Consider the following 72,089-nt stretch of genomic DNA (forward strand, 5'->3'; position numbering starts at 1 on the left):
TAATGTTTCTTAATGATCCTCCAAAGGCCTCTGCAGTGGCAGCATCATTTAACTGGGACATCACCATGGCCTTTTCAATGTACAAAACCAGGTGATTGACATGAGGGGGGAACCAGCAAAGCAGGTAATACACCAGCTCTTCTGAACCCTCTGCAGTCCTGCCTGAGGAAAATAATCCCTCAGCTGTATCAGGCACTGTGGAGACAGATGAAGCATGCATGGGTGAGCCTTTAAAGGGACTCCCTCCAGAAAGACAGATGAGGAATGACTAGGGGTGGGAGTAAAGTGTGGCAGCTGTATTTACTCTAGCTTGCTCTCAGTATTAGTTTTATGACTTGAAATTACAGGGCGATACTGCTGTGAGGAGGAGACATCTGAAAAGCTAAGCGGGGCTCTTTTCAAAAACAGCTAACAGCAGGGGATGTTCATTGCTCTGTGCCTCTGTGTTTGCTCTGAAGATAAATTAGATATTCTGAAACTCTCAGACTGGGGGACACAGTTGCATTTTTTTCATAGTTTTACCCAAATATACACAGGTACATATACATATATATATGTGTGTGTGTGTGTGTGGTGTGGGTGTTTGTGTATAAACATGCATTTAAAGCTTTGCTTCTGCTCTCAAGATCATTCCCACTTCAGAGTAACAGTGATGTGCAAAGGCATGTGAAGGCTCGAGGGCAAAATTCTCTGCAATTAAGATGTGCTAACATTGCTGTCACCTCTCCTTTTCTCCAGCTTTGCCATTACATTTATATAACTTTTCTGCTTCAGAAGTCAGCTGTGGTTGTACCTCCTGGTGGAGAAAGACACTGGGTAGATCTGACAAGTTCTCCTCTCAGGGAGGAGGAGACTGCAGGGCATCTCACTGCAATGAGATCTCTCCTGTCCCCAGGAAGCCCCTGATGGTATATCATTATATACTGTACTTTGGTGTGTTGGTATATTCTTACCTTACTGTCTGGAGTGGTTGTGCCCCCATTCCCCATGGAAGAGACTGTGCCAGCCTTGTCTGTGTGTGCTTCATCTGCAAACTGCAGTCAGGCCCAGGGCACTTTGCTGTGTTTTACTGCCTGGCAAAATCTGCCCTGTTAAAGTACTGAGATTGCACAGTTTCATGGATTCAGCTAAGTGGAAGAGGACAGCATTGCATCCACTGCAACTGATAATAGGTTGACATTGACATCTTTTTGGGAAGACTGAGAGTGAAATGTGTAAAATGCAGAAAAGAGGACACACTTCTTAGTAGGTTTCTAAATTGCCTTGTTTTAAACCATGTCTTCAGAACTTAATATGGCAGAGGTATTTCAAATATTTAAGGGGACATTGTGTCATTTTGCCCCACATGGTAAAATACTTTATTTCCTAAGATTTTGGAATCAATATTTGTGGAAAAGATAATTAATTTCCTAAATAAATGTTCTGTCTGCATTTTCTCAGATGTGGTATAGGAAGGTTAGCCCAAATACAAACTGGTATAAATAATTTAAATAATTCTTCAACAACCTATCAAAGATCCTATTGAGAAGTCTGCAGGTTCAGCTACTACAGTCACAAGCTCAGGAAATACTAGCAATAAAACTGTGACAGAGCTAGTATTGACTTCAGTGGAAAAAGTCTGGATGAATACAGTTTTAGACAGTCAGCTCTTTTTTTGAGGTTTACTATATGACATTATTTTCTACCAAGCAAAGCCTCTAGAGGATTCTGAAAACCTCTCTTCGCTAGCTTCCATTTTGTCATCATTCTTATTTAACAGGCAGAGAGCTGAGACAGACCAGGCAGGTGAACTAGAACTATCTGGTAGACAGTGGCAGTTTTGGGACTCCTCTCTCCCATGTTGCCCTTCATATTTTGATCCAGAATTCCATAAGGATGGCTGATGAAATCATGGCCCATGTTACTAAATCTTGGCTTCTTCTTGGTTGGACAGAGTTGTTCTTTGGAAAATAGTATGGATGACAAAATCTTAGTAAGCAAACAGAGGAGAAGCTGTTCCAAGAAACATAAGCAAAAGAAAATCAAGAATGTAAGTAATTGTGAGCCAGTTATTGGGGAAGGATGAGCTTGAGGCAAAAGTAAAGGAGAATTCTTTGTCCTGCTCATTAATTTATGAGAGTGGTTGTTACACAAAGAAGTCCAGTGAATTTGGGTAGGGTTTTTCTTGTGTGTGTTGAGGTGTTTGCTTTTAATTTCTTACAATTCAAAGTTTAGGGTTTCTTGTTTGTTTGTTTGGGCTTTTTTTGGTTGTTTTTGTTTTTTGATTTTTTTACCAAGTAATGGCTTGTCTTATACTGAGTGTTGGAACAAGTGCTGCAGTCCCAGAGTTTTACAACCAGCCACAGTCTCAGCATGAGCCACTTCATCATAGCAAATTTTAAGCTTGCCTCCCTGGGACTCTGGGCAGGACTGGGTATGATGCTGTGCCTACGAAATCATGAAATGGGGAAGCTTGCAACTTTACATGGATTCCCCTTCTTATGAGAAGCAATTTCATTCTGGACTGAAGAATGTCAAGAGAAAAATGAATACAAAAAACAAACTCCATGCCAAAATTAAGCACTTGCTAAAGTCAGGTCTCTCAAACTGCAATGGTCCTGATACTCTTCCAACTTCTTTTATATCACTGAATCTTTACTGATTTTAATGTCATTAATTCTGATTTATAGCACCAGTGTAGGAACGGGGAATAACATTATCAGTTTGCAGTATCAGGCTGCTCCCTGAATTTGCACCCATAATTATGTTTTAGAAGCAAGTTAAAGTTTCCTATTATATCCACAGCAAGATCTATTTAAGAGATAGCAGTTGCACATAAAGAAAATTTATACCACTGAGAAGTGAATCAGCTTAGAAAAAAGATAGAGAAGATCTGTATCTCTTTTCATCCTCACAACTCCCAGAGACAATTTTTTAGGTTCCAGCGAAGCTAAGAGCTTGATTTTCTTTCTCTTTTCACGTAAGAAAATCCCTCACTTTTGTTCTGCATCGCAATTCTGAAACATGGTGTCCTGGAGCTTGATATTCTATGTGCCTTGCAGAATGCCATGGACCTAATCTTACCTGGTAAAATCCCCATGATCTCCAGTGGAATTCAGGATAAGAGTAGAAGCAGGTGGAACAAAAGGAAGTGTGAGCTGGTGTGTGTGTATCTGTATGTGTGTCAGGATTTTTCTGTGATAGCTGATGCTGGTAGAGGAACAGGTGGACAGGGTACCCCAAATTCCCTTATGTCACCTCATAAATCTGCTTTGGAAAGGCTGTTCACAGAAAATCTGAAAATAAGCTAACTTCCCCAAATTTCAAACCACAATGTTACTGTTGGGATAAAAAAAGCTTTTGCTGCTACTTTGATGATTTCCTTGAGATTTCTTTTTGCTGGAAACAAGTTCAAACACCTTTCTCCCATTTCTTCTGTTATCATTCTTCTTTCCTAAAATTGCCCATCACTGGCACCTTTTTTCATGTATGTAAATACTTAAAACTTTTGGGGCATCTAGTCTTTAATGATATTCTGGTTTTGAAATATTTCAATTAAACAGCCGGTGTAATTCCTATCTTTTTCATGTAGGAAAAACCTCTTTTCCACTCATTTGGTCTGGAAAAGAGAGACATTTGTAATTTGTGTCACAGATAGCTTTGTGCTAAGGCCATATATGTTTGAGCAATAATCTCAAAAATTCAGCTCAAGTTCTTTCAAAAGACAGAGAGACAGTTTGTAGATGAGAATTTGCCTCCCAAAGATTACAGGTACTGAAATATCATTACATAACCTCTATAGCCTCATGGTCTGACATTTTCCAGAGGAGAATTAATTTTAAGGTTTTCTGTCTGGTAGTGCTTTAACATGCAGTTGTCTGACTTATGAGTCTAGGACTATTTTTATCTTATGTGAATATGTAAAAATTAAGAGGTCCTAAGTAGAGCAGTGTCTAGCAAAGGAATGCTCTTGCTTTTAGGAAAATTCAGCTGGCCTGTGTTCTCCTGACCCCTGTTCATCTACCAGGAATGACAGTCCCTGCTGTGATGACAAGGGTTGTCTGAACTGCAAGGCCCATCTCTGTCCTTCTCTACCCTCCACAGGGCATGCAAGCTCTGGAAACCTCTGTGTGCACAGCCTGAAATGTATCCCACTGTCCTACCAGTGGCTGGAGCTGTCAGGGTGTCAGCTTCTGGGTACAAGCCTCACTGGCTTCTGCAGATGTCAGCTGGGATTCAGTGCTGCTCTGTGGATTTGGCCTATGGCTCAATAAATGCACCATAGGATCAGCCAGGAAGACTTATGCTCTTTTACTGTTCTTAATATTCAAAAGAAATCTGATGACTAGGCAATCCTTTTTTTTTGATGTTCACTTGTGGGACACATATCAGCTCACAACAGGGACCTTCTTCATGTGCTTTTATCCCTTGGCTGATGCTCCAGGGATTCTGATCTGAATCTGTCTACAAATAAAAGCAGGAAGGGAAGAGAGAGTGACTCCCTAGCTCCCATCACAGATGGCTGGTAATTAGTGTACTGGTTCCATCTCCTTAAAAATCTAGCAAAGGTAGTTTTCTAGTGACAATGTGATTGACTTCAAGCTGTTTTGCATCATAGTAATCCTCCTGGAAAAACACAGAAAGAATTTCTACCTCTGAATAAAAAAAAAAAAAAAAAACAAAAACTTGAAAGTTTATTTTTACTTATTTATACTGGGTCAAATATTGCATGCCCTTCAAATTTATTACATGGGAAATTTTGTCTGAGTGGGATCTGCAATTCCATTATGGAAATGGAGATATGTTAGTAATAACAGTCTAATCTTTTAGATACTAATATCATAATAGGCCTTAAAAGTAAATATATGATAAATTAAAAGCCATAGATGGCTGAACCATGACCCAGTTTTAGATTCTGGTTTAACACTCTCATCTTAACACATGCTCTGCTCTCAGTCAGGAACCAGGTTCTCCTGTGGTGTCTCCTCATTTAGTTGATTCAGTCCTGTGGCTCCAGGTGTGCACGGTCCATCCCACCACAACCCTCGCGGATACAGCAGTGCTACTCACAGGCAATTCAAGGCATGTAATCTTCTAATGGACAAACTGTTACCCATTCTCAAGTATCTACCTCCACCTTCAACAGTACCCAGACAAATAAAATCCCCAAACACTCTATGGTTTACAAAGTTTTGTGGATAGCACCAAATTCTCCAGTGAGGCAGGACATAAGGACCCTATTCTATGGAGCTCTGTTTTCCTTTGCAATGGCAGTTTTGATCACATCCTTCAGCCACCTCTTCTGTCATCATCTTTCCCCATGTTAGAAAAGATGTCTCTTATTTATTTTTCTGCCTCACTTTCTTAATTACATTTCTGCTAAAAGGAAATGGGGACCTTCTATCACCAATAGCTTTGATGAATGATGAGGCTAAGGCCAGATCCTATAGGATGTCTATAGCAGTCTTGGAATTTTACCACTTCTTAAGCCAGCATCTCACTGTTGGGAATTACTCCTTTTCCTTGCTGCAGTTCAGTTGAAGAAGTTAAACAAAACAGTGCAACTACTTGGATGAAAATGCTGTTAAACTGGTCTTCAATATGATCAAGAATTATCTAAATGTTACTGCAGCTCTAAGTAAAATCTGAAGTTTGCTGTGAAAGCTTAATTTTAGTTAAATATCTGTGGGACAGATTCTGACTTCTCATCTACTAAGAGATCAGCTAATGCCAAGTGAGATTATAAGCTGTCAGCCTGGTCTCCCTCAGTGAAGACAAGATGAAAAATAACCAGACTGTGCTGCTTTTTGGACCGGTGCATTAGTCTTGCAACCTCAGTAATGAGGCATAGACTGGTGCTGTATGTTGTGCAGACAACACAAAACACAGCCTGACCATGCCAGAAGCAGCCCTGGATCTGACCTCACTTGGTAAAAATCTGTGTGCCTTTGGGCATGGGTGTGTCTCTGTGTTTAATGCATTTCCTCAACAATCCAAAAATATACTGAGGGTTAAGTAATATGCTTTGACCCTGTTGTTGTGCTTTAAACCCAGATGGAAAACTAAGCACCATGCAGCATTTTGCTCAGCCCTTTGCTATCTATTCCACTCCACAGTGGAATGGGGAGGAGAAAAGTAAAACTTGTAGGTTGAGATACAAACAGTTTAATATTTAAAATCAAAGTAAAATACAATAAAAATGGTAAATAATAGACGAAGTAATAATAATAATATTTGGAAAAGAAAAGACCCAAACAAATGATGCACAAAACACTTGCTCTCTCTGCTCTGACTAATGCCAACCCCTATTCCCAAAACCAGAATGGCCACTCTCTGGGTAACTCCCTCAATTTATATAGTGGACATGATGTCTCATGGTATGGAATATCCCTTCAATCAGTTTAGGTCACCTGTCCCAGCTGTGTTCCCTCCCCGTTTTGTTTGAGACAGGGAAAAAAGAAGCCTTTGATTTAGGATTAACATGACTCAGCAAAACCTAAACAACAGTGTGTTATCGGCACCATTCTCATTCTGAATCCAAAACACAGCGCTGGAACAGCTACTGAAGGGAAATTAACGCTGCCTTCATTGAAACCAGGACACCTATACATATTCTGAGTAGGACTGAGATGTGATCAGATTTTCCCAATGAAAGAACTATTGCCATACAAATTTTCTGCAGTGTCTTCTTTCTTTCATTTATGACAAATGCAATTGATAGCCTAAAAAGCCTTCTTTTTATTGACTTAATATTGTCCTAAAGTGCCTCTAATTCATTATGGTCCGATTTTTAAAGCCTTCCATTAATGCAAAGTTTTAGTAACTAAGGAGTACTGTCATCATCATCAGATTTTGGAACTGAAAATCTCTGCAGTTATAGAGGGAAGTCAATGAGTGACTCCCCAGCCTCTATACATTATGACATTTGCTTCCATGCACTTATAATACATCAGACTAGTAAGCAGTAACAAGGTACAGGTTTTTACTTCTCTGGAGTAAGACAGGAATTGCTGTGAAAAATGAAAAAAAAAAAAGTCTCTTGGCACACCTATATAACAGCTTGCTGGCAGTCTCAAAACATTTTAATCTTCTTCATTTATGTGTTTAAAATAACACTATTTTTATTTTGGTTGGCTAATGTTTCTGCCCAATTTTTTGATAAAACACCATACGGGAAAAATGCATATATATGTGAGAAAAACTCCTTGCCAAGTTGAGCTGAATTCACTGGATGTTGCCAAAACATGAACCAAACAATTAAAGCAGTGCTTGGAAAAAGTTTTGAGAGACAGATTTGTGGAGTGCACATACTTTTGGAAATGCAGTGAGGCAGTAGACTGAATAGAGAATATTACTGAAGAAGGTGCTTTCTCAGTGTGGGTGTATATGGTTGTTTCTTTCCCAGAGCAATCAGCATTTAGGAAACTGCCTCCAGCTGGGGAAATGATGATGTAGCTCCAGTGTGGCACTGTTGTGCTGGTTCAGGTCACAGTCAAAGAGTGCAGCAAACACCGAGCTTGTTGGATATAAGAAGACCTGTCTTTGAATTTTTTGTTTTGATTTAAGCATGTGACAAACAAGTGTCAGCCTGAAAATTTTTGATTTTTTTTATTTATTTTTTAAGCTGGTCATTTTGGATGGTTCTGGCAAATAGATGCAGGGAAATAACAATTTGCATACTCATTTTGAGGAAGGGTGTTTAGCAGATGGCATGAAAGTGAGATTTGTTCAGTCAGTGCAGTTTGAACACAAAGGGAGTGTTCACCATCAGGCATTAAATATCCCAGCTGTTTGCCTGTGAAATCACATAAGGCACCTTCTAAGCATTTTTGTCATTATCAACTTATGCTCAATGCATTGGACAGGAACTGAAGAGATTGAAGTAAATCATGCCATTAGAGTAAAAGTAAGAAGCTGTCACATGATCTATTTCCAGCTCCCAGTTTATGGACCTGTCTGTTCCTGAGGACATAATATATGTTTTGTGATGCAGCATCCTGAAGCTCCACTTCTCTCAGTGGAAGAAGGATAATTTTCTCCTGTGCAGATAATTTCAAGCTGGTATCAGTGCTTTTACTGTGCAGTTTTTCCACTCAGGTATAACTTAAGCTCATTGGTTTAATGCAGTTCTTGGAAGACAATTGGCTCACCTTCTGCCAGACCTGAGTCTCTATAGAGTGAGCCCTCCATCAGGTGCAGCAGATGGAATTGGCAATACAAACTGTTTTCGAGGTGGTGGTGTAGATTGTTTTTCTCGTAGTGCCTCATAAGAAGGCTGCAAAGCCTCCCATTTCCCTGCCATGCCCCTCAAGATTCCTTCAGGCCCTGTGCCACCAGCAAATAAAGCCTGCAACTCCAGTGCAGCTCTGCAGTCAGACCTTTTAGAGGTATTGGCCCACCATTAAGAACTCTGCAGTGTATTTGAATCTTTCTTCTGTAATGAAAGGAAAGAGTCACCTTTAGCTGACTTGAAAGCAGTAGATGAAAACTGGCTCAGTTTTTCAAAAACTATAATTGTGACATTCTGCATGGAAAGTTCCACTTGCAAAGATGAATGTTTCATTAATTTTTAAGGATGTGAAACTGTACTGGAACATTAACTAGAGCTTTTGCTGTCTAGCCAATGCACTAATACCATGCAACAGTCATATTGTTTTACTCTGTTAAAATAGTCGTCAAAAATTTAGCTAAACTTAAAATAATGAAACATCAAAGTGCAATTTTATTCTTATGAGTGATTACTTAGAAGAAATTACTAGTTTTCTCACTGAAAAATTATTGTGAACTCTTCCTCAAAAGAACCTTGAATAATGTAAATCTCAATCTAAGATGCTGCCTAAAAGAGATAAATTCTATTATTCATAAACAGTGTTCTGTCTCTGGAAATTAATTATCTCTCAATACCCTGTTAGCAGACAAACAACACCTGGTGGCTAGTTCTGACCACTGTATTAATGCAGTGGTTTTCTCTCTTTCTTTGAAACAAGTTTCTCAGATAATGCTGGAAATAACAGGAGAAAAGAGAGCTGATTGTCTTTTCCTTTACTTGAAGTGTTTTGTAGTCATCCATATAGTCCAAGAAAATGCATTAAACTATCTGACCTAAGGGAAATGATTATATAAGGCAGGAAGCAGTCAAAAATAGTATTTGTAAAGTTGGCCAGGAGCTTTGAAGACAGTAATCTTTGAAAGTTTGCTGAGTATATCTGGTTTCACTAACAGCAATTTTCCTAAATTTTTCCTGTAGTTCTCAGTTTTTCTGTTAGTGTGTATCCTCTTCTGGCATATCTGTGTACCCTCTTCAGCATAACCAGTTTTTGCCAAAGAAAGGCAAAGGAACTTGACAAACCAAGAATGCAGAGTACTGTTGGTATATCCAGGAGGAAAGGCCACTGAAGAATTTTAGAGAGGGATTCTTACATTTTATTTGGGAAAATTTTCTGTTAAAACAAAGCTTGTGTTGCTTTGATTTTGGTATTCAGTTCCTTTCTAGAGTCTTAAACATGAAGAACCACACATGATTTCCATAATAACACCTGGAGTAGGATGGAAGTAGCACATTCCTAAAATGTATATTTTATCATCTGAATGCCAGTGCAAAAGGCATTTTGGGTTTATGCTATACCCTTGCATCTTGGGTGCTGCAGAGACCAGCTTAAATATTAACTCATTCTGTTAAGCATAATGATCCCAAGAACATTAAGGTAAGGATTAAAAATTCCAACAAACCAACAATAAAGCAACCCAAAACATCACAGAATCAATGACTTTCATCTCCAGGTTTGGGGAATCCTCATGTGATGTACTGCACGCTGTAATCAAAGCATGAAAGTTAGAAATATCTCTGGGAAAGACCAGAGGATGATGTGGTTTATATGTGCCAAGGTACAGTGTCTAAGTGTTGTGCAAAACTAATTCAAGAATGTTTTGTAAATCAGGAAATATCACAAAAGAGACGCCATCTAATCTGCCATCTGAGGGAATTTGTTTTCAACCAATCTACAATATCCTCAGCACTGAATAAAATATCTCCTGTTCCCTTAGTACATTTTATTTGTTTAATTGTGCCATTATTTGTTAGCCTCTTTTGTATTTATTGGCAGGTAGAAATCAAAATTGATTAGACTTTCATAAAGCTAAATTTTTTATTCTGTTTATCCTTCCTGCAAATATAAGAATGCAGCCTATGTAGGAGGGAAGAGTGCAGCTTCACTGCAGGAAGATATGAAATGCACTTAAGAAAGGTATAATACTACTTCATCCATACCTACTCATATTTTCCTGCCTTCCTATTACTTTTTGCATTTTAAATATATGTTATTCCTTTTCCAGAAGAACATTCTGGTGCTATTCTGAAATCCTCTGTTATTGAAACAGAAGTCTAGGAAGAAATCTTTGTTGTTGAAACATATTTTTTGGTTGGCTTATGATGTTATAAAATTTTCTGACCTCTAGTATGAGCATTGCAAATTCTCCAAAATAGATTCTGCCACTGAAAAGTTGCTAAGCAACTAATCCTGTCTGATCTATTGTAGTTCAAATAAATGAAACAGACATATAGAAGAGAGTTTATAAAACCATTTTATAATGGGTTGTAAAAAACAAACAAACCTAAACCCATAAACAAATAGATATATAATGTATTTAATAGCAAAATAAATAACTGAAGGAAATCAAAAGAAAACTGCCAAAATCCCCCAGCTCACAAGAAGTATTTGAAGACATTTTAAGCAAAAGCAGAAAAGGGTTAGCATTGTCACTTCATAGGTTCAGATTAGCTGTCACTTCTGTCCACTCTTTGGCATCCTTAATGGTTGTTTTATATCCGTTTTGTTGGGTATTTTTCCTTGCATGATATAAAAAGTGTTACTTAGATAGTTAAAAATAAGCTGTTACTTGTCGTTCAGATGAGCTGCCATGATTTTTTTTTTTTTAATTTCTTTCTAGAGTCAGAGAGAAGCTTTTCTGTGCTTCCATGTGCTGCTTTCCACTGTACCTCCCACTGTCCTGTTGTTGCAGTCTGGCCTCTAGAGCTGGACAGTTAAATCCAGAAGGAGGAGATGCAGCTCCTTGCTGAAACTCAGAGGAGGTGCCATTGACCTGGGGGAGCCCTCCAAACACCATCATATTTGCAACCAAATAGCGTTTCCTGTTTGAGGCAAACTATGCACATTTTTTGTCAGCTAGGGTGATTGTGAGGGTTTCTTTTTCTATCTTGCTTTGCCTCCTGCAGGTTCATATGGTTAGATGGATAAAACTTTAGCTTTTGTTTTGCAGCCAGGGCCCTGACAGCTTCAGCTGGTGCCATAGTTTTCTCCCCTAATTACCTGTGCCTGTGATTTTGAGTCTCAAACTTCTGTAATTTATGGTCATTACTGTAAGATTATCCTTATCACTATAATCCCTTAGATGCTTTCACCTCTACAACACATTTTGGATTCTTCCCTTCCATGACCAGGACTTCAGTGCAAGATAATTGTCACAGAATGTATTGTACATTCTTAAGGAAAAGGAGCCTTTTTTGATTATACTGAATCTTCTTGCAGTTTGATTTCAGGTCTTTCAGGCTCTCACACTCACAAGTGCCAAGATGTCTGTGGTCTGGTTGTGGTACTTGCTTGAAGCACAAGGATAAGGGGTTCTGTCTGCATTTTTTGGCTACTGCTTGGCTGGTAACAACAAAAGGTGTTTTGGACAGATGTTTTACAACCAGTAGGAAATATGAGTTACAATGTTCTAATGCTTTGTCTCAGTTCATGCTTGCTTCACTTTTCTTAAATCTTGGGTCATGTTGCTGTCTGTTGACTCTTCTCTCTCATTTTATATAAATGAGATGTGTATAGTCCTTTCGTGCCGCTCCTCTGGGCAAAAAAAGAGGTAAAAGGGATACATTACAGCCAGCTATTCTGCTGGTGTAAGGATTGCAGGTCTTCTGTTGATGGACTGTCTGGCCTGTGAGCTCATCTGCCAGAAACAGGATTAATATCAACTCTAATTCTACAGTTACATATTTCTGCACTGATTTATGATCAGAGACATGGTTCTTTACTTATAGAATGTAGGCCTGGGAGGTGTCTTTGAGGTGAAATGTTGGTAATATGAAAACAGAAAAGAAAACTTCACACAGTTGTACTATGAAGTTGTGTATTTATTTATATGTTGCAAAAGCTACATTGGAGGTCTTTAAAGTCATTATTAGAAGGACAGAAGAAAACTTAAAGGCGAAAACAGTGATTTTAAGAAAAGTTAATGGAACAAAAAAGAATCCCAGTAGCCTTCTTTCACCTTACCCAGAAAGATGTTCATCCTTTTCAGGCCTGACTCAAAGCTAGGACTTTTCCACTGAATTGTTTGTGCTAAGCCTCTGTTTTATTTTAGTGGTAAAGTTACTTGATCTGAGGTAATACATAAATCAGGCTAATACATAAGTCAGGATTAAATAGCCACCTCAAATCCCATTATTTTCTCATTATTATTCACTTGAGAAACAACTTCCGTTCCAGCCTTGTTAAGTTGTTTGACAGAGAAATCATCACGCCTCAGAAAAAAAGGAATGGAAATGAGTTATTTCTATTTTCTCCTGGTGTTTATACAAGTTTCCCCTGAAGCACTTACCAGAATGAAAGCTTTTCATCTAACAATTTAATTCTGTACACCTTTTCCCTGGGACCAAGAAAATAAAATAATAGTGGCACTCAATGAAAAGGAAAAAGCAATCACTGTAGAGGAAACACTCCAGGAGCATTTAACTCTCACAACTTATTGAATAAAGTCAGCATAATTATTAGACCATTTTAATGACTATCATTGCTTGTGAACTCTAATATTGGAAATTCCAGGTGCTCATCTGGAAAGAGCTTCTCTCATAGTTCAGGGAGAAGGAATAGGGATTTGCAAAGTGTGTTTTTTTTGAAACACACTTGTTTGAAAACAAAACAAGTGAGAGACTCCAAATCAGAAATCAGAAATAAAATTTATTAGGAAAAGTGAAAAAGGAAACAAAATACGTGCAATAATACAAAAGAAAAACCACTGACAGTCAGAATACAATATGACACCCTTTTCGGTCAGGGTGTTGGTAGCAATCCAAATTGGAATGGCTGTAGTCCTCTTGGAAATCCAGTGGAAAAGCTTGAGTCTGGTGTCCCAAAAACCCAGATTACATCCAGTTAGGAATGCTTGGCTCCTCCCTCTGGGCGGAGCATATCACGATGGGATGTTATAGTTCTTATCAGTCATGCAGTGACATTCAATAGGTAGATGTCTCCCTGGAGGTAGAATTGGTTGTGAAAGATATAAGGAAAACTGCCCACTTAACAGAAGACAACTGCCATACAGATAGGATATGGAATACATCTTGGCTTTCAATCTGGGACAATTTTTAAACAGGTTTTCTCTCAGCATGCCAAATTTTATCATTTTAAGGAGATCTTAGGAGTGAAGAGCTGGGCTGAAACTCAGATATGTATGAAATTCTTATACTTTGCTGATACTATGTTTTGCAGTTATCTTAAAGAAACTATTTAGTCTGTCAGGTATTTCACTTACCAAACAAATGTCACACTGCTTTCTCCTCTGGTGCTGACCACTCTGGGCTATTCAGTTTGCTACTACTTTGGGAAAGGACATGTCACCTTTCATTTTCCTTGCAAAAATCCTCATCCTTCTGATGCTTTCAGCTTTGATGTCACAAAATGTTGTTCAAAGACCAGTGAGGAAAAAGTCCCCATTGGTGCAGCATCTGTGTGAGGCTGCGCAGGGAGCAGAAGCACATGATGGGGTTAGTATGGGGGATTCTTACAGCCTCTCTCATGTTATGCCTGCAAACTCTTATCACCACACTTCTTACCAGCAGTGCTCATGAGGATTGCTCTTCCTGCACTGGGGAGATCATAGCCTGCTTGAAAAATAATCTGTTGAAGCCAAATGAGTTGAAGATGTATGTCAACACACTTTTGCTTTTTTCTCCCCTCATCTAGCTCTTGCTTCCTCTCATTTCATAATGTCTGCTGCACCGGTGTTAATTATTTTCTTGGTGCTTTTCAGATCCATTTATTTACCTTCATCCAGAAGAAGGCCCCTGCAGTAAGCAAACACATTATACTTTCTGCCTTCTTTTAAGGTTCCACTTTACTAAAATCTGTAGCCTAGTAGGTTTTCATTTCCTGAAGCCTTGCAAATGACAGCAAATGACAAACCAGCAAAACTCATTTGAAGAAAATTTACCAATGCAAGCAAAGTTTTGCGGAGTCCTAATTCATGGTCCCGTGGCAAGCAGAGCACATGACTCACTTTTGCTCAGTAGTACTGCTGTTCCAGAACAAATGAGCAATTATGTTTTTTGACTAATGAGCAATTATGACTCTTGACTAAGAGTCCTGAATTTGGTTTCTCACCACTAGGCAGCAATTGTGCTTGTTACTCAACTTTTGCTTGAAAGCTGTATATAAGAAATTACCCAGATACTGGATGAAAACCATCTGCTTTCCTTTGTTGCATGCATTGTATGTGGACTGTTACTGTGTGATGGCGTTTGGTCTACAGAAACTGACTTTAGTCTTCAGGAAGAGCATGTTTTGAAATTTAATTTCTCATGTCAGGGTAAAACTTGTCTTAGGAATTGTTGATCTGTCTTTTGGTGCAAATAATTTAAAGTAGTCTTGTCTTGGCAGTAAAGTATACTTTCACAAACCCCAACGTGATTTTTATCTTGTGCAAAACCTCCTTCCTGCTGCTTTCTACTAAGAGGACAGCAGAAGTTGTGAGACAGTGGAGCGGCAGACTTCAGCTAAGCCTGCTACTGCATTTGCAACATCAGTCCTTGTGTAAGCCAGTTAATTCCCACAGTCTGTGTCTTATGTCAGCCCAGAGTGCTCACAGTAATCTGCTATCGGCAGTAATAGAACTTGTTTTAAAAACTGAAGGTCCACATGAAAAAGACAGTAAGAATAAGTAGCCCACAAAAAGTATCATATTGGAGATAATCAGAGGCTTCTCAAGAGCTCTTCCCTGAATATGGGGTATGGATATTTTCTAATTTAGGCTGACATCTAGACCTTGCATTTTTCTGAAGATAAATCAATCCATACATCCACCCATCTACCATAGTACAGTTGGATACCGGAACCATGCCTGTGCGTGAACCCAGTGCTCCTGAGCCACTAATTTGAGGATGATCCAGGAGCTTGCCAACTAGTTGTCATCAGAAGGGAGACAATGGACTGGCTGAAGGTGATGGATGTCGCAGTGCGCTGTTGTATCGTGCTGACTAGCGACAGCAGGGGCACGACCTTCCCCCCATGAGCTCTGCTACTCCCAGTTATTGCTTGGTCTGGCGCAGGAATAGACAACAACGACATGGTTCTTGGGGTAAAACTGGATAGATTTATTAGGTCCACAACCTGGGACCCCAAGACAAAGCCCAGGGGGTCTGCAGAGGCTTTTATAGGAGGAGTGGTATAGGGCAACCAACCAATGAGGGCATGGTAGGGGAGGAATCTAGGGCAGGACTAACATTCTATAAACTTATCAGGGAGAGCAGGGGAGGGGGATAATACAAAGTAACAAATGGGGTATCAAACAAGATAGACAAGGAACATTCTGGAAAAAGGGGTAGGGATAGGGAGGATTGAAAACTTGTGAGGAAGGAAGTTAGGGAAGGGCTTGGGGAGATGGATAACTTGGGAGGGGAGGAGATTAAGGAGGAGAATAGTAGGCAAACAGAAACTTAAAGCAAAAACCACACCACAGCAGATGGACCCCCTTGTAACCAAGTGAGAGGCTCAACTTCTGTCCACCTTCACAATTTGGTTTTCAACTATAAGATGCAGGAACTCTCATGGTATAACCTTCTTCTTGTCCAATTCATCTGTTTAAAGGTACCACTCAATATCCTGGTGGGACAATCTGACCTTTTTGTCCAAAGGTGGTCCTGGTTGCAGAACTGATCAAATAAGTACATAGCTAAATACCTTGTAAGCAGTCATTTAAAGCTATTTGTGTAGAAGAAGTAATGCAGTGCAGCCTTTTGTACATGATTAAGCTATTTAAGACACTTTGCATTTGGTTTATAAAATACATAGTGATGGATTATGCTTGTGCTCGAGTGGTCTCATAGGAGTGTAGCCAGCTGGGCTATAGGTACTAAGAAGGGGAGAGGTATGAATGATCTCACTCGACCCAGCTCAAGATGCTACTGCAAGGGCTCTTGCTGCAGAGATAGCTCTCACCATTCAGAAAACAAGCTACCACCTTATTTGGAAGATTTGATTTCCTGAGTGAGCATTACCTCTTGCCAAGATCTCAGTAAATTTGTTTTCCTCTTCAACTGGCTGGATGTGAGTGTTTGTGCAACAGCCCTTAGGTCTGAGTCTGCATTTTTTTCGCCTTAAGCTGATACTGATTGCTTCAGACATCATGGCTCTCCTGACACAACAATGTGACAGCAGACACAAAGCTGACATAGTTCATGAAAAATATTACAAGGATACTGTTCTAGACAACTGGCTTCTCCTGTCTTCCCCCCACCCCAGCCTTTTAACTAATAATTTCGGTAGATTTTGTGTTGGAGGAGGAAAAGCCAATAGCTTTCTCAATGAATGAAAGTGATTTAATAATAAATGAGGAGGAGCGGAAGAGTCGGGTTAAATTCTGCAGCCATACTGCTGTCACAGTTAGACACCCTCTGATGGGCCTCAGTATTTACAAGGACCCCTGCTGTTGATATAAACAGCCAGAAAACAGAACCCTCACCCATCCACAGTCTCTCTGAAACAGCATCCTCCTCTCCAGAGCATCTGAGCACTTCCAGTTGAGATGGGTACCAGCTTTTGTCAGCTGAGAGTGGGAACAATGGTGACACTGAACTGGCTGAAGAACAGCCTGTGCAAGGTCTGGTCATGCAGCAAGGACTGTGATAGGTGGTATCTGGGGACGCACTGGTGTCAGCTCTCTCAGTATCAGCTCCAAAAGTTTCTAAAAAAGTTTCTCTTTTCCTGCCAGGAGACAGGGGCTGATCTGGGACTGAGTGCAATATCAACAGTCTTTCCTTGCACATGACATATTCAAATGGTGCATTTCACTTCTGAAAACATTTCTTGCTGCTTCCAAAATAGTTGGAAGAGGGAGAAAAAGGAGCACAGAGCTTTAAAAAGAGAGCCAAATGTCTTTCATACTTGCTAGTAAGTTTTAACCTAAGCTGTACGCCAGAAACAGAAAAATAAAGCTTTTTACAGAGTGTAGCCAGTTGCTTGCCAGGTTGCTAATATTTTATTTAAAAATACAGCCCTGCACATGAGACACAGTGGTTCTGAGAGCACGTTGGGACAGGTAGAAGTCTCCATTTATTCACAAAATTCACACAAGCAGCTCCAGAGACCAACAGGAACATTTACAAAATTTCTTAGCCAATGTGGCCTCTGAGCTTTGGTGAGGTGTTTAATCACCCTGGTGTCATTATGAAATGTTTTCAGATTATCTCTGAGGTAGCTGAATAGCTTCATGAATATGTCCTGAGAATGAGGTACTTTTATGTCTAATCAATGACAAGCAGTAGCCTTATTTTAAATAGTGGCTTTCTGTTGATTTAAAAAATGAATTCACTTCACCCTTGGTGATAAAAGAATGTGATTAGGGGGTTCCAAGGCCAAACACTAAAACAGCACAGAGTGTCAGAATTATGTCTCCAATCTCATTTCAGCTGCCACTTTATATTTTCTGATACTGTAATTACATGTATACTTGTTTTTCTTCAAAGTGACCCATGACTGGTTGGTGCTTGGTTACATGAGCAGTTATTTGACATTTATTTTATCTTCTTTATTGTACACACTTCAAACTCTACTGTGAAGACAGAATAATTAATTTCTTCACAGGCTTTTTAAAAGTGCCTGTCAATGTGTCACTCTTTCTAGGTGCTCTAAACATAAAACTTCATATATTTCTGTGAACTAAAAGGAGTATTTGAATCTCTTTCACTGATGGGAGGATGATTTTAACAGCAACTAGAAAAACACTTATGGTACAATTTTTGTTGTTACAAAGTGGTTCATGGTCATATGCCACAGGAACATGTCAAAGATCTGTTCTCATAGTTGCAACCCTGAGAGCTCTGCTGTTCTACCATTCCCCCATGCTCAGTGGCACTTGAAAAAATGTGTCATACACATAGAGATTTGTAAAATCTTGAGGCAACTTGTCTTGTGTTACACAGGAACTCTGAAGGAGATACCAGAGCTGAAATGCAACTTTCAGGGCAGTATTAAGAGTGTAAATGAAGAAACCTCCCTGCTACACTGTTCATCTCGTAACACAGAACTTGTCTGTCAGCCAAACAGCTCAGCACACTGAGGGACCCAAATTAATCTTTGCAGCTGATCCTATTACAACTCTGATTTCTGTACACCCAGTTCTTCAATCTCAATTACTGCTCCTGTATTCCTCTATTTTGGCCCTTCATCAAATTGTCCAAATATTCTTCAAATTGTGTCCTGAAAGGAAAAAAAAAACAATTAAAGTAAAAAAATATGACTTTACTGTGACCAAATTCCTTGAAAGAAGTGGACTCCTCCTACATCAGGTTGGTAACAGCAAAACAGCCTAGATCATACCCACCTGTAAATGGTAACAATTTTTTTTTCATATTATACATTAGCATTACAGCAAATATATGGACATGTGTTGAGTTAAAATAAATTATTTGATATAGCTTTGTAGTTCATCTTTCTTAACTAAACTCAAGGTCTTAGTATTAGAATTCCTGGAAGGATTTAATCTCACAAGATCACAGGCTGAATATTTGTTGTGATGTGATGTATTTTTATGAGAATAACTCTTTTCCCTCACTGCTTTTATCCTTTTTTTCTTTTTCTTTTTTTGAGAACTCTAATTTGACCATCTAGTTATATTGTTGTCAGCAATGTTAATACTAATAATGACAACAACAATAATTGCCACCATCCATTAGGAAAACTGATGACACAAGTAAGTCAACTACTTCCTTGAGCAGCTTATTCCAATTCTTAGTATACCTTTCAATGAAGAAGTTTTTCCTATATTCAGTATAAACCTCATGCCTTTATTCTTTCACTCTTTGCTTCAGTGCCTCTTTCTAGCTTATGTTGTGGTCTAGTTCCACTGAACTAGATGGACTTTTGTTCTGGGCTTTTAAGGCAAATCTTCTGTAATAGGTTTATAACCTTATTCTAAAATATTTGCTATCTAGGTAAAAAATTTATGCTTCTCTTCTATTTTAATATGGTGCAATCAGAGATACTGTTTAAATATTAATTCCTCTTTCTGCTGGTTAGACATCACTAGCTTCTAGCTAAATCTGATAATAGCTTCCCTTTTCATGATTCAGTCTTCAGCTAACAATGCCATATGGTTATCCACCTTATGGTGAACTCTAGCAGCTAAAAAAGTATTTCTCTTCCTTGACAAAAGAGTTAATGCATGTGTCTAATTACATTTCATAATGTATTTTCATGAGGTTTCTCCCATGCAGAAAGAAAATACTTGTCATGGCTGATAGATGAGGTGTGTTCCCTGGTTAGCTATTAAAGTTGCTGGTACTTACTCTGCTTCATCTGCACTATTTCTGGGATGTAAATCCCAACGAAAATTTATGTTGGTCTTAGATTTCTCATTAAATACAATGCTTAAAAAGAGCAGCAGAACATGTATGTACATCTGGTCAGAAATATTGTCATGTAAAAATACCAAAAATTGTCTGGACAGAGTAGTAATTCTTCAGAAAGTCAAGAACAACAGTAATATTAGCAATTTTGAAAATAATAGTAATAGTAAAAGATTGTAATTCTAGTAATCCTTGTGATAGCAATAGTAACTGCCAGTGTCCCAGACACAGTTTTGTGTAGAGCAGATAGACATACCAGAGTCTTAGTTTTGATTCTTTCTTGTCTTAGGGGATATATGGGCCTTCAGCTCAGGCTGTGTTAGATTGTGTCTAAGAAAGATTTTGCCACTGTCTTAAGCAGAGGCAGAGATTCCCTCTTGAACTTTTTAGTCAAAATTTTCCATTGCATTTATCTGCTGTATAAGGCTGAGACTTTATATCAAAAATGGGATAGGAGCTCAGATCCCTTTAAAACCTTGAAAATGTGCCGGAGTTCCTAGGTTATTTATGCCTGTTTACTTAGGCTGTAGATTGGTTAGGGTAAAATAAAATAAAGTAATAATTGTTCATTCAGAGGGTTGTGTCAAGTATTTGTTCAGGAGACTCATGTGAATGCACATTTTTCTTCTATTACTTACTAGGATTTTCATCTGTAGGTTGTAGCTATCTGTGAGACTGCTGTGATTAGAGCTAAGCTCTGTGTTCTTAGAAGCATTCAAAGCAGCTACTTCCCTGCAGCATCAAAGCACTGGGAATCAACATGCTAGCAGCTAATGTCTTGAGGAGTTGCACAGTTTCTAGTATCTTCAGTGTGGTTTTTTCACAGGGCCCCAGACACTAAGATAGTTGGATTGGATATAATTTCATCCTTGCCTTGCTTCAACATAAGCTAATTAGGAAGCTCATTATTTATTTGGCACAAATTTAGCATAACAAATCAATTTAACAGGAACACAAGAGACAAAGTAATTTAAAATGAAAGTCAGAATCAAGATGAAATAGCAAGATGGAATATTTTAATTTCTAATAATGCACTAACATCCGAATGCCTCTGTGGGTCTCAGTGGTGTTTCTGACACAGATAGGTTAGCACCAACCTCCCAGAGAAAGGCAGGGTTCACTGATCACTATTTTCTCTTCTAGGTGGCACCACTTCCCTTCCAGTCACTCCCATCCAATCTCACTATGCCACAATACTCTAAACAAGATGGATAATCTGAAAGAGGGAAAGTCTATGACTTGAACAGAATCAAATAGCTGGAAACTATAATTAATGAAAATATTTTGGTAAGTTACCCAACAATAGAAGTTTCAGTGATCCCTATTCAAGTTGGGTTGGAAACAGATTTGTTGGGCTGATGTAGAACCCTGGTAACCTACACACCATCCCTAGGGTTAGTTTTTCCATGATCATGAGCATTTTGTTTTAAACTTAGAAAGTTTGTGACGAGTTTTTTAAAAAAATATTTATTTTTTTATTGCTTTACTTAACCTTAAAAATTAGTTACCAAGATTAGTGTAGAGCAAAATGCTCTAGTGTAAATATCTTTGAAGTCAATATAATTATATTCATTATCACTGGGGGCAATTGGACTCCATATATTTTAGAAGTTTCACATAACTTGTGTCTACCATGGAACTAACTATTCTTGCAGGATTTATGAGATTTTGGGACAGTGCATTTTCCAGCCAGTGTGGAACCGGGAAGGTTTCCTTGTCTGTTCAAAGCATGCAGGAGTTGTAAACATTTACAGTTTCAGCATGATCCTTCTCACTTTCCCAACAGCTTTGATTCATTAGAAAAGGGACAATGAGACTTATATGAGAGATGTTGCACATGAGGGACAGAAGAAATACTTAGTCTGTGCTGAAATCCTGCTCAATTATGTATATTTTCCTGGTATCTCTCAGAAGAGGTGAAAGTTGTTGTGCTTTCTGGAGATAAATTTGTCTGATGCTTTTTTACTCCTACTTACCTCATCAAGTCCTAATATGAAACCCTGGGCTGCACTCAAAAACAGAACAGAGGATCTACACAGACTTACACCATGAGGAGAGGACTGGAGAGAGGTGAAATAGTGGAAGGGATCATCCGGAATACTTACTGCTCAGTGCTGTAGTGTGATAGTGGTCTTTTGCACCATTCAGAGATCCTTCCAGAGATAGAGACATATCCAGTCCTGCTGATTTCATGTGCTGAAGCCAGTGAGGAACATTGCAAGGACTTGCTTGCCTCTCTTGCTAGAAAAGTCTGATCTCAGAGTTTGAGGTTCCTAATTTCTAAAGCTGTCCAGAAATGTGACATGTCTGGTATCTACATATTGTATCTGTGATGAATAATATTAAATTGATATAAATTCTTTGCTATTCACAGTAGTTTATATTTCACAAGTAGCAGAAATGTTCTGAGAAGTCATATTCTTATTCAAATATGGGAAACTCTTGCTACGATTCACTAAGAATATACAAATACAGTGCGCAGAATGAGTCTCAGCTGAGATCTTGAGTATTCAGGTACATATGGTGCAGGATTTGAAGCAGATGCCTTTCTCTATTCTGTTTAGGAGTGTGGAGGGTAAGAAATGTCTTCAAGCAATCTTTGCAAATATAGTAACCTGTTCCCGGCCAGATTTTCTCCACAGTTTAACGAGATTTTTGACTGCTTTCAGTTATAGATTTTTCCATAGTGTAAGGAAGCAGAAAGGCATGGTGTACTTATTACCTTCCTTTTCTTGAAAGACATAAGAGAGGAATTTTTCTGCAAGCCATCTGTATTTGGGTGATGATTTCTCAGAAACAATTTTACATGTTTTTTCTTTCTTTTTATTTTTTTTTAATTTTTATTTTTATTTATACTTACGTGTTCCAGATTGAAAATAAATGACCTCAAGATAGGCAAGGAAAAGATCCACAAAAGAGAAAAATGCAACTATTTTACCCCGTTGCTCTTTCCTCTGACAATATCTGTATTTTGTGATAGTACACATACATTCCTCACTAGAGAGTGCTTACACTGATTTATAAAAAGGTACATGTTGCAGTGTGCAGCTACGCAAACGGAGCAAAAGGGCTTTGTGAATTTGAGATGGGAGTTTCTATTTTCTAAACCTAAAGCTGGAGTTTCTATTCTGTATTTTTACATGTATTCATCCTTCCCCCTGAAGTTATTCCCATTGGATTTTACCTATAATGTATTCACACTGGGCATTGTTCTATTGGTCTCACCTTATCTCTTATTTTTCCCTATAAAACCTTTGTTTGGACCTGAGATCGGGGTCACTTGTATGTGTGGCGATCGGGCAAATACAACCTACTTTGGACTGCACAACAAGTGTCCACTCTCTTAAGTCTCTTTATCTTGGTCTTGCTAGTGCTCTCTAAACAGCTGTGTCTGTATCAAACGAACCTGCAAAGGTGTTTGTTGCTTCTCTCTGTCTCTGGCGGTCCCCGGAAACGCCTGGCCAGCGTTCCGGGAGAGAGTGTCCGGGTGAAAACAAGGAAGTCGGAGAGAGAAGAAAAGAACTAAAAGCGACAGGTACATAAAGGGCAAAAGACATTTTCAGATACAATAGTAAGCTGCAAACAACACAGCAATTTCACCACCATCTCTCCATTAGCTTTCATGTTTATACATTTAAAGAGAAAAGGAGGGTCTGGAGACTGCTGTTGTCGGCAGTTAAGAGGCTTGAATTCCTGACTGTTGCTGATCTGTCCACAAAACTGAAAGACTTTAATTGTCATTGGGGAGCCAAGGGAGGATTTGCTTCTACAGCAGAGGTGGGAAATGGTCACGATCCCCCAGGTGAGGAGTTTTTGGTTAAAGAGAAGAATAACATTCCACCATCATTAAAGCCTGCAGATGGAAGTCTCAACAAGCTGCAGATCTTTGCCTCTGTGTGTGTGCATGTTTGCCTCTGCCTGTAGCACTGAAAGGAAAGGGATTGTTTTCCACACTGAACCATCTTGTTATCTCTGCTCTGTAAGATCACCTTCCGTAGCACCTTATGCAGTGGTTTGTTTAACAGTATGAGTTACTTCGAACAAAAGAAGTCAGAGCAAATGAACAGCCACGACACAGACTTAGTGCAGCCACACATGGCCAAACTTGGAAAAATGAAGAGCGGAGCTATATCTGTACCAAGCTATCCATCTAAAACAATTTCACCTTCTTTAACATAGCCTCTTAAGAAGGCATAAACCTTATTCTGCTCAGAAACATAGAGCATTTTCAAGTGTTTGCACTGGTCTTGAGCAAGATGATGTCTGGTGAGCACTTGATCACTTTTAACCCTGATGCTGTATCAGCAGGCATTGTTCCTACTCATTGAAATGCCTCATTTTGAATTAAAATTTTAAAATGGTGCAGGTTTTTTTTGATCAGAGATGCATATTTTGGTGGGGGAGGAGTGGGGAGAGAGAGATGGGGGGTGGAAGGGGGGGAGGGGGGAGGGACGAAGGAAGGAAGGGAGGGAGAGAGGGAGGAAGGAAGTTGCGGAAGTTGCGGAAGTTGCGGAAGTTGCGGAAGTTGCGGAAGGAAGGAAGGAAGGAAGGAAGGAAGGAAGGAAGGAAGGAAGGAAGGTTGGTTTCAGATTTCAAGAACGAGGAAACTGTCAGCAGAGAGTAATAGCCACAGCCAGAATATTGCAGGGAAGCCACATCATTAGTATGTAAAAGAAGGCTTATTCTGCATTGCTTCTTTCCTAGGATTGGTGTTCTTGGTGTTTTCTCAGCCCAAGGATACCTTTTTCCACAGTCTTGTGTCATTTTGAGTGGCTCAGGACTCATGTGCTGATAGCAGAAGTAGATGCAGGCCCACACACAGCACTTCTGGTTATATGATCTATTTTCTTGCCTGACTCTTGTTGTGATAATGCTCTGAATCCTACCTATAACATTACAGGTTTCCTTCTGAGATATATTTAGGTATAGTGAGTTGCTAGTCAAGATTTCAGTGCAGATACACACACAGATACATGCAGATACATGCATGAAATTTGTCCAAATTATTCCTGTTTGGTTCTGAGTAAAACAAAGAAGCTACAAGTGGTGTTTTTTCTGGATTAATCTACCAAAAATATACAGGCACTTGAATAAGCAAATAACCTTTTGGTTATATAACCTTCTCTAGTGACCTAGATTGGAAACAATTACCATTGATCTTGATAATGTAAAGGCACACAGAAATATAAATGTCCAAAGAGAGTTTTTGTTTTTCTTTTGATTAAATTCTGTGGCAACGTTGCTGGTGGGTCTTGTGGAAGAGCATTTTTGCCTAAACTACTTGCCTTTACTCTCTAACATTCAAACAAGATTCTCAGGGTCCCATTTAAGGTATGTATGAGTTTATCTGAACTGCAAAATCAGCACCTAGATAAGGATATACAAGTACTGTGTCTGGAATAACAAGAACTGACACCCTTCCGTATACTCCTTGGGGCAGAGAAACAGACTGGTCAAACTGCTAAATATTTCAGCTCCCTTCCAGTGAGAATTCCTGGCAACCCATGATATGAGATTTCTGTGCAGATGTTCATTGGGTAAACAAACACAGACCTGCACTCCCAATCCTGTCTTTAGCAAAGTGGCTGGGATAGTAGCCCTCCTGCAATATAACTCTTAATTGCACAGATGCCTTGATATTCTTTTCTTTTCGAAATGCAACACTGCCAGGTTCCTTTAGCAGAAATTGAGATAAGAGATAATTTTCAATACTCTCTAAGAAAAATAATCTGAATTTTCTTCCTTCTTGCCTTGACTTGTCTTTCTAAAACAGTGTTAATGAAGGGGAAAACAAGCTTTCTTGCAAATTTGTACTGACTTTCTGGCAACCAAGTTTCTACCTTACGTCGATGTCATATGAACATGAGAAAATTTAACACCTTGAGCTCCTGAAGCTTAATGGACAGTTATGCAAAAGGGGTGAGACAAAACTCACAACTCAGATGATACCTTGACAGCATGTAGCTCAAAGTTTAGGATACAAATACCTTATTCTTCTGCTGCCTGAAGTCCTGAATTTTTCAGGTAAATTCCCCCAGAATTTAAATTACTGTTTCTGACAATGTCTTGGTGTGCTGGTCATGTTCAGGCAGTATCTCTGATGGGATACACAAAAGCATTCTTCTAACCATCTTGACATCTTGATAAAGATTTAAAGGAAACAACAACCCACCTCAAACCCAATCATTATAAGTATGAAATAATTTGCAGGAGAAAAGGAGTGCAAAGGGAAAAGTGTTAAATGTGGGAATATGGGTCTGGAGAGCTATAACAAGGCAAGAACTGTGTAGGGGAAGTCACTGGGGAACATGAAAGCAGTCCCAGGGCCAGTGGGGGACTCGACTTCCAGTGTTCCACTGCAAGACTGACCTCCTGCTTATGGCACTAGCTTGCTAACTGTGAATGACTTATATGAGAATGAGTTTTTATAAACAGCTTAGATATTTAGGTATCTTGTCAGAAAAAAAAAAAAAAGTTCTGGATTAAAAAAAAAAAAATTTGTCATTTAAACCTTAAAGGAAATGAATGGATTATCCAGGTATGAATGGAGAAATCAGCAGACCAAAATAGGAAAGAGTGATTTTATGGTTTCTTTTAATGCATTTATAGCCCAAACAGGAGTGTTTTTTAAACTTCTCCTACCCCGTATTTCTCTATAAGGTACCTAATTATTTTAATTTTAATAAAATTCTACTGGAGAGGGGAGGATGGGGGTATAAACCAGACTTTTTGGGTCTTTATTCTTCCATGAAGCAATCATTCAGACTACACCTCTTGGATTTGCAGAAATACTCTACAGTTTATGGTTCTGGTTGTGAATATTATTATGTGTAATGTTTAAGAGTAGAACAAAAGAGAAACAGGCTCTATGCAGGGAAGATGGAAAATGGGAATCTTAAAAAGGTACTGTTATGCTGTAGAAAACAAACGGGTTTTTAGGCACTTCCCTGTGAAAGAAGAGTGTCCATTCATTTCACAGAACAATGGATAATACATAATAGAGGTTGTCGGAATATTGTAGGTGTTATGAAGTGAAACCTAAGGATGAATGCCTGTTATTATTAGGATTATTGTGGGAGGCTGCTGAAATATTTTGTGCTGAACATCAGAAAAATCAGTGTCTGGAATCAGAATGGATTAAGAAAAGTCCCTAAAATTGGCCTATTCATTAGAAAAGCAAGGTGACTTAGCAGCCCAGAAAGAAATTTTGGAGCTGCACCAACAGAGAAAAAGATGGTGAATAAAAAGGAAAAAGACAAAATTGTAAGAACAAATGAAGGGATTTATAGTACTGCAGAAATTCAAAGGAATAACAGCAGACAGGATAGGGGTCAGATAGTAGCAAATATAATATAGAGCTGAAACTCCTGAATTAGCTGATCATTATGCAAAAATCAAAAACAACTACTCTATCTACAGGAAGAAGTGACATGTGAGACTGGGAATCAATGGAAAATACTGACTTTTTTGATGATATGTAGGAACAAGGAAAGAGATGGGTGGGAACCTTTGGAACGGGTGGGACGGCTATCCCAGGGGAAGGTAGTGCTGACAGCTGCTTTTGCCCCTCAGTAAAAACGAAGAGTGCCTTTAAAGGAGAGCACATCTGGAGATTAGAGTGCTGTGCTGTGCTGCACTATGCTGTGCAATGAAAGCACCTGCAGTGGGCTCTGAAAATGCAGCTGGGCTTGACCCTTGGAGCTGTGATCAAAAGGCAAGAATATCAACCATCCTCCAAGCCATGAAGTCTGGTGATGGCAGCATAAGACATGGCTTTCCTCTCTAGCCTCTCAAACATACTGAGTGAGAGCTGGGTAAATTTCTTTCACCCCTGGATAAGAGCTTGGCTTGTCTCCCCCTTCAGAGCATGTCCTCATGCCCAGATTTGATGAAAAGAGAACTCATTTGGTCATGTTTCAAACAATCAGGGGTTCACTGAAGTGCAGGAGTGCAACTTTTTTTTTGTGTTGGGGTGTTCCCCTGAATTTTTTGTGTCGGGGTGGTCCCCTGTGATTGCTCACAGACACTTTTACCATCAAGGATTGCTGGTGTGTGGTGGGAGCCCATAGATCTTCAGTTTTCTCTTCCCTGTGCTCCTTGCAGTGGAGTAAGTGTGGCAGTTGGACTGGTTGGAGTGGAGTGCCATGGCTGTGAGTTGGGTCAGGCTTTTTCTTAGCTCATTTCTGTTTTAAAGAAATTGTTATTATCTCAGTCCTTGATCTTTGCATTTTGTGCCTCCAGCTCTCACCAGCTTCCCCCCAGTTGCATTCCTTTTTTGTTGCTCAACTGTGATCACACTGAAACCAAGGAAGACCCAGTGAAGGCCAGGGTGGTATAAAAGTGACGAAGAGAAGTCAAAAAACAGCCTTAAGTCTTTAGGTAAGTTAGTTTTCTTTCCTTTTTGATGGTGAGCATTGCAGCACTTACAAGAATATGATATTCTTTGTCACAGAAAATATGAATTGTATATACTACCTGAAATCTTCACAAAAGGAAGAAAACAATGTCAGCAAGGATGATAGCACAGCTATCCATCTGCTTTTTCTGCTGGTTGCTCCATTCATTACAAAATGCCAGAAGGTTTAGAAATCAGCAGTCAGGGGGATGATCTTATCAATTAGCAGGTTTTAACATCTTCCTCAAAGACTTTCTATTTTGCAACAGCTTCAAAAAAGGATTTTCTTACTGTTGGAAAATTCTGGAAAAAGGTAGGCCTGGAAAATGTTCACCAAGTTTTCATAGCTTTTTTCTTTACACGTCTCTGTATTATTTTCAGGTTTACTTGTTTAAATTTTACTTTTGACCAAGTGCCGTATAACTCTGTCTGGCATACCAGTTGAAATTACCCCACTGCGCATGGTCTCGGGATTCAGATGATAGTGCTATCTTTGCAATCTCACTTTCTTTTACTTATGGACCTTCTGAAACTCCTTCCAGTTATTATTTCACTCCTTTAAAACCTTTTCTTCATGGTCTTTTGAGAGATTTTATGCTATATAGAAAGATGCAGTCTGAATCCAGCTGTGTAAGCACCAGCAGTGCAGAAGAACTGGAAATAGTGATAAGGAAAGAAGTTGGATAGATAAATGGCAATAGTGGAAGTCTAGAAATGGATCTTAAAAATGCTATTCAGAATTATTACAAGCACTGGATTATTAAATTCAGAATTATTACAAGCACTGTTAAAAAGAGAAACTGTAATGACATGAATATTGAAGTCACATGTGGAAGCAGATGAAAGAGAAAGGAACTCTTTGAGAGTTCCTGTGAAGCATTGCCCTTTCACAAATTTTGTTTGGGATAGGTCAGAAAGCTCATTCTTGCTTGGTCAGAAACGTCATCAACACATAAACCACCGCTTATTGTATGAAGTAGTCAAGGGAAGAGAATTACATCATTTCTAGCCTTGCCTGATTTGGAGGAGGGGAACTTTTTTCTCATGAAAAAGTAACTATAAATCCATTAGATTAATACAGAATTATTTTTCTTATTTTTATGTTATGAATATTTAAAAATATTTGTTGGAGAACAATACCCAAGAAAATCCTAGACCTATCGTCTCTGAACATGGCTTGAGAACTAATGAGAGCAGATCTGCAGTCATTGTTCTGTTCAGATTAACATCTGTCTGTTAATGATGAGGGTTTATTGGTATGAATGATGTCTAGATACCTTATTTGTAAATTAGTATATAAATATTTTAGGTTTTTATTTCTGTTTTGTTTCATATGCTGAAGATGGCAAAGAAGTAGATTAGAATTTCTCATTATTTATACTGGCAAAGAGTAAAACCTTCCATTGTCATCAATTAACATAATGGCACTGAAGTATCACATGGAAAGAAATGCTGTGTAGAAAATCCTAACTCAAGGTTGCTGTGATTTATTGATGTATTAGTGGGACATAATTAATCAGCAACTTAGTGAACTGTACATTGAGGATCGATATCAGAAACTCAACAGATGAACTACAATAACAAACACTTATTAAACCAAAGGAAACACATACAAATTTGCAAAGACCCTTCTATGGTAAATGCCAAGAAGGTCTAATCTAACCCCACCGGTGCAGTCACATGTATGCACACACAGCTGCTGCACACACACCCCTGCCCTGCATAGGCTCCGGGCAGCACATGCCTCTCTTTATGAGTTGTGTGGGTCCCTTGAGGTACTGACCAAAGGTGGGCCATGATAATTTCAGTGTACACCTCCAGGAATACTTTTTGAACAGCTGGATTACAGGTTTATAGGACAAAAACAATAGTTAAGGAGCTACCACTCCCATTGATGCAATACTGTGCACATGAGATGAGATGTTTTTAAAAACCATCCCAGCTCTTCCTCTACTTTGGGATGGTCCCTTCCAGTGCTTCTGCACTGTGTATTATATTGTGGGGGCAGCCAGAGAGGGAGTTCTGATACAGGAATGTAGTGAGAGGACAAGGGGCAATGGCTTTAAACTGAAAGAGAGAAGGTTTAGATGAGGTATTAGGAAGAAATTCTTTACTGTGAGGGTGGTAAGGCACCGCAACAGGCTGCCCAGAGATGTTGTGGATGTCCATCCCATGGATGGTTCACAGCCAGGCTGTATGGGTCATTGACCAACCTGGTCTAAGTGGAAAGTCCCATGTCCATGGCTTGGAACTAGATGATGTTGGGGGGCGTCCCTTCCAACCCAAAGTGTTCCACGATTTTATGATCCTATGGCTAGTTTGATTAGCTTAAATCCTCAAAGCAGCTCAGCTTGGTACCAAGGGAGGATGGGAGGTATCTGATTTTGTTTACTGACTCCTTTTTTATGTATCTCCCACTGCAAGGTCTCTGTGGGATTACATAATTTCAATGCTCCCTTCAGGTTTTACACCCATGAATCCATGCTCTATGCTTTTATTGAAATTTGCAGGAATGAAAAAGTGTGAGAAATAATAATTTAAAAAAACCCCAAACTCCAAGAATTTATTTTTCTTAGTTTTACTAATGGCTTGTTTTCATTTCAGAAGTGAAATTCCTTAATCAAAGAACTATTGAAGCAAAGCCATCTTAATTTTTCTCATTATTTAGGAAGGCAGAATGGCAATGTGATTGGAGAGAGGAATGAGACTGTAACCTGGGTTAATAGCAGGCAAGTCCTCTTTAACCTCTTTGTCTTACAATCTGCTCTTTCCTTGGTGTCCAGTCCTTTACCTATTCCACTTCTCTCCCTGTTTTGATTAACTGCCAAGAAAGCCTTAAGTGTTGGCTTGGATTTCAGCATAGCAGCTTTAAATATGTGCTTGAGGCTGTCTTTTAACAAACTGTGCAAGTAACTTAGGTGGCCATGTTATATTTCTCAGGCACCATTCTGCACTGCTAATGTGAACTGAGTCTTGATTTATGAGTACACCTCTAACCCACAACTTTTTTCAGCTGTGAGGATGTATTTCTTGGTTTAGTGTAAAATTTCATTGTAAAATATATAAGGTTAACCTGCACTGACACTGAATTCTAGAGTGTATAAGTAGAATTAAAACTGAAATACAGTACATCTGCTTTTGTACTATTTGAGAATCGCTATTATGTTTTACAAGATGACACCAATAACAAATGATGTACAAACAACTGGACATTAATTTGAAAGTGCAAATTCAGACAGATATTCCCAGCATAAGGCAAATGAATGTGAATGGCTCTGTCACTTGTGGTACATGCTTTATTCATCATTTGATTCTGGCATTAGTGAACATTGTGGTGAACACCTCTCCTGCAGGTTTTCTGCAGAGAGAAAACCAGGGGTGTTTTTTGATATAAAATATAAATTTTCACAGAAGCTTTCAAATGAAAAAAATCAGATGGTTTCAAGGATCAGCTATTATTATTTGACAGAAATAAGAGATACTCAAATCAATATTTTCTAGGTATCAGCCACATTAAATGATGAGTAGGCTGAAACTGCTTAAGGTTTGTGTTTATAAAGGTGTTGGAATTTTTTTTAAATTTTTTTTTTTTTTAAATTTTTTTTTTTGTGACTCTAACAAGTTATGTGTCCACTGAAGCTTGTAGACCAATGAAATCAGAGAACTTCATACTATGGTTTGTCTGTCACAGAGCATATAAGCACACCTAACAAGGCCTAGATTAATTTCAGGTCAAATTCATCTTGAGTTTATGTTTTCCCCAAGCAATTTGAGTTGCAGCTCATAATTTAAGAAAAAGCCTCCAAAAGACTTGCAAAGACATAAAAGTACTTTGATGCAAGACAGCTTTATCTGGGATTCTAACTAACTTAATTAACTTAACTAACTAACTTAAAGAGGAAAATTTCAACACTTCTACATAAATTGATCAACTTTGCTGAGATCTAGTGACTACGGTTAAATTTTGGAAGTAGCAGATCAGATTTTAAAGAGACTATTAAACTCTTTGTAGCATTCAAAATAATCCTGTGCTTTACAGAAATTATGACCGTATTTTGCCAGAAATGCGTGAAGCAGGTGACAATAACAATCCTCCTTCTGCATTGGTTGTACATAAAATGCACCAGCATGTCTTGCTTGTGTTATGAGATTTTCTGGTGTGGCACACTGTCAGACAGTGGTCTTGACTGATGTAGGCAAAAAGGAGTTAAACTTGTTTGTCTTTTCCAAATTCCTCCAGTAATGGCCACTCTCTCTCTTGGCTTTTTGGTTCACTCAGCTATGTATAACGGTTCTCTCTTTTGCTTGCAGTAAGAATTTGCAGCCTTGTTTGCATTAAAGATCTATTCTTTAGTATTTCCACGAGGACGTATTGAGTGACTGAAAGCTGTTGTAAATAAAGCTGGTCAATATTTTGTGCTGTCATTGAAAGATTCTTCCAGGTCCACTTACAAATGCTGCAGCTTCAGCAGTCTTTGCTGCAGCTCCTCGGCAAATGTGTGCCCCTTAACTAATATTTGCATGCTGTATCTCAGGTTAGCTGTGAGGACTGAGCAGTAGCAAAAGAGGCTTGTATCTTATCAGACTTAATGACTAGTACAGATTAGTTACATGGCAGTTACTTCATACAAAGCACTATTCTGCAATGTGTTATGTGAAATTGCCATTAATTTACATGTGTTAATTGTAAATCTAAGAATAATAGCACAGCCCAGCTATCTTCTTAGTGTATGTCTTCACACAACAGACAAATTAATAAGTTAATTGGTTTTGCTATGTTGCTCCTACAGTGTTTTTTTTTTTTTTTTTTTTTTTTTTTTTTTTTTTTTTTACTGAACTTGTATATTATATTGGCTCTAGTTGGCAGATTGTCATTAGAATGATGTGGTGCACTGCACAGCAAATTATTCAAAATACATCTGGGAGTGCCTCCATGCAAGGCCTGCAGCACTGAAGGGTGATTGTGGGTGAAAACTGGAGACATGAAGTCAGAAGTAATTTCTGATACACTGACTGGGTCTGTCTTAGTTTCTCTTTTCACAAGACTGTAGATCTCTCTCCCCTCTCCAGTGGGAAACTTGACTTCACTTGCATAATTAAATAAAGCTAAGCTTACCAAGTCTGGGGTAAGCACTGGTGGATTCATTTGGATCTGTATGGGGGGAAAGAGAGGTGGCCTGAGGGGAATGCAGGTCTCAAGGTATTGCTTCAAGACCTGTGCTCTCATGCCCTAATTGATGAGCCTATCAATTGTGCAGGAGGCTGGTAGGGGACAGTGAAGGCAAAATACTGCTTGAAGACAAGGTGCAGGACTTAGGAACAATAAGCAAGTACAGAAGAGGAGAGTTAAATGATTCTGTTGCAGCACTGTGGTTTTTGTTTTCTTCTCTGAAGTGTCTCAACTGGTCTCAGTGGTAAACCTAATTTTTCATCATATATTATGCTTGTGCTTTCTCAATTGCTTTTTCTTAAAGATTCAAACCTGAAAAGTAAAAATACTCACAGACTTATAGGTTGAGCATGGCCTTTAAATTTCACTTCTCAAAGTGACCTAAATTTACACCTTTCTCAAACCCTAGTGCTCCTTTTTGTCCTTCATCTAGGATTTAAGACATGATCTCTCTGATAGAAGAATATTGTCTATTCCTTCTTGTGGAGGAGTCTGGTGGGAGGTGTGTGGCTGGCTCAATTCTCCCAAAAGGAATTGAACAGTGTCTATGGGAACTGTGGGCAGGGTAAATGCAGTGCTCAGAAAGATTTAGGGTCAGACTCCTGCAGTAACATTTGTCTCTTGCTTGCAGGGTTCCAGCGCTTTCCTACAGCAGTTATGACTACTGATAATGACTGCAAAGCTCCTTCTCTTGATGCAGGTAGAAGAGCGAAGTTTAAACTCAACATAAAAATAACACTTCTCTTATCTGCCTTAAAAAGCCAGGGGTGACTGCTGAAGGCAATGAAGCATTCCATGTGAGAATGAATTGTGAGTGTCAAAAAACTATGCAGGTAACATATAAAAGAGCATATGAATAAGGATCCCTAACTCTGTGTTGATGTAGGGTATATAACTAACAGAAGATATGAAGCTATAGGTAGTTGTCTTTCATGTTACACATATGAGTGTCCTTTCTATAAAAAAAGGCCACTAGAGGGTGTGTTATCTAAAAGACACAAATTAGACCAGGAAAAACTACAGTGGCATATTTTATATAAAATCTAGCTCATGAAGTATGAAAATTGAAGTCTTACAAGTGAAGACAAAGTGCAGTCTGGAACTGGGCTTCTTCTGAGGGTTACCTGTTCTTACAACAGTAAATAGCCACAAATATTCAATAACTGTTTCTTTTATGAGTGGGGCAGCCATTGCCCAGATAAATGTCTATGAGGTAAATGTCAACCCATGCATAAAGGGGATGTGACTCAGCCTAAATCTTGCACACAGTCACAAGTGTTTTAGTATGAGCTTGACATGCAAAGAAAGTAAGCTCCTTGAAAAATGTTTTGATTATTTTTATTTTAGTTGCATAGCAATATTTGTTCAACAGTATCACAGCAGGACCAAAATCCCAAGTGATTGTGTCATTGGTGATGCTCTTTCTAGCCATAATCCTGGCTATCCAAAGCAAACACGTTACTGGTGAGGCTTAGCAGAGCTTGTGTTTCTCCCATGTTTAAGTTTCTTATGAAGGCAAATCAGAACGTTGGTGCAGACACATACCTGATGACAAGGACTATTATGTTCACCTAAGAAGTCAAGTGAACTTAAAGGCTATCGAACACAATGCCATGAGATTTGAAAAAGAATATCTGGCATGAAAATACACAGTCTTAAAGGCACACAAAGATTGGAAGTGGAATTATGTCAATGATGGTAAAAGATCAGCCTTCTTTTTCTTGCCTGCCTTTATGTACAGAATAACTTAGTTCTTATCATTACTGCTTAAGGAAATCTCTGAGCAGTTCAAAAGGTAGCAAAGGGTTTTTTTTTTTTTGTAGTTTGTCCTTCCTAAAGCTCATGCTTGCAGCCAAGTTTTGCAGATAATCTTCCCTTAAACTTTCCCACATATCTTCAGGATCCATTCTCTTGTTTGAGTTACTGAGTTCCGTTCCCTTTTCCCTACCCTGAAAGTCTTTAGAAGGAGTGAGATATTTAACTCTTACTTATGAGTTATTTAAATCCTATTTATATTCTTTGTGATTAGCAGGTCACCTTCTGCCAGTACTTCCCTGAGATTATTTACCTAAAGTAATAGGTACATGTTAAAAATAATTTATAACTTAAATCCAGTCATCCTCTGTTTAAAAGTATTTGGTTTATTATGTGGCAGGTCCTGATGCATTAACTATAAATTTAAGAAGTCAGAAAACAAACCTTCATTTCTTTTTCTCTTTATTCACTATGATGACAATATGCTTGGGGTAGACTATGTGGTAACATTTCCTATCTCCTTTATATGCAACTTTTCCTTTTTTCTGTCACCCAAAAATTATTAAAAAAATACAGAAAAAGTAACTGCAAATTTAGGAAAACTTCCAGGGCTGAGCCCTGGATTACCTTTTGTTACTTGATTGTATATTATTATTTTTATTGGTATTACTGATATTATACTGGCTTTATTCATGTTCAACATGAGTAAATCAGAGGGAAAAGAAAAAAGAAAAATCCTCCAAAACAAGATTTCTAGACAAACCGCACACAACCTAAGCTAAGGTATTGCCCTAAATTACTTTTATTATATATATTTTTAAAAAGGATATATTTCAAATTAAAGGTTCCTTTATTCAACTGCCCATTCAACTACCCATTTTATAAAGTGAACCTTACTTAATATGTCAATTTTTGCAGCTATTCAAATTCAAGTAAAATCCATTCTAAGCAGTTTGCATTGATATGATTTATTCTTTCATTTAAGAAAGAGTGAAAATTAAATTCAAAAGCAAGCACCTATCTCCACCTGTTAATCTATTCATAAAAATATTTTCCATTGCATGAATATTCATTTCTTACATCCTTGCTGATAAACGAATGGTTTAGTATTGTTCAGGCTTTTAGTCCCATTTATACTTTTTCCAGCTTTGTCAGTGTGGACTATTCAGCAGTTTACTATCTAAAATGGCAGTACATATATATATTTAGATTAAGGACTTTAAATTTACCTGATGTGAGGTGATTTAAACAAACATGTGCAGGCTAGCTCTTATTTTGACTTCATAGGATTTTGTGTCATTTCAGAATACTTGCTGTATAACCAAGCATATATTTAATTACCTAGCAGGGGTTTGGAAAGCTGTCTTTCCACTTTTCTTCAGACATTATTGTGAAGTTATTCAGCCAACTGCATTGATAATGAAAGGTTTTTAGGATTTTTTCTTCCTTACACAAAAGACCACTAGGAAGAGACTGTCTTTTTTACAGGTTCATATGTCAGGATTACTGGGTATGAAAAGTATTAAAACTCATTAACTTAATGTGGGTAACTGCTAGTTCTTTTATGCATATATTCTCTAGGGAACATTTCTGGATGTGTTCGTACACATCTGTTTAAGATACATGTTTCTGTCTACAGAGAGATCAGAAAGGCTTCAAAAATTTCAGCTGCATTTACCTTGAAAATAAGAGCAATTGAGCCTAGTTGTGGAACCAGTTTCTCCATTCTTAAAGAGTGTAGGAGGTTTTGCAAAAGTGAGGCAGGATGAGATCTAGGTCAGAAGAGGGAAACATGCATAGAAATCTTCTTTCCTCCCCCCTTTAAAATGATGGGTATTTTAATGTCTTTTTTTCACTGCCAGTGTACTCTCTACTCTTTTTTTTTTGGAAAAGCTTATTTCATTTTGGTTCAGGAAAAAAAAAATACCTTGCAAGCAAGATACCTTACAAGCAAGATACCTTGAAATTCTCTAGGGAGACTGTTGAAGAATACTGTTCCAGTCCCTTAAGCACATTGTTCTGAATTATATAATAATACATAAAGTACTTTTTAAAAGATTCTTGAAATTAAAGATAATTCTTAAATCAAAGTCTTTCAGTAAAATGAGTAAAAAGTAACTTTTTTTTTAAATATTGCTGGAATTTCCCTGAAATGTTTAAAAAATTCTTGCAAAAAATTTTATTTCTTCCCCCCTGCAATCTGAAATCCTAGGCTATGATTTCAAGTCCTACTTAAGTTCATGAAATTATTCACTTTCTAGGCAAGAAGAAGTCTTAATATTTATTATGTTTATTAACCGATAGCCTTCAAATTTCATTTTTCATAAAGAATTTCTTCTATAGGGTAAAGAATCTTAGCCTGGACCCTTTTTGCCAACTCTGAAATCCTTGGTAGTATTCCAGTTTACTTTGACTTTTCACCTGTATCTTTTTCTACAGTCTGCCTTCTCAGAGTCACTTGAAAGTACGAGGACATGACTGAGAAAACCAGTAGGTCTGTTTTAATGTGCCAGTTTTGGCTGCTGGGTTATCTCTGTGTCGTCAGGTGCTTGTTCTTATTTCTGTCTGAGTGCAGGCTTTTTCATTTATCAAAGCTCATTTTATTGCCTTCTATTCCTGCTGCTTTCAAATCTGTGGCACCTGAATGTTTTGTTCAATTGAGTTCTACTTTTTACTGCTACCTGCAAATTTGTCCAGAGGGGCAGTGTGAAACAGAGGCATGGATCATAGTATCTGAGATCTACTTATTTGCAAGGACAATGTATTTTTATAATAAGTTTTACTACTAGCCACTAGCAAGCATTTCACCATTACTTATTGAAAGAATAATATTGAAACATGGTGAACCCAAAACCACAGTTGCCATTCTTCTGGAATCTGACCTGTGCAATACTGAATATATTTTTAATTAAAAAGAAGATATTCCTGTCTGGTAAATTGCATAAGCATTTTTTACAAATAAAGCAGTTAATTATCTGCACTGAACATATACAAACCTAGAATGCATGTGTATTTAGTAGATTTTACCTTTTTTTCAGTGTTTGTAAATCTAAAGAAACACTGTGATTTTCATCAATGGTTGTTACCTCTTGCATCCTGGGGTTCAGGTTTAGATTAGGGGTTGTTAATTTATGTTAGACAGCCAAGTTCTGCAATCCCGCGCATCCCCCGTGTTTCCCCTCCCCGCAGTTGTTTGCTCCTAGCTGCGTGCTATTGGAGCTTACCCCCATCACTCCGGCAGACACTCCCCATCCTTGCCAGAGAGTTCCCTGCCAATCTCCCTGATGCCACATCCCCACTAGCCGTGGGGCCCAGGAACCGCCCCAGTGCCGTCTTGGTTGGTCGCTGTTGCTGACATCACTGCCAAGGCAGCTGCCTCTATTGGACGGGAGGCCATGGATCCTCTCGCCCCGCCCCTCCATAAAATCCTACCCCGCTGGCACCCAGGCGCCATTTTCTCCCATGCGAGTGCCAGGAGAGGTTGCGTCTTTTCATTGAACTGCGCCACGTGACCAATAAACCGTTCCAGCCCAGCGCGGAGTAAATGGACAAATTCCTTACTTCTTTGCTGGATCCCTAGCAGACGGTAACGGCAGCTGGCCAGCCCACGCGCCCGGGACACGGTAGCCATGTCCGGGAACAGCACGGGCAGAAAACCCCGGCAGCACATGGAAGCTACGCCACAGCCGGGCTCCCAAGAGCTGCGTGCAGCTGGGGAGAACAAAAGCAAATGCTGCAGTTACCATGTTGGTCAGGGCAATGTCATCATTCCATGTTCTATTTCAGTATTTTTAAGGCTTATCAAAAGCATTTGTCAAAGTGGCACTTATACAAGACAAATTGAGCAACACTACATTTTAATGTTAAAATGAACGGGGCTGCCACTTGGCGAACAGCCAGGACAGAGAAAGACTTGAATTATTTGAGTAAGAGTGGCTTGTTCCTATTAGGAATGCCATGAACATAGAAGAATTTGTTTCCACTTTCCTCTGGAGTATGTCCTATCTTTCTTTGAGCATTTTGCACAGGAGGAAAGCATTTTGCACAGCCTCTGTACGCAGGGAAAGGGAAGACACTGAGAGCCAATCTGTGCCAAAGCTAATCTAGGAAGGTCCATGGTCTCAGCTGTTGCCCCTTGCTCCTCTGCAAAATGTCTTTGCAGAAGTTTCTGTTGGCTCCACTCCCTTTGAATCCCATGTTTTCTGGAAACTGGAGCTCTTATTAAGTGCCTGCAAAAAATTTCTTATGCATTCCACTTGCTGACAGGTCTGTAAATACCATTTTGTTTCTGAAATTAACATATTGATGGTGAAATATGTCAGCAAGGCATGTGGAGAAAATGATGCTGTTCTGGTCACCTCCATCATTGCTGTAGCTTTCAGGGCGCAGGTAGAACCTTTGTCTTGCTCCTGACATTCTGCCTCCCTCCATGACTCTGGGGACTGCTGTTAAATGGACTTCCTCTCCATTTGCATTTGGAGGCCCACATGGCTGCCAGTGAAGTGAAATTGCACTGTTCACCTCCCTTTGAATGCTCTGGCCCACACACTAAGGATTTTAGACCAGAGTAGATACTTCTGAAAGATTCTCTGCCTAAAATTTCACACTTTGTGAAAATTCTCCACAACTAGGATTCATAATAAACATTTCTGCCTAACTGCCTATTTTGTCTATTTGTGCCTGATCATTTGTCAAAAATGGCTATTTGATTTCCTAAAGTAGTGGATTTCTACCCGTGATGCTTCTTATGCCTGTACCACTCCGATATTTCTCCAATCCTCCACCTGAAAATGAATATTGAGGGAGGAGAAATGTGTACAAGGAGTTGCAAGGTTACCCTCCCATCAGCATGAAACATGAGTTTCCCTGAATGTCATGGGCACTGCATCACCTTGTGCTCAATGACTGGGTGGTGGTAGGAATGAAAACTTAGGTAATACCTAATTGCTTTATTTTGGACGAAAGCTCATGGTAGCCCTCAGTAATCTGGCACTAAGCTCTCTGCAAAAGGAAAACCATAGTTACCACCAAGATAATGGAGCAATTTCCTATTCAGTCCTGAGTGATTGCTTCTGCAATGCCAATCAGAGAAATGGAAATTATCTTATTCTGTTATAGAGAGCACCCAAATAAGTTTTGGAAGGGGATTAAAGATGAAAAATACAGTTAATGCTTTTTCTTTTTTGAATATTTTTGGTAGCTTTTATCCTGATTCAGCAACTGTGCTCTTCATCACTGTGTGTTTCATTGGCAGCAACATTGAATGGAATTTGTCTAAACCTACTCACAGTTTTTCCTACAAATCCTTTCTTCCCTTGTCACCCCTCAGCTTCACACTGAGTCTCTGACTGTTGACAATGGGAATACTTATATGTCTTGGTTTATACTGGCATGGATATTCATGCTGGAGCAATTACTCCATCAGGACCATAATCTGTACTGTGGAAAATTTCCTCACACTGTGCTGTAGGCAAGACAGCCATCTGGGCTTTCTCAAGCAGAACATATCCTGGAGCCCAGGTCTGCTAGAAGGTGCTGAAGAAGATGCTTGGGTAACAATAACCACACCCATCAAGATGCTGTGGGAAAGGGTAAGCTGTTTCTAGAGTACTGGAATATTTTTTTGTAGACCTAGCTGGACTTCAGCATTATGGGAACCTCTGAAAAGGCCCCTGATTCCCTAGCAGTTGGGCTCAAAAATTAAGTTTTGATGACTACCGAAATTCTGAAATAAAATAAAATTGCTCCTACCAAGACAATGCCAAGTTGTTCTACTTGTTATTGGTCCAGAAGTCAGCAGAGATATCATTGCTGGTACTGGAATGCATTCACATTTTCTCCCTCAAATGTGTTTTTGCATTCCATGTTCAAATATATTTTCATTTATTTGCCTTTTTTTTTTTTTTTTTTTTTTTTTTTTTTTTTTTTTTGTATTTAGATGCTTGTATGATTTTCAAAATAATAGATCCTTTCTATGTCAATGACAGCATCTCCATTTAAATGCAGAATACCTCTTGAAGACAATTGTTTGGTGGAGAGATTGGAAATAGAAATAGAGCACAGAAATAAATTGCATATATCTTTGGTTTTGATTTTTTTTCCTCTAAAACCTGCATTTCATCTGAATGGAGATACATAAAAATCACATTAAAATTGGTTCCATTTCTTTGAAATGTGCTGTAAGACTAATTCTGACAAAGTTGACATTTTATATGCTCATACAATGACTTACAAAAGGTAATAAAAATAAATTCTCTTGTATAGTCACTATAAAACCTGGTATGAGATGAACATTATGTTTGATACAGATATACTTACTACTATGCCAGTAAAAAGAGACAAGGACCCTATCAAATACTCCTTTTACTTTCAGTTGGCTAAATTTTCAGCTGTCTTGTAGGCTGAAACCATTCTTTGCTAATATCTTTCTTGATGGAAAATGTGACCTTTAAACAATTATTCAGATTAAACTAAAATTAATATTTTAATTGATTTTTCTCCCCAGTCAATGAGCTAAAGAAGGATTCAGTAATTCACAAGAAGAACCTACACCCTGCAAAATATTACCAATGAGTTAATGAAGCACAAGCTGCACACATTCCATTCTTTTCTGTGAGCTCCCATTACAGTTCTAAAGCGGTCTGCAAGCTGCTCACACCAACATAATCCAATGCTTTCAATTTAAAGAAGTTGCTGTATGTGTCTTTGGACAGAACAAGTACTTCAGAAGTAGTCCTATGCTCATAACATCATTGCTGCTACAATGGCTTTTTTTTTTTTTAATCCTAAATTGCTGCTCAAGTGAAAATGTAATCAAGAATTTTTTGCATGTGATCATGCTGAATCTCTCCTCTACAACCTAGTTTGAGTACAGGATTCAATAACACTCAAACAAGTGCATCACTGCTGCACTGCTCTCAAGAAAAAACTGATACTCATCTAGATTTACCTCATGGGATAAACATTGGAATCCAAGTTTCCATATTGTAATAAACCCTGATAACTTAAGATTGAAATTTTTGGAGCTCAAAGAGCATTAATGGACTTACATTCTCTGGTAAACAGAGTGTCCAAAGGCAACACTTGTAAAAGTACCTCTGTAATTTAGGATGCTGAGACTGACTGATCTTAAGATATATCAGAAAATTAATTTGAAAGACCTGTATCAGGTAATGTATATAGATTTTATAGTATCAATATGAAAAAAATATTTCCAAATTTTTATTCACATCTTGCTGCTTTATGGTGGTGCAATTAGATTCATTCACTAGTTGGGCAAAAGTTCACAAGTAGAATGCTACATGTTTCTGAGATCTGCCTGAGTTTTCACATGCAATACAAAACTGGCCCAGAAGGGCTCCAGCCCAATATTGCATGAAAGTCTTCTTTGAAATTGAAATGGATTCCATTTTCTGAGGAGACACAAAGAACAAACTTTACTCACGAGAAGTTCTGACAAGTGTAAGCCTTTTGTCAGATCTTCATAGCTTCCAGATAATGTATACAGGCACTCCTCACTTCCTCCCTAAAGAAAAATCTGTCAGCTATTTTTATGAGTTAACTGTTAAAGGGCCTATATTTAAAATTAAAAGTCTTTTTATAACTTCAGAAAATGCCCAGAAACCTTGCATATGTTTTCAAACACAAATGAGAGCACTGCATTCACATGAGTAATATTGTAGCTAGTGATGGTTGAAATCAATGAAAACCAAGTCATAAAATACTTTAAATGTCAAGGTGACTTGAATTTCATGATATTCAGCCCTTTCTTAATTTTTGAAGGTTTTACAAAGTACCATTTCTTCAATCCTGTTTTTATTCAGGACTTTTCTTGGAAAATGGAAAAAGTGTGTGTGAATTCTTTTTGTCTTGGGAATGATGTACTGCCAACGCCAGTAGACAGGATTTGGACCAGTGAAAGGAGGAGTAATACCACTGATATCCATTTACACTTTTTCTGGATTTGCCAGCCCAACTGGGTCATACACCAGCTTCCACCCAGTGGAGGTGTAAAGAAGGTGTGTAGTAGCGGGGAAACTTAATTTAAAAGTAGAGCAGAGGAAACTCTGTTTTTCAGAATGGTTTTAAAGGCATATCTTATGCTGTGTGTGCCTTAATCTAACAAGGCCTTTAAAAATGCTCAAAACTCTCAAAACAAACCTCCTTCTGAGTGCTTTAATTTCACCATCTACATCTTCATCTGTACATAGGTTACAGGGGAAGTAGCAGCTATTTTACAGAGGCAACTTTGGGGTTTGTCTGTGCCACTCGGACACCTAGAGTAGTTCCTGAGGGTTTGGCTTTGAGATCCTGTCTCTTTTTATAGGAGGCCTGTATGAAGCTTAGAAGATTGTCTTGTGAAAGGTTTCTTGCCTGTGGCAGGGGGACTAGAACTAGATAATTTATAAGGTTCCTTCCAACCCAAACTATTATGTGACTATGATTCTAAGATGGACTTGTGTAGCTATACCCTGATACCATGGTCACCTCTAGACTTTGTCTTATTCACACAAGCCTGAACAGACTAGCTGGCCATCTTGATGTGAATTGTTGCCTCTTACAGCTCAGCTGTGCTCCCTGATCAATCTGTATGACAACTTGTGTCATCCAAAATGAGTTTAGTCAGCTGCCTACACTGCACAAACACAAGGTTGACTTGATGGCTCTCTGGTCCCACTCCTGGAGCCAGATGGAATGAGCCTCTTTGACCTTCTGGGCACATCAGAGCTGTTCAATGTCAGTTATAGCTTTCTAGAGCAGTGAATTAAAAAAACAAAAACAAAAACAAACAAACAAACAAACAAAAAAACCCCCCAAAAAACCAAAACCAAAACCAAAAAAACCAAAAACCAACCAACCAATCAAAAAACAACCAAAACAAACCATCAAACAAACAAACAACAACAACAACAACAAAATATTAAAAACCAAAACTTTTGACATTCAGAAAATAGTTTATCTGTGGTATATTATCTGTTACACCCATATTTGAATTTCAATACTCATCAGTTCATAAGCAGAAACAACTTCAGAGAAAACAGGGACAGCATTTATCATGTTGTGCTGTTTACCACTGTAAAGAAAACAGAGGAGCATTCCTATTCTGTCATACCTATATTCTCTTTGTCACATTACAGTCTCCTCATGGATAGCTTTGCTCGCTAAGCTTTCAAGCTTTTGTCCACACACACAGGTAAAATGACTTATCACAAAGGCAGTGCTATTGAGGGTTCCAGTTAGTCTTTTGGTTACTTCAGGGACCAATTCTGTCTTTATTGTCCTTCATCTTCCTTTTTGAGCAGAAGCTTTCTTTGTCTGAGTGCCTATGCATTGCATAGCAAAAAGAGGGTGAGGGGTTTTAGATAACTTGCCAATATTAATCCCCACAGCTGCAATTTCCTCTTCAGCTGCTGTGTGTGCTCTATATCTCCCAAGGACACTGAGACCTCTCACCTGGGGACTGGCTCCCAGTCAGTGTTTACTGTTGGTGCTTCTGATTCCCGTGTTGAACTGGTGATCAGGTATGATCTCTAGACCATATGATCTCTAGATCTGTTCTGCCACGAACAGATATGTAGAATAAGCTAAAAGTAAGTAATAACTCATTTCTTATTATCTCATTTAGCTTTATGGGCATGGGAGAAGGCAGAAAGGAAAAGAGGCAGGCTGACATGCTTTTTTTCACAAAGCTTGCAAACTAAGACACAGTAGTTGATACTCCTCATAGTATTTTCTGTTGTGTTTCCTCACACTTTTCTGATAATTTTTTTCTGCATTGTGGAAACAAATCAATGTAGCTTCCATGCGTGTACAGATGTGAGGGAGAATTCTGTTGTCCCCCTTCCCTGTCTCTCTGATGCCAAAGACAGAAATCAGAGAAAAAAGCATTCAAGACAATAAGTGAATGACAGGAAAACCAACACAGCAGGAGAGCTGGGGGTTAGCAGCACGTGGAACAGGAGAGAGGACAGACATAGACATCAGAGAAGGAAGACATACATTCAGGAGCAGCTTTGAAAGAAGGATTTTGTTAATATTTAACAAGTTAATCGCTGCATACTAATTACTGTTAATGAAAAGATTAAAAATAATAAAAGCAATTTATCTCATTCCAAAATAATTTGCCTTAATAACTTGTTTGTACAGCATATAAAAAGAGATATATAAAAAGAGATTTTGATGGGACTCCATCCAACATCTGTATATGCATAGTGTATATATAAGCAATAGGTTCTTGTAAAATGTCTGGCAGATGTGGGATCATCAGGCTTGCTGAGACTTTAACAGGATTCCAGGGATCTGAGCACCAAATTATTCTGATTTTCTGTCAAGTTTGCAGGTGCTCATGTTTCTGAAAATGAGGATCATCTCTTTGTATTCTCCCTTATGTATGTTGCATTAGTCTTTCTCTATGTCTTGGGAAACAAAAGACCTTAAGGGACTTCATCAGGATGATTACAGAATCACTGCTGGGCTTGGGATCTGCCTTCCTGGCACCTGTGGCAAGATTTATGCGGGTTTCCAATCCTGCATGGCTCATGTGTACCACAAGTTTGAGCAATAATATTCTGCTGATAATGCTGATAAGTGGCATCAATTCCCTTTGTTATTGTTGCGAAGTGATTTAGCTGGTGTGTAATTCAGTTTCTTTACACACAAGGAAAAGTTAATATAGCACTTACTGCCTGTTGTATTCAGTCATTACAGCAGTCAGTCAAATCACTGGTAAGGCAAGTTGAGGAGGAAAAGTGTGAAATGGCAGGGATTTCTCATCCAGGTGTCTTCAGTAATTGAAGCTATCTACAGAGAAGTCTTGCTGAGTAAAAAAGGGCAGAATATTATGAACATCATTATGGCCTTTAAAACACTGAATGAATGATGAAGGTGTTGAGGAGGATAATGAGTCTAGGTGAGTATCACCTATGGAGATTCCTTATTGAATAGCTCTGCTTAAACCATCCATTTGTTGATGGCTCTGACTTGCACATTTGTTGCCATCCTGGCTACTGCTGGAGAATTGGGCAGTCCAAGTAATCTGAACAAGCAGTGCTGGCTACCACTATTCCTCTGCATTTAGGTCTTCCACATATGAAAGGAGTGCAGCCTTCTTCCAGCTGTCCTCCTTCAAGTGCAGATGTCTCCAATGACATGATATCCAATGACAGCAGTGTAAGGGAACCTCCGCAGCAAGCTGGGCACAACCAGCTTCCTGGTTTCTGCATGCTGTGCTGAGCAAGCTGCAGCAGCAGCAGCATGTGGTTAAGCTAATGCAGGGCATAGTCTTTGTCCTAAGGAGCCTTATCAGAGTTGCTCTCATGCAAATTGCTTTTAGGTAGAGATGTCATCTACTGCACCTGGATAAGTGGTGTTGAAGCCTCTTAAATGTTGATGATGAGGGTTAGCTGGTGTGAGCAGAATGAGGAGGGTTAGGGCTGTGAGGGTTCTGTGTTTTTTGTGGTGCTATGAGGATGCCTACCTTAGGTCCTTTGCTCGATCTCTGCTGGGGTTCCTAGGCTTCATCTTCTGGGGTACTGCTGCAGCTCAGATGTTTGGTGGAGTTTCAGTGATCCTGATGTTCAAGAACTACAGATCTTTATTTCAGGAGTCTTACTTGTCTCTCCCTGGTTGGCTGGCTCTTGCAACTGCACTTACATTGCTGCCTACTGGAGTTTTGGCTGTCTCTATTTCTGTTAAGTGTTCCCGCAATCAGCAAGGGATTCTCATGTATTTGCTGTTGCTCCTTCTTTGCTTAGAAGTGTCTTCAGCAGCTCTGGCACATTCCTACTGTGTTAGGACAGCTTCTCAGCTGGAAAGTGCTATGGATTACTTTGTTCACCAGCACAACTGGACATGCTCCCAGGATCCTGGAAACAGTGCTGTGGATGTGATACAGAGGAAGCTGCAGTGTTGTGGGGTCCACAACTACAAAGACTGGCTAAAGGCATCATCTTCGTATCATCCAGCTTGTGTCCCTAAAAGCTGCTGTAAGGAGAAGCATTCTCACTGCAGGGGAGACTTAGGCCATGTGGAGCAGCTTTCTGAGGAAGGCTGTCTAAAGAAGCTGGAAGACCAGTTGTGTTTTGCCATGCTGTACATTTTTTGGTGTTGTACTGTGCTAAGCATCTTGGAGGTCTTAGCTGGTGTAAGCAATGGCTTTCTCATGAGACGTCAGCCGTTCCATGAACTCCGTATTCTGGACTCATATACCTTCTCACAGGACTATAGGTACTAGCTGCTTTGCTGCATCTGCTACATCTTTCCTCGGCTTTCTACTACTTTGTTGTTGCATTGGAACAAATTTTTAAAAAATGCATAAATAATAATAATAATAATTGTAAATCAAATTAGTTGATCACTGCTGGATTTTTTTTTTTCTTTAGTGCCATGATCTTAGATTAGTTCTCCCACAGTTTTTTTTTTTTTTTTTCAATAAGCCTGAAAATCTTCTGGGACTGAGTCTTCAGCATGTGCAGACACAAAACTACTCTATGTAAGTGCAGGGGAAACAGTAAGAAAAGGCATATTTGGCTCAGGGCAACTTGTTGTCAGGTCATGAGCTGCATTTTTGGACTGAATCGTAACTGTACTAGATTCTTGGAGAGTAATTATTGTGCAGATTCTTCTACTTCCAAACTTGTGTTGGAAGCTTTGTTTTTTCTATAAGAAGCCTATGGATAAAATTTAATATTTATTTTTCTTTTTCTAGTTCAAATGCTGGTTTAAGTAACTTATTCTTCAATGAAAATCCATGTCAGCTTTTGAAGTGGCATGAGGGTACAATCTAAATAGGTTTGACAGCAACTGAGTAAATAATACGATGATGAGCAGCAGGAGGCAAAGCAGTCTTTTGAGTTACACAGGAACAATTCCCAAATAATAGAGCAAGAAAGTCTCTCTGTATTCATTCATTTCATGACAGAGCAAGGAATGAGTCAATTTTTTTTTTTCTCAGAAAAGTTATGTGGGGTCACATGTGTGCTTGAATTATACCAGAAATACACTGCTTTTTCTTAAGGTACACCTGGCCTTCTTACTAAATCCCCTTGTTACCCATTTTCTGTCAGTCTCCCTCCATCCTGCATGTGCTGAAAGGGACTAAGTTAGCATGTGGAGTACTCATATGCTTGTTTATGTCAGTGTTTAGAGAAGTGCTGGCAAAGGCTCTGCTCTACCTGTGTTGGACTGTGCAGTGTGTGCTTGTATGTATGTGTCTTTTTGGAAACTGTCTTAAGCCTCTCTGCTCACCTGGGAATGGGCACTCCCTCAGCTTTATCCCTTGGTAAGTGTGGGTAGGCGATCAGCAGGGCCTACAAGTTTACCACATTAGATTTTACTGAACTGGAAAAAAGGAAAAGGCCTGGGTCACAAAAACTGCTGGACCTGGCAACTGCCTTAGCACTTGAAGTAGTAGTTAGTTCAATCATTGCTGTTCTAAGTTTTTTACCAAACTTCAGGTAACTCACTGCAAATTTCAGACCCTAAATCACAGATACTGATTTTCATGAGCAGAAAAGAGAAAAAAACCAGAGAACATTAGGTGAGTTCTTGAATGCTCATTATCAGCCATGTGAAACAACAAACATGAAATATACTGCAAAGCTCCTCCAGTAAAAAAAAAAAAACAAACAAACAAAAAAACAACAAACCCCCAAACCAAACAAAAACACCAATCAAAAAACCCCATCAAAATCCAAACACTGCCTTCCAAACCTATCTCAAACAATTAAGGTATTGCTTTAGATAAAGGAAGATAACTAATTCATTAGACATCAGTAGTTCTTAAAAAAAAAGAGTGAATGTTCCAAAGTAAATAAGGAAATGGTTATGACCTTTACAGAAGGAAACATTTCTTTCATGTTGCTTTACATGGGATAGGTGTGACAATGAAGGAAGTTTGTTTAGTTAAGCACCACAGTAGGGACTTTGTGGTACCTCCTTAACATAAATGCTTTGTAATGCAAATTACAGTTATGACATTAAGAAGATGCAATGAAAATGCAGTGACAGCAATAGGCCCAGGGAGAAAGAGTTTACTGGAGAAAGAAGAGTGGAGTGGGTAAAGCACCTTTTTACCATTTGCCTTTATTAAGGAGGTTATTATTCTTCTCAAATCTTATACCTTACAATTTACTTCACAGTTTCTGAGCCAGAGTCTCGTAGGGGGGAATGCCCATATTTTTCATCACTAAGCAGAAAGTAATAATTTCAAGGTAATTAAAGAGATTTATGTGGATAACCTCATCTCTTCTGTCTGCTAAAACTTAAGGTCGTTCATGATTCCCTCTACTCTTACTGTACTGAGAAAATAAAAAGATAAATATGAAATTAATTAACTGGACATTAAATATATGAAATGGCTTTTAGTAGTTATTTTTTCCCTTGCATATTTTTCCCTGTAGAAGAGCAGGTAAACCTGGTAATAAGTGTGAGGATGCATGAGACAGACATACTCCGGCCATTAGTGGTTGATACAGACATACTCTGGCTATAAATGGTTGGTAGTAGAGTAGAAGACAAAATAATAGATTTATTACCCTTTTGATGTTTGACAGCTTGACTACTTACTTCTCAACAGGAATAACTTCTTTTGAAATAAAAATGGTGCTATTTCTAAGCAATTACACTTTGTTTCTGTATTGTAAGATGCATAAATCCTTGGGTGCTATTGCATTCTATGCATTTTGTATTCTTCATTCTGAAAGGATCACCAGCTGTTTTTCATAATCTAAAAAAAATAGCAGCTGTATAGGAAGGCAGCAGATGACTTACAGTTAACATTTCTGAAAATTGTGTTGCTTTAGATTTGAAGGGGGAAAACTGATATCCAGAGCAAAACTGGAAATGTATTCTGTGATTACTCTTTTACAGAGCTTCTATCTATCTATCTATCTATCTATCTATCTATCTATCTATCTATCTATCTATCCATCTATCTATCCATCCATCTATCCCATCTATCCCATGCATGAGCTGGTGATTATACTGTGATATCTTTTGCATAAGGCAACAGTCAGAAAAGTAGAATTGTTTCTGAAATGTAAAAGACATTATTTCAGCTTTTTCTCAACTGTCTTTCTGTCTTTCCCTCTTTCTAACTTTTTTTGCAAAGAACTCCATATTCTTTCCCTTTTTCCTTTATTGTGAATGATGGCTTGATTTAACTCTGAGTAGAACATAATTCAGCTTCTGAATTATGAGTTGTCCTTCAAATTTCAAATCAAATCTCTTGTCTTTTCAGTTCAAAATTAAATTCTATCTCACAAACACAAGGTAGAAAATCTGGGCTTTGCTAGAAGGTGATTGAAGACTCAGTCCCTACCTATCTTACATGGATATTGTTAAATCAGTTAAAATGACTCTTTAATTGAAATTATGGCTTTTGTAGTCTGTTGTAGAGTTGCACTATGCAGAATAGCAGGAAGTTGTAGAGTTACACTTCGTATTTTCTTGAAAAATTCGCTTTGCACATCTAGGTTAGCCTCCTTCCTACAAGGTGGAATTACACAGGGTAATAAAGAAGCTGAGAGAAGAAAGGAAGCCTATCTCTAAAATATCACAGTATCATCCTGGAAGACAATACAAATAATTTTTGACCTAAGAAGTACAGAGAACAAGCTGGACTACTCATTCAATTATGTCAAATGATCAGCATTCATTTATTAAATGATATAAAGTGTAATTCAATTAGAGCAAGTAAGTGATTACATTATGTAAAGCAATTTTTAAAACTGGGTAATATGATAACCATTTATTACATTATATTGGATATTGGTACCTTTATTAAATTCATGGAAATGCTTATGATAGGCTAGTTAAAAGAGTTTGCAAGTGAAGCCATTCCTCCTTGCATTTCTTTTTAGTATTGAGTGTGCTGCTATTTCTTTCAAAGCAAAGGCTCAGATTTTACTATGACATTGTTCTTATAAGGAGATACTGTAAACAGTACTTGTAAAGCTAATTAGTAAGAGGTCCAAAACAGGGAGAAAAGGATCACAAATTAACCATCTTAGCAGCGGGGAGGCAAGGGGAAAAAATTGAGTGCTAAAATTGCAATCTTATTGGAAACATACCAACATATTACAAAAATAAAATATCTTAGTATCTTTCTACAAGACTAGATTTTCTATTTTGCAGACAAATAGGATGAAACAATAAAATTTGAAGATTTTATTGAGACTTTTCTGGAGTGGGAGAATGTTATTTCAACATCTGTGTGCTGACAAGAGGGTCACATTCTTTCTTACTACTCTGTTAGCGCGTTTTCCTGTGATTATATTTGAGTAAGGCAAAAAACACTCCTCTAGGTGCCAATATCCAAACCTGACCACTGATTGGTTTGCCCCAACTTCCTGAAAAAAATTCACTTCCATGTCAAACCCCCTCGTCATATCTCTTAAAGTGTCCACATTTGCTACACAACCATTCATGTTGTAGAACTGGGTTGGAGGTACAAAAAATATTAGAAATAGGATCTGTTATTAAATGGTCTTCTTTTTTCATGGTACTTAGTGAGAGAATATTTGTCTAAGGACTCAAATACCAATTTATTGCTTAAATTCAGGTATTTGTAGCCAGAACTTTTTAAAGTCTTAAGGAATGTGTGCTTTCTGTATGAGGCAGGTGCAAAATCCCTAGAAGCCTATGGAATTCTAAAATGAATCCATGTATGCAACTTTATGCTGATTACTTGCAGAACTGTGTGGGAGAAGATAGAATTCCAAATTTTAGGCAAGAATTACTGTGCAAGTGGCTCAAAACCATGTGCAAGTAGAAAAGGTAGCAGATTTTAGGACATCTGGAAGTGTTATTTTAAATACGTGGAGAATTTCCCTTGGCTGACAGAAGTAAAAAAAAAGCCTGATGTTTTTGTTTTGTTTTGTGTCATTCTCCCCTGCTCTGCATAGGATTTTCATGAAGGAGGAAGCTGGAATGTCTGTGTGAGATAACCTCTATAATTTCACTTAATGAAGAGTTCATTTCCTTACCAGGGCAGTTTGGTCTAGGTGGAAAACAGTGTAAGGGTTTGTTAAAGGTTGTGGTGAAGACCACAAAAAGATAAGGAGATAAGGAGACCACAATAAGATAGGGAGAAGAAGCTGTGTCTGTTGGGCTCTAATTGAGGAGAAAATGCTGACAGAAAGGATGCAGTTGTGTGAATGCAATAGCAACAACTATACAAAGAAAAGAAATGGAAAACAGAAGTTTTTTATTTCTGTGCCTCAGTAATTATAGTTGTCCAGTGCTGTTAATAATTTGAGGTTAAAAACTCCCTGCAAAGAAATGTTGAGATTGTAAAGCACTTTCTTTAACCTCATGTCATAGCAACTGCTGAAATTTCTAGCCACGGGATGCCTGTCTAATTTAGTATGGTTTGAATTTATTATCTTCCCCAAAAAATTAGTTTCATAGAGGATATTTGCAGTGCTTGGTATAAACTGGAGAATCATGGTAGTAAAAGCACTGTCACTCTCTGAGCTAATAAAATCTCTGGTGACAGTGCATTCTTATGAGTGAAGGACATTGGAATCAGTCTCAGCTAAGGGAAGAAGAAAAATACAATCAAAAACCAAAACAAACAGAGCAAAAATCAAAGCCCAAAAAACCCCAAACCACCACCACCACCAGCAACAACAACAACAAAAAAAAAAGCAGTGGAAAAGCTTTTAAAGCAGGAGTAGATCAAAATGATTCTCTTGCTCAGCCCACCAATGTAATGAGGGCCTGGGAAGCCCAGGTCTTGCTGACACCTCTTCTCCTGCCTCATTTTTCACTTTTTAGCATGTGATATCAGCTGGCACGTGCCCCCTGAGGGTAGTGTGGGGGTATGACAGCATCTAGTACAAGTAGCATCCCTTTTTTCCTGATACACAGTCCAGACTCCTGAGGGCTTTTCATCCTTCTCTGTATTAAAAGCTTTTCTGACTGCTCTTTACATGAAGATTAATGGCTTAGGCATCTGGGAGGTCTGATTGAAATGTACAACAGGATCTGTGCAGGTGTGTTTAGGAAGAAGCAAACCCAGTCTTTTTAATAAGAATAAATTCTTTGAAACTTTTCTGACTAAGCAAGATGAGAAGATTTTGCAATTTACCTAGATATCTCAAATACCTAAAGAAAATTATATGGGCAAAATACACTCATGCTGGTAACAGGCAATGCTGAAAAGCTGCTTGCCTTCATACTGTACCCCTTTGGTACTATGGTCTCCTTTAATCATACCAACATGAAATTGGTTTCAACTGTTACAGGTATCAGAGGACAGTATCTAGCTGTGACTTCTTGGCCTTGCTGTGTCTCTCTTCAGACCAACTGCTAGACTGAGTAAACTTGCATGAACTGGGCTTATGATGCCATGCAATATATGACTAGCTAATCAGAGTGCAGCAAAACAAAGGACTCTGTTCTACTCTGCTATGTGTTTTACTCTGGGATAAGAAGAAAGGAATTTGGTGTGTTTCTTCATTAAAACAGACTTTTCATCCTGCATTAGGCAAAACTCTAGGGAAACAACCTTTCCCCACTGTTAATTAATCCAGAGAGTGAATAGGAGGATGACGAGACAGATGGGACATAATTTGAGTATGGAAAAATTGTCATCATCCCTCTTTAATTAGTGTTATAGGATGGCTCTCTTCAGATATAAGTAGATATGACAAAGATGTGTTTCACACATTCAAGAGGGTAATTAAACTGCCACATGCTCAAACCAATATACATACAGATCTGATTAAAAAGCTGACTCTCTGAAAACTATGATGGATGAGGTTTTAATACAGATGGGTATTAGGAAAGCAGCAAGAAGGGATTGCTGTGAAATGAATGGCTGCAATTCTTGTCTGTAGAGAGAAAAAGAAAAGGGAAAATATATTAAATTTAAAAGCGGGAAAGGCTGTAAGGAGGAACTGAGGACACAAGAGGATGAATTCATGCTATATAGTTTAAAATAATGCTTTAGTTATAAAAACAGAGGAGAGCAGGCAGGCTGTACCAGTCATCAAACCACCACATACATCTCTGAATAGTTATGCAGTATGCACCATGCAGACTGCTTTTTCCCTTCCAGACCATATAGTTGCTCCTCAAGAACACATGGTAGATTAGGAGTGTGTATTTCTGGAGATGAGCATCAACATTTGCATAGAAACAGGGCAAAAGGAAATGTAGTCTTCAGTTGCTCTACCAGGGCAGGAAACTGTTTCTTGGGTTTCTGTCTGTTGTCTCTGCCTTGCTGTTGACAGTGTTTTTACCTAGTAGTAAAACCTTTTTTCACCACTTTAAAGTAAAATCAACTAAAATTATTTTTATTGTATGCAGCAACACTTTTTCTGATTGAATTCTTGGTTTAGCCTGCTTTCCTCTGGTGAAATCCACGTGGACTCTTGGAGACAGTTCAAGAGTAGGTACACAGAGGAAGAAGCCTACAGAAATTCCTAAGTTGATCTGTAGTTATCTAGTAGATGTACATCACCCATCTACAGATATATTGGCTCATATAAGTTGATTGAAGGCTTTCTGAAGACTGTTCCCTTCACGAGCCTAACCTTGAAGCTGTTTTGACTTTTGGTCTCCAACCACTGTCAGTCACTGTGTTGACAGAGTGGCCGTTGCGACTCAAAATCACAGAATAAACTGTCTAATTGCTCTGAGGTAACATGAAATGGACATCTTAATGCAACACTAAAAAAGTTGTGGAATGAGCTTGGTAGGCAACAAAATTAAGGGAAAAAAGGACTTAAATATACTCATGGTTTCCTGTCAAAATATTGAAAAAATCTATTTGCATGTGAGAAAGTTAGAAGAAAAACAAATGCCAGTTCTGTTGGTTAAGGGAAAGCTGGCATGCGAAGTTTGTGCCCAGTCAAATTGTGTTCTATTTTCATAATATCTGCTAAAATGGACCCTGTATCAAAATAAAAAACCTGTATGGAAAGTGATGGTGCAGTTGCTTTTATCTGTGAGATGTAAAAAGAGGCAAAGCAAATGCTAAAATTTTTGCTTTTCCACAGATGCTTCCTCATTCAGCACTCTTGAAGGTTTTTGCTTTTCCACAGATGCTTCCTCATTCAGCACCCTTGAAGGTTTCAGCACTCTTGAATAAGCTTCAAATCTTATTTTTTCTCCTGTGGTGAATCTTGTTTCATCGTGCCACTTCACCTGATAATTTCATTTTTTGAAAGTGAGGTACTAGTTTGAAAGCAAACTAGTGGGAGGTCATGAGTCACAGCTACAATTTAATAGGAAAATTGAAATAAATGTAATAATACAGAAAAACCGACAGAGGCAGGATACAACCTCACACCTTGTTGGCCAGGGTGGGGATTAAATGGTGGCTGCAGTCCTGTTGAAATGATGGTTGTAGTTCTGTTGAAGCAGTGATGCTGTAGAGGGTTTGGTCTTCTTCTGAAGGTCCAGTGGTGGTTTTGGAGCTCTTGTCCTCTGGGAATTCAGTGAATAAGGCTTCTTGTGGTGTTCCAAACATCAGACTATATCCAGGTAAGAATGCTTGGCTCCTCCCCCTGGATGGAGCATCTCACAATGGGATGATGTAATTTTATCAGTCATGCAGTGAGACTCAAGGGCCCATTGAGAGAAAATATTTCCCCAGACGGAGGATGGGTCGTGGAAGAGATAAAGAGCACTGCCCCACCTGGTTTTAACAGATAGTGATAGAATATATATATAAAAGTATAGAATATATGTATAAAAGTATATTTTTGTTACATTGTAACCTAAGACAAGTGAATACCACACTCAGTAGCAGATAAATATTGTTTCCTGAACATATTTAGCTTTATTTTTGACTTTGTACATATATCCCTGGCAGAGGGGTGCAGCTAATGGGCAACATTGACAGTGCAGAATGACTAGATGTTTTCTTCATAACCCTGTATTTTACTGGAAGACTATAGCAGTTCCCAGACTTATTTGATTTTTCCCCCCTCCAAATTAGATATATAGTTACATTCTGAAGGCACAAATGGTATGGCAATTAATATATCTGAACAAAACAGAAATCAGTATCCATTAAAATTGGAGCTAGGGTTAAATAACTAAAGTAATATAGAAAATTCCTGGAACCTGCCTCAGATAGAAATTTCAACTCCAGACACTCAGCCAGCAGAATTGCCCTTTTATTTATTTCCTGACACTTTCATTATGATTTATTCTTTTCTATATAAATAATCCCTGTACCATACCCAGGGATTTGTTTCATTTTTGCGAGGTAGAAATCATTCATTTCCTGTCAATGGAAGCTCATAAAATAATATATTGACAATTACAGCCAGCTGAACTGGTGATTATGAGATTAATTATTCTTGTGAGTGATGGCATTTAGCTGCTTTAGGTTTCCACCTCTGTTGTGTTGGGCATTTTCTGCGGACAGGAGGCATCTGTACAGAGGCCCCTGCAATGGACATGGGGTCAGGCCTGTGCTGAGGACTCACCGCTCTCCTCCAAATGGGCTGGGGCATGATGGGCTGGGGCATGATGGGCTTAGCTCTGGGATTTGCAGCTGATAGCTCCCTCACAGCTGACATTTTGTGAAAATGCCTCTAGTACAATTTGGGTCAAATGCTATCTTTGGAAAGGAATCTCTGGGTTTTATGTATGGATAGGAAGCTATTTTAAAATTTATTTACAGTAGGTTGTTCAGGATACCCCACAGCTAGCGGTCACTGGTTTTCCCTGCAGTTACCTTGAGAAATGAATGTCATAACAGCTGTGTTAAGAAACTGATCTGCAGAAAAAGTAAACAGTCTCTCAAATATTTTGGGCCATGTGCTAGTCAGTGACTGTGATAGCTGTCCCAGAGCCTAGTTATGTGGTGATGCTGAAAGCAGTTTCACTGAACAAGATGGATACTGCTTTAGAAGCCAAAGGAGAGAAAATTTAAGTGACAATATTCTTTCTTCTTGTCAGGGAAAGTGAGTCACTGGATATGTATTTGCTCCAGACCTCATAAGATTCTTGCTTTTGCCACAGCTCTTTGGGCAAAAGCTGATGGTGGCCAAGCCTGGGGTGAGCCAGTGGACTGTGTGCCTTGCACTGCTATGGACCTGCACTGAGCACAGGGAGCTGTGAGACCATGGGGCAGCCCAGAGGCAAATGCCTGAGGCACTCTGCTAAAAGGGAATGTTCCTCTTACAGAGAACAGTGGAAGTGTTACTTCCACTGAATTACAGGGAGTATCTGCAGGCTCGGCACCTGACCAAAGAAATGGCAAATATGGATGGCCAAATCAGTCACTCAGCCAGTTCAGATGATTGACCTTGAGGCAATGTGCCCCTGATGCTGAATCACATCACATGCTCTATGCACTGTCAGACTGTGCAGGCCCGGGTTCTGATGAGTCCTCTCTTTTGTGCCCCTTGTCAACCTCCTTGGAATGGATAAATGCCCAGAGTTGCCATATAGGATAAACTTGTACAGAAAACTTTGCACAATGACCCAGTGAAACATCCAAGGACACTTCATGTTCTAGGTAGCCTCTAAAAAAATTAGGTTTCATGTCAACATACAGTGATTGCCTGGTTATACAGCCCCCTGAGAAAGGAACTGTTAAAGAAAACTTTATATATATATATATAAATATATATAATATATATAATATATATTATATATAATATATAAAAATATATACATATAATGCATAAATAAACAAGTATTTATAAAATATATGTACATATAGCTTTTATATTATATATAAAATATTTTATATATAATATAAGATATACATATGATAGATATATATATGTATGAATGGAGGGGGGGGGGGAGAGAGAGAGAGAGAATATGTACCTTCAGTTGTATTTCACTTCCATAGATACCAGACCTTTAAACTGGTGTAAATGTCAAAGTTTTTGTCATTTCTGTTCCTTAATCTATATAAATGCCAATGAGAGTATTATGAGATATTTAGTTACTCATTACATTTTGTTAGTGATGGCATTTGATTTATCAAAAGCTAATTATGATGAGATTTTACTGGGGAGCAAAGGAACGTGGTCTGTGTGGTAGATGACAGAGAGCTTGTTTAGAAAGACTGATCTCTGCAAATGTCAGGAGCTTTAACTTGGTAGCTGATTTTATATTATTTGAAATAGATATGCATCAAGTGTCTTATATTTTAAACAGGCAGTGCAAGAGATAGGGAATAGTGTTAATGTTAAGGAAATGCAAATTAACAATGAAAGTATCATCACTGGATGATGATACAAAAGGACACAGTATCATCCCCTAATGCCCTGTTACCCTTTTTTAGAGTGCAGTTAAGAAGCCTCAATATGCAAATATTTTACTGGCAGCAGCATTTAGGGAGAGATTTGGGAGATGTCTTAGGGGACGACCAAACTTTCTTCAATTTCTGGAGTATTTGGATGCTGTAAAAATCCATGAAAATCTTTGGTTATCACAATGACAGGTGATGTTTTGCACTCTACCCGAAGTCCCATGCTAAACTGCAGAAAGTGACTCAAGTACATTGTGAGGAAACTGAAAGAGTTCAGCCTCTGTGATCAGTCCATACCAGCTGTTCTACTCTTGAGCACTACAGTTACATGTCAGATAATTCTTTGCAGAAATTCTTCTTTCTTAAAGAAAGAAGAATGCAACTGCAGCTGTTTTTGTTTGGGCTTTTTTGTCCCTTTTGAATAGGCTTTCTTTACAATTGAAACTTTTCCAAAACTGACATCTGGCCTATTGAAAAAAAAAAAAAAAAAAAAAGAAGACGTTTCAGCTATTGCAATTTTCCTTAGCTTCCTCACTCAGTGTTTAGTTTTGTTTTGTTTTCATGTGAGTATACAGTTTGTTCCTTCTTTGAAAAATATTTTCTCATTCCCACTGAAAGATAAAAATTTCAAACAAGATGTAGAAGAATGGCCAGTCGCAGTTATCCAAATGATCTCTCAGTGTGTCTGATTTGACCCTTTCAAAGTTTCATTGTAATTCCTGAGCCTATGCTGGGGTGCATAAACCTGTGGTTTGGGTTGTAGGATGGAGACTTATGGAGCTATGCTGTGGTGTGGTAACATTGCACATATAAGAAGATATTTGATCCTGTCCTTCCAAAAGAATGAATAATAAGGAGCAAAATAGATTCCCTCACTTTGCTTTGGTGTTGAATACTGCTTTAACTGGAGACAATGCATAGGCAGGGGTGAAATTTTTAGTTAATTTATTCTTCTGAAAGTTTCTTTGCCTTAAGGGAAGAATTTTCCTTCTATACTTTAGTTTCTATCCTTTAAAAGTACAGTTCACTTTTCTGTGCAAATATTACAAGTATGTAAGCCAGAAATAGCTTTATTTGATGTACAGTTGTCTGTTGCATCCCAGGTTTGGGTTCAGATTAGGGGTTCTAGTATGTGTTAGCCGGTTCTGTGTACCCCTGTCCACCCCCTATGTTTCCCCCCCTACAGTGGTCCACTCTGGGTTACTTACCATTGGAGCTCACCATGGCAGTCCTGTAACCACCCCCCTATCCACTCTGGAGAGTTCGATGTCTGTTACCGTGCTCCCGCAACCCCATTCACCCCGGAGCCTGTGTCTGCCCCTGTCGCGTCCCCGTTGGTTACCCTGGTCCACGTCACTCCCCCATAGCCTGCCCCCATTGGGCGAGGGGGGCTTCCGTCTCCCTCGGTCTGACCCCTATAAAACCCCATGCCTTCCTTTGTTCGGGGCCATTTTGTCCACACGGCGCTAGGGAGTGAGTCGTGGCTCTCCACAGCAGCTCCTCACAGCAAATAAAAGCTCTCCAGCTGACCACGCGGACAGAGTGGACAATTTCTTTGCCTTTTTGTTTCGCCCCTCATGCCGACGGCAGAAGCGGCCAGCCCCACCCTGGTGCGCGGAAGGCAGCAGCGCCCGGGAGCAAGCGGCAGCCCTGCATCCTGCCGAGAAGCAGCGCCCTAGCTGGGCTCTCCAGAGCTGCCCAGGACCGGGGAAGAACAAAGCAAAGCCACAGTTGTCTTCCCAAAATTGTCCCTATTAAGGCAGAACAGTTTTTAAAGAAAACCAGGAAAGGAGTTTTCCTTTGTAATATTTCCTTCTTCCAAAACATCACAGTTAAGTGGGTTACATTTCCAGTTCCTACCTTGAGCCATATTTAATCAGGATTAGACATAATTTCAAACTGAAACAAAATGCACTTGTACTGTGAACCCCTCTGTTTCCATTTCAATATTTTCAGACAGCAAATCAAATAGCAATAATTTGCCTCCATTTATTTCTAGCTGATGCCCTTCTTATTTGAAATTGCTTGTTTCTTTGAACAAGCACTAATAAAGAAATGTTCTTTCATCTGGAAGAAAAATACTGGAAACATTTCAGAAGAGAGCATTAAAATATGGCAGATTTTGGTTATGACTGAGCTAGTCTGTGTACAGTGGAAGCACACAAATATGAAGTGCTCATGGTTTAACATTGGCAAGGCTGGAGAGAGAGGGATGGTTTGACAGGTATAAGAGGTAAAGGAGTTGGACTAAAAGCCTTTGTGCATTCCCCTGCTCCCTCCTCTGTGTTACCCACCATTTCTTCACAAACTCTGTATGGTCTGCTAAGGATGATTTTATACCTGCCAGCCACAGTTCCTCAAATAAATATTGTTGTATTGACAGGTACAAGATGAAATGCGATACACTCTAATATTTTATCTGAAGCCACAAAGTGGAATATCTTTTCATCATGCTCATAATCTCAATCTTTGAGAAGAAGAGCAATCCCAAAAAGAAATGGAAGTATTTAGTTGCATTACAGTCTTTTCTTACAAAGCAGTTGGTTTAAATCCCACATTGTGTTAAGTGTGAATAGAGGAACTTAAGTTGAATAGCACTTTTTAGTGATTTATGAGTGCTAAAGTTTTTTGATCTGATTAATGATTATTTCATTTTTGGTGAGTTATAGGAATCCTGTTAATAACAGATGCTATCATGAACTGTAAACATTTCAGCAGAAATTGAGGTATTTATTCACTAAAGAATTACTTCTTGCATCTGATGAATTGAGAACAATAATAATGCATGACAGACTTGGCCAATTTATCTATGTACTTTTGTCAAACAGTTTTCAAGACACTTAAAGTTTGGTGATCTTGGGAGAGGATTTATGAGCTACAGCACTTAGCTGTAAAGAAACAGTATGGTAGTGGAAAAAGAAAGGTGCCATGAAGGAAAATTCCTTTTGTTTCTAATTTACAATTTTGTTTTAATACATTTCCCTCATGAAAAAGCAAACAATATTGTAAGATTGTAATAACTCTTGATCAAATCACCAAATCCTAGATCTGCTCAGTACTGTGGAGACCAGAAGTGTCACAATGTCAGTAAATAGCAGAGAGCTTCAGGACAATCCAGTGTAGGGTACATAGCATATGGCTTTTTACTGGGTTGTTGGTTTTGACATCAAAACATTTTACAGAAAATTAGAGCTTAAAATATATAGTTATTAGGATGATAGAAATAGTAATCTAATTTAAATCTTTAATACTAAATCAGTTATTTAGGTTTCTAGTAACAGGAGAGGAGCTTTTCTTCAGGATCCAGTCAGTGGTGTGCCAGCAGTGTGCCTTGCACAGATTGTATGGCTATCCAAATGTGTGTCCCGAGTGTGAGAGTTGTCACATCTATGCAGCAGCTTGGCTGTTTGCATTATTTTGGGATGCCCAGACATTTTTATGATGGAACAAAAATTGCTTTACCTGAATGACAGCTATAAATTTTCAGTGCATAAAGACAGGATACTGAATAGTCTGGGATAAAACTATCAGTTGTGATGGTGCATCTTTGGGGGAACATTGAGACAGGATCCACACCTCCATGAGACCACCTATGAGAGAGTGTGGAAGGGTTTGTAGGTGTTTCACAGTATTTGGTGGTAGGTGTTTCACAATATTTTAAAAGTGTCTAGGGTTGCTAGTATTGGTCCGGAAAGTGTATTTCACTGGGTGCTGGCTAACAAATAGGCGCATTCTGATTTAAGTATGTTAATGTAGTTTAAGCTTTGTGAGCTGAACAGTTCACCTTTGTAATATATATGTGAGTATAATTTCTGATTTTATTTGTGATTTATACCTCCTAATCACATAAAGTCCACAGTTATTTTCTGTCTTTGCAAGTCTGGTGCCTCTTATGTAAATATTACTTTTCTAAAGGAGTTACCAGTGTTCTGTCTGTTTCTTCAAACACCAACACTCCTGTTTATCTATTTCCTTCTTATAGATGGATGGCTGGAAGTAAACATGCAAAAATCTGGTAAGAATACTGTTTAGAGAGAGAATTTATTTATTCAGTATCTTAAATCTTCTGTGTTAAATACAATTTTCTGTTAACCTCTGTAGATGCCTTCTTGCCTTGTAAACTTACCTAGTTCATCCTGTTAATTTGAAAAGTGTACCTCCATGGAAGGAGAGAAGAGATGCAGATGTCTGTGTGTCTGCATCCAATCAAGTCTGATTCCTTGTGCAGTTCTGCAGCCAAAGGCGATCAGACAGCCATTGACCATGTCCTGGTATTGATTGGATATGCAGGGCCATCGTGTTGCATGAGGACTCCATGGTGAATGCAATTTGAATCCCTCTGAACAAACTTTTACTGCAAGTGTGATGTAATTTAAGCTTTCCTCTTGGAAAATCCGGATGTATGCACCTACTGCCTTTCTGTTTTGGGAGATGGATACTTGCCACATGGGAGAAAAGAGACCAAGAAATGCTTTGCAGCCAAATGCATGCATAAGGCACACAGAATGCAATTTATTATTTCAAATTTGTTGTGTTTCTTTTAATTCACTTAATATTGGTAAGGTATCTCTTACCAATAAATGGAAGCTGTTTCTTCTGCCCAGAAAAAAAAGGCAATAGTCCCATTTGTTATTTTTCTGATTTGTTTACTGCAGACATTAAGCAACAGCAAAGAGCAGAAACAATGGCTTTCCTTGACTTGTGGAGTTACACAGCATCAGTTTTCTTTCTGCCTTTGCCAAAGCTGAAGTAAACGGTGGAACAGATTCAAATGCTCAAATGATATGCTTGTGTGCAGCTGACCTAGGTGTCACTGTGGACAGCCTGTGGTGCATTTGACTGCAACATTGCTTCACTTGCCTGCTTCATATTCTTTTTTGTTTTGAGTGACTAGTTGAAGGGAGTCTCTAGATTTGATTGTGCATGAAATAAATTACTGAAATCTTCACAGCAAATGCATTGGGAATTTGTTTTAGATTCTTAGGCAATCCAGCCAATCTGAACCTATATGCCTCATTAGTCAAAACAAATTTAGAACTCTTGGTACAAACCTTGTTTATCTTGCAGCCTGCATTAAAAAATTCCAGTGTATGAGTCTGTGGCATACTATTTATAAGACATCCTGGCCTTTAGTGCCCGCTTACAGCCTTTTTGCACAGTAAAAGTAAATTTACAACATCATGTATTTTCCTCCCAGGCTAACAGCTTTTGTCTTCGTGGTCTTGAAATACTTCGATGTACTGTATAGTTCTTTGCTGCCTTTATGTATACGGGCTTGCACATAGAAGTTACTATCCTGATTCTTCTAACTGCAATACAGATTTCTACTGTGTGCTGACAGAAAAACTAAATAGTGGGACCTGCTAGTCTGCAATTAGAGTAGAGCAATTGTTGTCTCCAGACAACAATTAGAGTAGTTTGACTGTAATGTGGAGATGTTTTGATCCTGGATTGCTTTATTACCTCTTGTACTCTGAAGAGGAGGTTGCCTGTTGCAGAGGGGTAGGCAACAGCATCAGCTCCAGACTCTGTCCATCCTGGTGTTTATACACCCCAGGGAAATCTAATGAGTCTTTTTATTACATTCTGTGTTCACCTGGTCAGACCCTAACCCTCAGTTTATAATTCCAAAATATCTATTTGTCTGAAGCATACTCAGCAGAGAATTGGTCTTATGTGGTGGCTATGACAGTCCATGACAGTTCTTGTGACCCTCCAGTGCAATTGAAATATAAGGGATTTAATTAACTCTGAAACTTGCCACCTTAAGCCATCAGCTGAAGTGGTCTCCAGCTGGTGGCTTCCAGGTTGTGACTTTCTGTTTATGCTTTGCTGTCCAATCGGTTTTGCACCCTTATTACAGCTCCTGCATTTCACTTTGACAAAATACCATCACTGTGGAAAGTCTCTGACATAAGATTGAGCTGAGCACTTGGTTTCACCTGATGTCTTTCCCTCATCTCAACCACTGTTGCATCCTGGGTTGAGTTTAATTAGGAATTTTAATAATGTTAGTTAGTTGGTTCTGTGTACCCCTGTGTTCCCCCCGTGATGGTTTGCTCTGGGTCACTTACCATTGGAGCATTCCTATGCCAGTCTTGTAACCACCACCTATTTTTTCTTGAAACTTCTGTGCCAGATCACCCATCCCTGCAATCCCATTCATCCTGGAACCCTGTGCACACCCCTGTTGTGTGTTCCTGTTGGTTGCCGTGGTCCATGTCACTCCCCTGTTGCCTGTCCCCATTGGGCGAGGGGGCTTCCACCCTTATCTGCCCACCCCCTATAAAACTCCATGTGCTCCTTTGTCTCGCCGCCATCTTGTCCACGCGGGTGCCGGGAACGGACACTGCTCTCCACTGCAGCCACCACGCAGCAATAAAAGTTCTCTAGCCAACCGCAGGGCAGGGTGTGCCTTCCTTCGCCTCTTCACATCCTCCCAGCATCGGTTACAGAATGTGGCAGCCCATGCAGAGGCTCAGCGCTAGAGCCTCCGAACCAGTGGTTGCCCTGGACTCCTGGGTGATACACTGAGCCTAGCTGGACTCCCCGAGCCACCCGCGACTGGGAAAAAGAACGCAACACTGCGAACCACTGTTCCTTTATGCTTTTCTGATTGGAGAACAAAGCACATGATGAATGAGTGGTTGGCTGACTAACCCTTCTGAGATATCTGAGACAAGATCAAAGGAACATTGGAAGCTTGTCTCTCTATGCCTACATATAGCAGGCCTCCTGGGGCCTTTCTGTTAATTGGGCAACATAATTTCCACTGGAAAACTCAGAAACGCTGAAGTTTCTAATAGCAAATCTAACAAAATACCTTTTACAGTCTTCAAAAATCTAATAATAAGGGAAAAAAACCCATAAAAATAAACCAAAAAGTGCAAAGGTTTCCCCCAAATGTTTTTCCAATTAAGTGTCTCACACTTATTAGTGACTTCCCGGGGGTTTCTTTAGATGTCTAGACTGCAAAGCTTAGGATTGTTGAATTCTTTTTTTCCTGCTTCTCCACTCCAAAAGCCACAACTCTACTTTTGGACTATTACTATATGTGTATACATATACATTACATATTACTATTACTATATGTGTATAAAATCTTACCCATTGTGGGCTTGTCAAAATAATAATTTCTTACTGATAGCTACCACAGTAATCTTTCCTTTTTTTGAGTATGTTTATGCTCACTGAGTACATGAGTTGTAAGTTTAAGGCCAAAATCCTGCCAGTTTACTGACTCCCATTTCTCTCCATGTGTGACACTTGTTCATAAATACACTCAAATACTCAATGCACTCTTTTCATAACTTACCACATTCTTCATTTAACTGAGTTTTTTGAGGGAATAGTTGCACTGTTGGAATGGAGTTGGCTGATTTTGGTGAATGTGCATTGGAAATGAACCCGAGAAATCACATAACCTTCATGGGATTTAAACAGTGAGTGTTACCGTGATTCATGAAGGGAACCCTGCAATTAGCAAGTGGAGCACTTGTTAATTAAATAAACATTAAATGCTGCAGTAGATGTTTTCATCAATATTCTCTGACCATCAGTGTGGATAGGGAGGGAAGGTAATTTAATGCTGATTGGAGTTAGTAGCCCATTTTCATCACAGGTGGCCATAAATATGGTTGACTGAATAATTCATTGCAGATAATATTCATGAAGGACCCAGCTCCTTGTTCTCTGCTCCTAGTGATTCACAAGCTTTGCCCACATGAACAATGTCAAGGCCCATTAAATCCATGAGAGAAGGGAATTAATTTTTTGGAAATGTGTTTTACTATTTACTATGTATTCGCCAACTAGCAGAGGTTATTTTATAGGCAATTCACAAACTGTTTACTTTGATTGTCTCTCATTTAACATTCAATGAATGAACTTGGTCAGCTTAAAGGCATGAGGCTAGAACTTTGCAGAGGCAAATAAATTTGGTTGAAAAACTTTTATTTTTTGAAAAAAGATTTTTTTTTATTACAAAGCTGAGGAGTGGAGAATATATTGTCTAATAATCAAATTAAATAATATATCTCAAAGCCAATATCAACAATATTTGCTCCTCTCCTGGAGTTTAAACTCACAGTAGCCCTGTAGCTGGAAATGAAAGCTGACAAGCAAAAGTGAGACTTGTCATGTTTTGACAGTTTTACTTTTGTAGACCTGGCTGAAAGCAGCAATTCTGCAGATGAGATACTTTTGACAATGATGACAGTGTTTTGTCCAAAGTACATATTGTTTTAGAGTAATTGCAACTAATTTGAGTAATTTTCAATGCTTCTTTTTTCACATTAACCATTCCCCGCCTCAAAAAAAAAAAAAACAAAAAAAAAACCCCAAAACCCAAACTCCAAAGCCCTGCTGATTATGACTGGACTGCTTCAATTTTGAAAAGAGCAAATCTTTTCACTAACTCCTCCTTTCTGTGTCTCTCTTTTTTTTTCTTTTCTATTTAAAAAAAAATTCCAATTTATCTCTGCATGACTAGTGATTAAATAATCTTCTGTCTCCTACTTTTTTTCCCCTCTGGCTTTCGTCCACTTGTGGACACCTCTTCATTTTACAATTATCTGATGATGGCTCACACTAAAAGAGAGGTGAAAGAGATGCTCCTCATGCACTTAAACTGACCATTGCGCAAGGGATATCTGCTGAATCAGAGCAGTAGTTTGTGTAGACCAACAATGTGGCCTAAAGAAATAGAATAACCAATTTCCCTTGCCCGTATTGTCTGTACATTTGCCATTCTGTGTTTACAGTTGTTGCATAAATGTTGTTGTGTACACTGATGTTGTGTAACAGATCTCTAGCTGTCCTTCTTTTAAGTAGCCATTTAAGGGACAATTAATAAAACTGCCTAAACCCCTATCTGAACCTTCAAATAGTTACTTCCTCTGCAGAGATCTTGTGGTGCTGCATTCTAAAATTTTGCAATTATCTATAGATGCATCTATCTATGCATTTTTGTGCATTTAGTGACAATCTTCTGCTACTTTCAGTGAATACCCTGCTCTTTTCTTGTAGTTTTGTTTCTTTGAGGAAAAGGGAATACAGTTAATTATGGTTCCTCAATTTTTTCTCACTTTTCTTTTTTAGAAAACTTATTATCATCTGTGTCAGACTTGTTGCTAAAGCAAATGATGTTATCCTTTCCTGGCATTAAGACAGCTGCTTCTTTCTCTTGACAATATCCAAGCACAATATATGACTATTATAAATATGTAGGTATAACAGAAAAATTATAACCTTTGTCTTGTTCTCAGTACCTGCTTTCTTGAAGTCAATTTTTTTTTTTTTTTGGTGAGCTGCTACTGCACATTAGATTTAGGAATGTAAAAAAATGTCCAAAAGTAAGTTCAAAATCTATTCTGAGATGTGGTGTCATATATTGGGGTTGCACTGCTCCTCTCACAAACTTTTTCCTTTTTTGCTTACTCAAACACATAGCACCTTTCTATTATTTAGCTAAAATTTTTAAGTCTTTAAATCTCTTAATAAAAGAGGCAATTATCTATTTTTCCTTGTGATATTGCACCTCTATAAAATATCCAATAAACTCATTGAATATGGACTCATTTAGTTTAAAATAAGAAAATGAATATTATTTTACCTCATGTTATCCTTACAAATTCAATTTCTAGTTGTTCAAAAGGTCAGCGGAAGAGAGACTGGAAGATAGATGCACTGGTAGCTAATGGAAAGCCCAACTCAGAAAGCTGTGATAGTCTATTATCTAAACTCTGAGATGTTTTCTTAGAGCAAGCAGCAGTCCCATCACTGTATTTTCCTTCAAGCAAGTGATGTTGCTGATCTCATCTGCAAATTTATATTTGTAATCTGTATGAATGAATAGATACTGATATGCTGAAAGCAGCTACTGATATGCTGAAGATAAACATCTTCACCAATTGTAATTAGAATCATAATAGTAGAGTGTCCTGTGTTTTTGGCCAGGAGAGAGTTAAATTTCTTTGCAGTAGTTGTGCAGCAGCAGAGCTTGTAGCCATGTAGGTGTGTCAGGGTTGTTATAAACTGCTACACAGAAATATAAAATAGTAGTTGGATACCTGTAACATTAAAGTCAGTAATTCCTAGAGTGAGCGCAGCTGCTCTAAGCACAGTTTTTCACAAGATTTTTGCCCTTCTACTTCTTCAGGTAGTCTGGGATAACAGAGTATCTGACATACCCTGTACATGAGTACACCAGAATTGTAATACTTAGCCCATGACCTTAAAGCATACTTAGACTGGAAGGTTCATGCATAACTAATTATTTGTCATTAGATTGAAATGAGTAAAGTCTTAGGATGACTTATTTATTATATTATATACCCTTCTTTAGGTTTGGAAGAATCTGCTGAGAAATGAAGGAAAATGAGTGGAATTTTATTTCTATCATCCTTTAACTGACCTTATATTTTTCTTAACACCAACATCTTTTGTTAATATACATCACTGCTCCTCTTACTGAAAGGATGTCATAAAATTGAGATAGTAGTGGCTCAGTTTAAACAAAGATACGTAACTGCCTGACTTGAAAAGGGAAGACAGAGCAATTTTTCTTCCACTGTAATTGAGAATTTAAGGTTTCAGGAATGAACTGTTCATTTCAGTAATGTTTATGTGCTTTAAAACATTTAGTGGACAGAATGAAAGAAATTGTTCTGGAAGAACATATAATTTCTCTTTATTTGCATATGGTTCATTGACCACTATATATAAATGTTATCCATTAAGGAGAAATTGGCAGTTCATGAATTAGAAACAGGAATAATTTGGCAGAAATTATTGTTTTCACAGAATCACCGAATATGCTGGGTTGGAAGGGACCCATGAGGATCATCAAAATCCAATTCCTTGCCCTGCACAGGACATCTCCAGAAATCACACCATGTACCTGAAAGCATTGTCCAAATGCTTCTTGAGCTCTGTCAGGGGTGGTGCTGTGACCAGGGGTGGTGCTCCTCCTTCCATGAGGAGCCTGTTCCAGTGTCCAACAACCCTCTGGGTGAAAAACCTTTTCTTGATATCCAGCCTAAACCTGCCCTAACTCATCTTCAGACCATTCCCTTCAATCCTGTCACTGCTCACCACAGAGAAGAGATCAGTGCCTGCTCCCCTTCTTCCCTCACGAGGAAGTTGTAACTGCAGTGAGTTCGCCCCTCAGTCTCCTTCAGGCTGAACAGACCAAGTGACCTCAGCCACTCCTCACATGGTTTCACTTCAAAGCCCTTCACGATCTTTGTTGCCTCCCTTTGCACACTCTCTAACAGCTCAATGTTTTTTTTACACTGTGGTACCCAAAACTGCCCCCAGCACTGGAGGTGAGGCTGCCCCAGCACAGAGCAGAGCAGGACAGTCTCCTCCCTTGCCCAGCTGTGAAGCTGTGCCTGATGCACCCCAGGACATGGGTGACCCTCTTGGCTGCCAGGACACACTGAAGTGCACAGAAGACTATTGATTAATTACATTTCTATGGTAACATTTTGTATTGGCATAGAAGGAGCAGAAGAACTGGTGTTATGTCCCGCTACTCTCTAGAACAGAGTATGGCAATTCTATAAATGTGGTCCTATGTTAATACGTTGCTGGTTCATATATATTCTAATAAACACCTGCTTAATTTATTCCTACATCAGTGAACCGGTGGAGGGAAGCAAGAAATAATTGTAGTGCAGCAAGAATTTCTATAAAATGAAAGGCCTTATTGTTCAGGCAGTGCAGATATGAGAAAGCTGAAGAATACAGAAATAGCTATAGGGGACCCAGGAGAGTGGATGTCTTGATGGCTTTGATGATCTGTCTGAATTATCTAGTCACAAAAGAGGTTTTACTCCAAGTTGCCAATATTCTAGAGGAGGCAATAAATCTTTGTCCAGTGGAAAGGTCAGAGAACAGTCGTCTTTGTTGAGTGCTGCAGTAGCTATTGTATCACTCATGGCTTGGGCAGATATGCTCTGGGTAAAAGCTTGGCTGGATGGGTGGGCCCAGAAAGAGGTGGTGAATCTTGTCACAACCAGTTTTTGACTGGTCATTAGTGGGGGGTCCCCAGGGCTAAATATTGGAGCCATCCTGTTTAATATCTTTATCAGTGATCTGATGAGAGAAAGATGAGAGAATTGAATGCATTCTCGGCCACTTTGCAGTGACACTAAATTGGGCAGGAGTGTTGATCTGGTGGGGAGTAGGAAGGCTCTATCTACAGAGAGACCTGGACAGGCTGGAGTGATGGGCCAAGGTGAATCGTATTAAATTCAACAGTAACTCCATGCATCGCTGCAGGTTTTGGGCAGAGTGTCTGGAAACTCAGTTGTACTGAGGTGCTGTAGCATGTTAAAAGAAGAACAATGATGCTGTTGAAGTGTCTGCAGCAGAAGTTTCATAAGAAGCTGAGGGAACTGCGGTTATTTTCCCTGGAGAACAGGAGACCTCATCGCTCTCTACTGCTACCTCAAAGGAGTTGTGTTGAGGTGGATGTCAGTCTCTTCTTCCAGGTAACAGGTGATACAACAAGAGAAAACGACCTCAAGTCACACCCAGAGGAGGTTCAGATCAGGTTTTAGGAAATTTCTTCACTGAAAATGTTCAGCATTAGAATGGCTATCCTGGGAAGTGGTTGAGTCACCATCCCTAGAGGTTATTTAAAAGAGTAGTAGATGCTTTTGTGGTAGACTTGGGAATTCTGGGTTAATGGCTGGACTTGATGATTTTAAAGGTATTTTTTAACCTAAATAATCCTATGATACTATGACAACACAAAATCTCTTTGGATTTCAATGCAAAATCCATCATCTATATTACCACCAAATGCTTAAGTGGTCTTTTTACAGGTTCTGTGAATTTAGTAATAGATTTATAGTTTTTAATAGTTTTAAATAGTTTTAGTAATATAGTTTTTAATCCCCTCAAGTGCTTTTATAGAGCTTGAACATCACCCAGCCTCCCACTGTTCTCTTAACTATTATCATCTTTTCCTGAGTAAATTAATCTTATCCTGTACATCATATACTCCATTAATATTTTTTCCTGTTGAAGAGATATCAAGCCCTAATCATGAAATGTTATTCAAAGTTGTAATCCAGATAGCTTCCCAACATTGTGCATATTGTTCTTTTTCATCCAATGTTTTTTTAAATGATATCTCAGAAAGTCTGCCACCCTTACTATTTAAACAAACTTTATGTGCCATTTCTTACTGAAGTTGAATGAGATCCTAATCTACAGAGATATTTTCACAAGCTTGGATTGTTATTTGTCCTTTATTAGTATTATTGGATTGACAGAAAGCTGTCTTTGGAGGAAGCTGAAACCCAAAAATATACTGATACATATGTGCTAGGACATTATTTGTTCCTCCATTTGGAATGTCTTAATGCCTGAACGAAAATCTAGCCAAACACATATACTCACATTATGTCTTCCAGAATTGAGAAGATGCTATGTGAAGTATGCTTCAAAATAAAATAATTATTTTTGTAGTTAATACAGATGTTTTTAAAACCTTAAGATTTGAAAGTTATGCAAATCTGCATACTTCATTCCTTTGTTACTTGTATATATATACATGCACATCCACACACCACATACACACCCAGACACACAAATATATATATGTATATTCCTATATGCAAGTTTCATTTGTTTGGTCCTGTAGAGATGGCCCATTTTGCTGAGTGGACTCTGGTTTTGATTAAGAAAATAACATTGGAAAGCAGCAAATTATACATTTGCTGCTCCTTTAGAAGAACTGAACAGAGGTGTTTTAATTCTAATATACATCACACATAGTAATTTTTGGTTATTTAAAGACTCATCGCCAAAACTGTTGGTGGACAATCTTATTTTCTTGGTTGTCTTTTCTGAGCAAAAGCAGGAAGCTTACAGGAATTGTGCCTCTTGATTTGTCTAACATACTCCTCAG

The 72,089-nt window shown here is 38.7% G+C and overlaps 1 protein-coding gene across 1 annotated transcript; it reads left to right on the forward strand.

Moving 5' to 3' along the window:
• Positions 1 to 46,351: 46,351 nt before the first annotated feature.
• Positions 46,352 to 47,167, forward strand: LOC128782439 (tetraspanin-3-like). Its single transcript, XM_053932802.1, has one exon. The coding sequence runs from the start codon at positions 46,352 to 46,354 to the stop codon at positions 47,165 to 47,167; it is 816 nt and encodes a 271-aa protein (XP_053788777.1).
• Positions 47,168 to 72,089: the final 24,922 nt, after the last annotated feature.

Source organism: Vidua chalybeata, chromosome Z (genome assembly GCF_026979565.1).
Source record: "Vidua chalybeata isolate OUT-0048 chromosome Z, bVidCha1 merged haplotype, whole genome shotgun sequence".
Lineage (NCBI taxonomy): Eukaryota > Metazoa > Chordata > Aves > Passeriformes > Viduidae > Vidua > Vidua chalybeata.

Excerpts from the sequence above, each read along its gene's own strand:
- LOC128782439 (XM_053932802.1), top strand. The coding sequence starts at position 46,352 with ATGAGGAGGGTTAGGGCTGTGAGGGTTCTGTGTTTTTTGTGGTGCTAT.